The sequence below is a fragment of the Nilaparvata lugens genome, chromosome 7, assembly GCF_014356525.2.
Source record: "Nilaparvata lugens isolate BPH chromosome 7, ASM1435652v1, whole genome shotgun sequence".
NCBI classification, from domain to species: domain Eukaryota; kingdom Metazoa; phylum Arthropoda; class Insecta; order Hemiptera; family Delphacidae; genus Nilaparvata; species Nilaparvata lugens.
Genome location: NC_052510.1, coordinates 11,454,552 through 11,526,640, shown reverse-complemented (window position 1 = coordinate 11,526,640; position 72,089 = coordinate 11,454,552). Strand labels below are relative to the sequence as shown.

General features: G+C 35.3%; 1 protein-coding gene across 1 annotated transcript; it reads right to left on the bottom strand.

Annotated features, from left to right (window-relative positions):
• Nucleotides 1–17,197: 17,197 nt before the first annotated feature.
• Nucleotides 17,198–34,182, bottom strand: LOC111061118. Its single transcript, XM_039431794.1, has 7 exons — nucleotides 33,995–34,182; nucleotides 30,212–30,256; nucleotides 28,386–28,459; nucleotides 26,854–26,980; nucleotides 23,449–23,626; nucleotides 20,836–21,157; nucleotides 17,198–17,471 (listed from the first exon to the last, which is right to left on the bottom strand). The coding sequence occupies exons 1-7, from the start codon at nucleotides 34,051–34,053 to the stop codon at nucleotides 17,395–17,397; spliced, it is 882 nt and encodes a 293-aa protein (XP_039287728.1). The 5' UTR covers nucleotides 34,054–34,182; the 3' UTR covers nucleotides 17,198–17,394.
• Between the last annotated feature and the right edge of the window lie 37,907 nt (nucleotides 34,183–72,089).

Below are 72,089 nucleotides of genomic sequence, written 5' to 3'. Positions count from 1 at the left end.
ATAGGTTTGAACCCAGATAAAATTATGCATTTTTAGAACATTGATGATGAAATTCCAATTCCCGAATTTATCCATCTGATTCCCAGACAATCTATTCAACGATTTCAATATCACAAATCATAGAAATTCCTCTTTTCGATGATAACTTCTTGTTTACGGTGCACCCGACCGTCAAACGGTACAGTTTCAATTGGCGCACGTTTAAAACGGCAACCGTTTAATCCGCATAATAGAATGAGGGCACCTCACACATCAAGATTTTAATGGCAGCAAGCATGAGCATTCCACTCTGAGGCACACACACCATAGGATAGCATTGGATGGATACACCATAGGATAGCATTGAATATTGCCGTGGAAAGCCTACATATTCGGCCGGGATAGCTGCAGATAAGACATAAAATCTGAATATATGTACACGGACGATTTTTGGTGCAAGGGAAGAGTTAGAATGAGACAGAGAGAGAAAGATATAGTGACAGAGAGAGCGATGAAGAGAGAGAGTGACAGAGAATGAGATAGAGGTGATGGGTTCGTGAGAGAGAGAGAGAGAGGGAGAGATATATAGATAAATGGAGAGAAAGAAAGAGAGAGAGGGTGTGAAAGTGACAGTGAGTGAGGTAGAGGTGATGGGTTCGTGAGAGAGAGATCTAATGGAGATCGGGAGTTAAACGGGAGAGAAATTGATTGGTAATGTTGAGAGACTGAGGAGAAGAAAAAGACAAGAAGAGGAGAAGGAACGGAAAGAGAAAACAAGAAAGTGTAAGAAGAGAGAGAGAAGGAAGTGAGAAGAGGGAGGAATTGGGTGAAAGTAGTGGGATGATTTAAGAAGGTGAAAGGAACGGAAATAATAGAGTAGAGTGTGGAGAATGAGTAGAATAGGATTGAAGAAGTTTGTTTATACAGATTGCATAAAGGAGCAGAGAAAGAGGACAGTGGAAAATAGTGAGAATGGTAAATAGACGGAATGAAAGGAAGAGAGGAAAGAGGAAAAGGAAGAAATCAGAAAACGAAAAGAAGAAGAAGAAGAAGAAGAAGAAGAAGATGAGATGATGAGGATGATGATGATGATGAGATGATGATGATGATATGATGATGATGATGATGGATGATGATGATGATGTGATGAGGATGATGATGATGATATGATGATGATGATGATGATGATGATGTGAGGATATGATGATGATATGATGATGATGATGAGATGATATGATATGATGATGATGATGATGATGATGATGATGGAAATGTGCTAATGGAAAACGAAAATATGGATGTAAACTGGAGAAATTCTACTACTGGAAGGAGAAATGGTGCGAGTAGATAGGAAAGAAAAATGAAACTGGAGGAGAGGTGGAAAATGAATAAGATAGGGGAAGACACGTGACAATGAAGAGAAAGTTGGTGGAGAGAGAAAAGTATGCGAGAAAGAAGAGAATTTATACCACAAAAACAATAAAACCCAATATTCAGATTGCCGGAAATCATGCGACAATAAAGAAAGGGACTGGACAAAATCCTTTCTTCCCCTCTCTCTCTACCCCGTCTATTTCCTTCTCATCTTTTCCCTTTCATCCCTCCTTCTCCGCTTCCATCATTTATACTCTCTGATATTCACAAACAGTTCAAGCGATTCACGATTCACGCGTTTTGCTTCATAGGCGATTGCTCTAGAACGAGTTCTTCTTTTTCTTCTTCTTCTTGTACATCTTCTCCCTCTTCTTCTTCTTCCTCTTCTTCCTCTTCTTCCTCACTTCTTCTTCTTCTTCTTCTTCTTCTTCTTCCTCTTCTTCTTCTTTTCTTCTTCTTCTTCTTCTTCTTCTTCTTCTTCTTCTTCTTCTTCTTCTTCTTCTTCTTCTTCTTCTTCTTCTTCTTCTTCTTCTTCTCTTCTTCTTCTTTCTTCTTCTTCTTCTTCTTCTTCTTCTTCTTCTTCTTCTTCTTCTTCTTCTTCTTCTTCTTCTTCTTCTTCTTCTTCTCTTCTTCGTTCTTCTTTCTTCTTCTTCTTCTTCTTCTTCTTCTTCTTCTTCTTCTTCTTCGTCGTCTTCTTCTTCTTCTCTTCTTCTTCTTCTTCGTTTCTTCTTCTTTATTTTCTAACCCTGGGACTGTCACATAGGCAAGTTTATGGTGATCATTGAAGGGGAGAAAGGGTCTCATCACATGGCAAGAGGAGTGGAATGTTTAGAATGGAGAAAAGCATAGTAGCACGATCAGTAAACGATCTCACAATTTCCACCCTCTCATCTCTTTCTTCTTCTCCTTCTTCCTCTTCTTCTACGTTCATCTTTTTGTTCCTCCTCTTGTTCTTCTCTCCACCGCGCTCTGAAATGTTGTATCGAGTCCTTCTCAATCCCACAATACTCACGTGTCTACTTTTTCTAATTCTTAATTACACACTGTTTTATTCGCTATTCAGTCTCCCTGATTTCTTTTCTCTTTCTCCTTCCGTTCTCTGATGTTCTCTATTGAAGGAGGAACATTTATCGTTAGTGACATTCTGCATTCCAGATTCTGCTGATCATCGGATTTGATTGAAATCCTATACTATATCAAACGAGCAACTTCTGTTTAGATGTTTAGATGTTTAGATGTTAAGATGTTTAGATGTTTAGATGTTTAGATCTTCAGATGTTTAGATGTTTAGATGTTAATATGTTTTCGCCACACTGCACAGAAAGCAGCTGTTTTCCAGTCCCTACGTAGATCTGGAAGACCTTGTTTGCAGACGACTCTCGTCTGACGTCAGAAAAGGTTTCTTTCCGCCTAGGCCGGAAACACGTACTCTTTCCAGCCGCTACATAAGTCTGTAGTTAATAAGTCATCGCTAGATCGGGTGAGTGTCAACTTTCTTCATCTGAAGTTGCAATTATTTCAGTTCGATTTCGAATCAACTAATTCAGCATTCGCTTCGCAACCATTTTTATTCAATTATTTATTGTTGATTAGAGCATTCCGAATTTCAAATGCTTGAAGATGACGACGCCCATGATATTCCAAGTAAAATTTTAAAAGAATCTGAAATCCTGACTGCAAATCTTCTACCACTAAAATCAAGAGATAGGTACGATAACTCAACAAGTATTTTGTCAGCAATACCTGTGGTGTGGCGAAAAATATCGTTTGCACCACGGGCAATAGTTATTTGTGCAACTAGTGCGCAAAGTGACAGTTTGCTGCACCGAAAGAAATGTTTACGCCCAAGCCGTAGGCGAGGGTGGAATGGCTTCTTGAGTGCAGCAGAGGAACTTTGCGCACGTATTTCACATTAAAATTTCTCCACAGTTACCATTGAATATGAAAAGTGGATAACTATGGATATAATGATGGCTGAAATGCATCAAATGTTTGTGTGTGTGATGCTGTTATTAATAACAACCTTAATTCATTTAAAAATTAATAATCCAATTGAAGTTGAAAATTCTCAGCCAAAGTTCTCATTTCTATTCATTCAAGAATCAGAAAAAAAACAGATAAAACAAAAATTCGCATTCAAAATTCACGCCAACAGCTGGTTGGGATGACTGCAAAATGGCTGTACCGACAAGCATGCGACCTAGCAGGAAGAATCGTACCTAACTTCGTTTCATCCAGCTAAAAACAGTATTCAGATATTTATATTTATGATTAACTAGAATTACCGAAAAATACTATAAGTAAACTAAAAAATATTCATAAAATAACATAGACAACAGAAAATATTTTATTGTAGTATATTCTAATGTTATTTTATCAATTTTATTGACATGGATTTCGAACGGTAATTATTTAACCTGAAAATTCGAATTTCAAAATGTGTGTTTGCTACATTTCTCATTGCTTGGAGTTGAAAAAATTATTACTGTCAATAGAAAATAAACATTATTTATTATTAAATGATGAGAAGTTATTATTTAAATATGATTTAGATAAACATTATTCTTGTTTTGGATTTCTAGATTGGGATTTTATCATAAATGTAGGGTGGCCATTGAAATGATCCTTATCTAAATCTAACCACAGTCATTGTTACCAACTTAATTTTTGTTTCCGTGAACTAATCCTCCATATAACCCGCCAACTATTTTGTGTTGCCATGTTGCAAATCTGGAGTGCAGAAAAATTTTTTCCCGCACTAGAGCGGAAAAGTGATTCTTTGCGTTCTGTAATCAGTGCAGGAATGGCCACTTTTCAAGGTAACTGTAGGAAAAAATGTTTTTCCGGCTCTCAATCTTTTCTAGTCCTTGGTCTACAGCCTCGGACTTGAAAACCGATTTCGAGCCGGAAAAATCTCATTTTCTGCTCTAGGTGCGAAATATACTATTAGATGCTTAGATGTTTGGATGTTTAGATGTTTAGATGTTTATATGCTTGTATTTCACCGGATCTAGAAAACGGCTCTAACGATTCTCACGAAATTCAGAACATAGTAGGTTTATAGTCCTAATATAAAAATTCGATTATACTACTTCTCATCCCTGAGAAAACTCGCTGGAGGACATTAAAAGGATAAGTATCATCCATCCTTGGAAAAACAGCTGATAATAATTTTTTCGTCATCTGTTGGTGATGGAAGTAAGTGAGCGAGTTCATGTGTGTGGGACCATGTCAAAATTAAGACTAAGCTGTTGAACTTTTTTAATCATTCAATCTGGTACTTGGTGCCGGTTGCAAAAAAGCAGGACTATTTTCAATCCTGATTAATAATTCCAGTAGATCCATTTTTTTGAAATGGTCTTCTCTGATTTGGTTCACGTGGAGTTAACCAGGATTAAAATTCAACCGGCTTTTGTGCAACTGGGCCTTTGTGAGCGGAATGTTTGCATCCCTCTGGGAATTAATCTCAATTTCCTGTTATTAGATGGAAAATTTCTGTATGAATGTTATTATAATTTCTTCTTTCGTAATAAATGTTTTATGCTTTTGTACTCCAGAGCGAAGCTCGGTCCCCGATATTATGATGTAGGGGCCGGTTTCCGAGCTCGAGATTTAGCTGAGTTCTAGACTTTGAACAGCTGGAGTCAGAGAACTGTTTTTCTGAAACGTATAGTCGTAGTTTTTATGATAATATTTATTTTCTCATTCCCAATTGGAAACTTTTTTCCTTGACGAGATGGAACATTCCTGAATAACTGAAACTTTACACTTTTTTTCTTTATTTTGTTTTGTTTTCAATTTTCTAGTTTTCCGAAATTTAATTTAAACGTGGACTACGACAAGACCTTGTTTCGGAAAACCAATTATCTGACTCCAGCTGTTTAAAGTCTAGAACTTGGCTAAATCCCGAGCTCGGAAACAGGTCCTAAATCTCAGATCTTATCATGTTGCCGCTTTCATCGAATAATATTAATTTAATGTGTTGAAGTTGTTTGTAATTTGATTTAAGTTATTTGATTTCATCAAATAATATGACTCATGTGTTTGCATAAAGAATTTGCAACAAGCTCTCAGACTGTATTATATGCGGAAAGTTCACATAGATTGAGGAGAAAAATCATTTAAAGCGTGACACCCAGCACAAATGTTCAAAGGTTAATAACGGGCTGTCAACACAACTAAAATTTCACTCATTCAGACAATGTACTGACAATTATGAGCGGGTCATCTGAGAACTGTTACTTCTATTCTCCCTCACTCTCTAAATTGTAGAAAAATTGAACAATTTGTCACAGTTTCAATTAGCCGTGACAACTTTCTAATTTGCCTGTCAACGGAAAACAAAACTCATACTTTCAATTAGATGTCATATATGCAATTTCATTCCGATTTCCTAATACGGACGTTTTATAATAGAACGAAAGTTGTGTTTGAATGTTAGTCCAGTTCCCAGCTCACTTTCTCTCTGATAGTAAAACTGATGTATGTGTTTTGTGAAAAGTGAAACATAACCCTTTTCAAATTCGGAATCGGAATTTTCAGGGTTCGTCTGTTTTCTCCTTCTTTACATAGATAACAAACAAATACATCTCGAATAACAATCATTACAATAATTGATTGTTTTATTATTTGAGTTTTTTATGAGCTATCCTGTGTGGTGACACACCCCACTCGAGATTTGAGTGTAGAGATAGGGCCAACTCACTACCTCCATGAACAAAGCCATAGTGCATTTTGGTGACGTCAGCACTGTTAGGGCTCCTACACCAATAAAAACATCAGCTGATTTAGATCAGCTGAAATCAACAAAATGTTTATTGATGTTGGAGCCCTACCTGTGCTGACGTCACACGAATGCACTACGGCTTTGTTTACGGAGGTAGTGGAAAACTGAGCCCTAGCTTTGCTCTCTAGGAAAAAGGTAATGATCATCCTGTTATGTTCTATTTATCCATAGCCGCTCTCTCCCGATAATTCCGTAATTAATATAGTGTAAGAGAACTCTAGGAAAAATAAAGGTAGTCATCCTATTCTATTCTATTCTATTCTATTCAAGCATAACCGCTTACTTAGGGAGAACCCTTAATCATTCCATATTATACGTGTATTATGTATTATACTAGTAATATATACTAGTATTATGTATAGTATCGATTATTGATTGATAAATAAATGTATAGACACAGACGAATAGTAATGAATTTGATTATTGTGGGTAAACTATTACTGAGTAAAAATAAAATGTGATCTGGAATCTGGAGTGAGGGATAAACTCAAGAGGCTTTCGATAGAGGGGATTGAATTGCAGGGGTTGCAGTCAGGGGGGGGAGTGCAACATAATTGTGTCGAGTCGATCCATCAACCTGGTCGAAAGGAGGGTGTTAAAATAGGAGCGAGGGGGGTGTGTGACGTCACTACTTGACCGAAGGAATAAGACAATCACATTTTCTCCTAGCTGTTGACTAAGATTGATTGTATAGTACTAGTCGTTTACTCTTCTCCTCTCATTTTTTTATTGATTGTTAGTTCTTCTCTTTTCTCTGTACTGTTAAGTAACAAATATCTTCTCTTGATCTTTTTTCTTTCTAGTTTTCCTTAAACCACTTTTTCGCTCTCCGACATTTTAGTGCTGAATGATTTGGAACTCTATTATTCGAAAAAGTCACAGACAGTAAATTCTGAGGGAACCAATGGAAGGAAGTGATTCTGAAAATCATCTTTTTATTGGATAGAGTATTACTCATTTATCACCTCTATTCATCTATAGCGGTGCGTACAAACATATGCACCACGAACACGCACACTCAACTTTTTATCAGTTGATGCTATTCTTATGACAATGTGTACTATTATTTTCTGATGCTATTATATAATATCCGTATTTATACTAAAACAGTCAGATACTGATAATATAGCACCATCTGATGAAAATGAAATGCGCGTGTTCGTGGCGCATAAAGTCTGTTTGCACCTTTATGTATCAGATGCCCCAATATCAATATTTAAATTCAATACTGAATTGATTGTAGGATATTGAGGTACTATTTTTTGTTCCATTTCTAAATCATTCTTTCCCAGTGATTGTTTGATGCAATAATAATTTATATACAATTTATGAATTCAAATTGTCTTATTTTTGGATCTATGCAATGGATATTGTACTCAAATTTATGAAAAGAGTTCCAACCGACCTCAGAAATTACTGAAAATAGTGAGAGCAACTAAATTCTGTGCTCTGAAATGCTGTAATTTACGAATTTGTTCCTTTTCCAGTCATCCCTGTAGGAGATTGCAACCGAATCTGATAAGTTTCCAAATACCTTGAAACTTGAATGGTTCTTGAATGAAGCACATCATCAAGTTTTCATTTTAGACAGTTGGCTACAACAAGCAACTTTGTCAACGTTATGTTATGACGTCGTGCTAAGCTGGTTTGATGAACATGCAAAATAGCACACCACCAATAAATTATTCACGAAATCGTCCATACATGATCTGAATAACGATTCAGGGCTGGTGTCACACATGAATCCATTGGAGCGCGACATCGGACAATCGACCACGATAACAGTCGCGTTGCATCAGACAAATCGGTCACGACAACAGTCGCGTTGCATCATACGAGAGCGTGCACACACACAAAACGTCGTCATGTGTGCAGTGGCTCATAACGCTACACGACACACAAATTCCATCACTGCTCTGTTTATTTTCAATTGGCTCGGCCATCATTTCGGGATCACAAAGCGGCGCAGAATCATGCCGATTTCAATTAGTCGAACACATTTCAGTAACCGCGTCATCATAAAGGCCGCCACTTTGACAACCCATTTCGACGACGATTATAATCGATGCGCAATGAAAGGTCCTTCTGGCTACAGCACAGCGCAGCGCACACAGTGAATCAACACCAAAGACCATCGACTCACTGCAAATCAGTTTATTTTCGGGCCAGTCCACACCACAGATTTACAGCACATACGGAGTGGAATTGATATTACCCAACAAACTTTTCATTTTTGATCGCCTATACACAATTGATCCGTCTATTTATTGGGTTCAATATGGAGATTCATTCTCCCAAGTCTATCACTAATGAAAGTTAAAAATTGATAGCGGGGGTAAAATTTCCGTTTTTCGGCCTTTTTATTGGGTTCACTTCAAATTTGGAGACTGATTCACATAGGTCGTGAATTTTAATCGCTATTAATTGATAGCATACGCAGAGTATGGTATTTATATGAGCACAAACTTTTCATTTCTACATGGCGACGATCGGCCTTTCAAGTCCAATTTTCGGCATTTTTATAGGGTTTACTTCAAATTTGAAGACTGATTCATATAGGTCGTGAATTTTAATCGCTAAAATTTATAGCATACGCAGAGTATGGTATTCATATAGACACAAACTTTTCATTCCTACAAGCCCGACCGATCGGCCATCAAGTTCAATTCAATATCTCTTATATGGCCTATTCATTGAGCTCAAATCAATAATTTATTTTTGATAGCCTATCGCTATCGATATCTGCACTAATCTTTCTTCTTTGATCGCCTTTCGAGATCAAATTGAGGTTTTGAAAGATCGTCAATGTTAGCGCTGATAATTGATAACAGACGCATAACGGTCACATGCTATCAATGTATGATTGTCATCGGTCTTTTTATAGTGTATTGTGTTCCAGCTAAAAATGATTGTTTATAGGCCGTGAATGTCGATCGCTACACAGTGATATCAGGCGCAGAATACTTGCTACTTAGAAATTGAGTACCCTTTTGAAAATTGTTCACTCACAACTTGTTTCGGCTATAGTCTATGATGCCATTATCAAGTGATTGGAAATACTTGCATTATTATCATTTACACTTTCATTTTCGGTGGCTTGTAAATTATTCGATTACCTATTTATTGGCTTGGATTCCAATTCGAAGATTGGCTACGTTAATCTCGAGCAGGCTCTAATTGATAGGATATTCTTGGCGAATAAAAATATGAAATAATTCATAACAAGAAGCAAACAATAACATTATACTAAACTTTGAAACTGACTAAAATCATATAAAATTCATTAAATAGACTATTATTTGATAAGCTATTGAACATTCACTTTCTCATTTTGAAATCATATTAACATTGATTTATTGATTATATTTCATGACCATCTCAGTTATTTCTTCACAAAATATCATTCTAAATATGACATGCAATATGGAATATAACAGTTCAACAAAATGGAGTCAAAGATCGTAAAGGCTTCAGCCAATGGGAAAGAGTTATGGGCGTGGTCTGTGAAATGCCTCAAAGTGTACTATCACGTGATTGGTCGAGCTTGTGTGACGAAGTAGAAGTAAAAATGGAGAGGGGGGTTCCTCAAGAAGGCTTGCTCATCAAATGAATCATGCAATGAGTTTCTCATTGACTTCTTCTTCTATTCAAACAAATGGGACTTGATTCAAAATACTCGTGTAAAACACATATTCAATAATAATTAAACATATAATTACCATTCATATGGCTGGTAACATTCAGGCTTACTTACCGTATATCAAATTTAACTGCTGTGAAATGACGAAGAAAGTTTTTCTTAAAATTTTATTGACAATAGACTGTTTTGATCTGATTCCAGCATTCGAATGAGAGATCGCGTGTTTATACAAGCCTATACAATGCACTTTTTACTTTCCTTGCCCCATTACCATAGGTAAGAAAAGTATTGCTTTCCGAAAAAAATTAAGGTACCCCAATTTCTAAATTTCTATACGTATCAAGGTCCCCTGAGTCCAAAAAAGTGGTTTTTGGGTATTGGTCTGTATGTGTATGTGTATGATTGTATGTGCGTCAGTGTACACGATATCTCATCTTCCAATAAACGGAATGACTTTAAATATGGAACTTAAGGTCCTTACAATATAAGGATCCGACACGTAAGGTACGTGTCAAATAAAGGTACAAATTAAGGTACCCCAATTTGTGAATTTCTATACGTTTCAAGGTTCCCTGAGTCCAAAAAAGTGGTTTTTGGGTATTGGTCTGTGTGTGTGTGTGTGTGTGTGTGTGTGTGTGTGTGTGTGTTGTGTGTGTGTGTGTGTGTGTTGTGTGTGTGTGTGTGTGTATGAGTGTATGTGCGTCTGTGTACACGATATTATCTCATCTCCCAATAAACGGAATGATTTGAAATTTGGAACTTAAGGTCCTTACAATATAAGGATCCGACACGAACAATTTCGATCAAATGCAATTCAAGATGGCGGCTAAAATGACGAAAATGTTGTCAAAAACAGGGTTTTTCGCAATTTTCTCGAAAACGGCTCCAACGATTTTGATTAAATTTATACCTAGAATTTTTTGATGAGCTCTATCAACTATCACCAGTCCCATTATGTGTAAAAATTACAGGAGCTCCGCCCCATCTATGCAAAGTTTGATTTTTGATTCCCAATTATCAGGCTTCAAATACAATTTGAACAAAAAATTTTGAGTGGAAAAGATTTAGCATGGAAATCTCTACAATTAATGTTCAGCAACATTCCCAACTAAAATTGAAAATAAGTTTGAAATTCGAGAAAATGTGTTTATCCAATTGCAAACTGTTGGCAGCTGTTGATTCTATTAAATGATTCACTATGAAGAGATAGCAGACCTTGTGTGTCTCCAGCATTATTGCCCTGTCACCAGCTGGCTCAAATCTCTGAATAGTAGACTTGCGATGCGCGGGAGCACTAGCGTCAGGTGATCAATTTTCATAACGTCAAGGAAAGGTGTGTTTATTTAGCGTATGGCAGCATACACAACACATTTATAATCACAAAATTCGAAAAAAAAGAAAACAATAGAAAATTCATATATAAAACGAATGCAAATATCTTAGTCACTTCTGACCTGGAAATTAGACCTGGCTCCTGGAACCTGGAAATTGCTTCCAGGGTATTTAAGTAGGCTATTGAAGCTGGTTTAGCCACCAGGAAACTTCATGTGCACCCGTGTATGCTGATCTGGGGTATTCCTCCACGATGTGTCTCACAGTCTGGACTGCTCCACACTCACAGAAAGGGGAATCAGCCTTTCCCCACTTATGCATCAGATAGGCACATCTACCATGATGAGTTCGTACCCTATTCAATGCCGACCATGTTTTACGGGGCAAATCGAAGCCTGGGGGCCTTTTGGCTACAAATGGGATGTCAATGTTCTGCTTTGCTGACCACGCTTGTTGCCAGGCCTCAGTTGGGAAAGTTGTGTGAGTGAGCCACACCAGATTCTTTGGTCTCGAGAAGTTATCATCTATCTTATCACTACCTTATCACTACTTATCAATCACTATTTTATCTCATCTTACAAGAACATAATTATCGTGGGCATACAAGGCAAAGTACATTATTCATAGTACATAAAATTGTCCCTGGTTCTCTCTACTGTGTCTACCCACTCTATGTCATGTTGATAATTATATCATACAGTGACAATCACATCCTGTTCTCATGTTTTCCTAAGTTGCCCTTGAATCATCTGTTCATTACTAGTGTAATTGTGTTTTGGCGTACGTGAATCACCAACACGAGTTGTGTCGGCTTGTACGAGAATGTCGGAGGTGTATTAGCTTTACTTTCTAGTCTAGTACCTACGCTGTTGCAAAGCATTCGCACTCAAGTTCGACACATGCAGCAGAATAATTAAAGCGTACACCAATTGTGTAGGGAGCCACCTATTTTCCAAACTGTACTGCATCGATCACAACAACTGTCTCTCTCTCACACTCTCTCACTTTCTCACTTTCTCTCTCTCTTACTCTCTATCACTTCTACTCTCTCTCCTACTCACTCACTCTCTCTTTCTCTCTCTAAATGATTGAAACGTTTTGTCTGTTGCGCTGCACAGTTCTGCAACAATAGCAGTCACCGACACATTGTCGCATGCATAGTGAATGAATTAATGAATGACGGAATCGATGAATGAATTGGACCGGTAATTGAATGAATCAACTTGCAACACTTGCGAATTTATTCAGACGTATGTTGGTTGAACTGCTAGACTGATAGATAGAGGCAATCTGCTCTGTAATAGCTTTTCTACTAGAAAAGTGCTGGTATACAATAGTGTGCTATAGTGAGGCAGTAGAGAGAGATAGGAGAACAACGTTGCCGATCCTCACTGTCTTGTCAATTGCCTTCTTGATCCTCACTGTCTTGCCTTCTTGATGGTATCTGATACTGGTTTATTAATGTAATATTAATTGTTCATTCTCGTTTATGATAATCAATCATATTTTATCAAGCAAAAAGTTATACTTTTTAATTATATCATAATGAATTTTCATAATTGAGGTGAAATATTTTGTTAATCAATTATTAATTCTACATTGTTAAACGCCGATCTGGCAACAGAGCAAAGCGAGAAATAGATAGCGGTAACCGTTTTGTTGAATGATTGATTGACAAGGGTAGCAATACTATTGTTAATCAAACACTGCCATTATAACGTGGACCTTACTATAGTTGGTTTCATGTGTAGTTTTGAAAATTCTACTGGTTTCAATTTTTAGTTTTGTAAATTATGTTGCACGTGTTGACTGGATATAACTATAGTTTGCCTTTCCATCATTAATTCATCCATAAAATGTTTCACAGAGGAGTAAGATTAAATTAGTAAGATGAGAGGATTACTATCCACCTAATTATTTAATCATTTATTCTTATGACTTTTCTTGGCAGAGATATCCTGTTGGCCATGTTGTATCACTTTTTTATCCTCTCAAGCTTAACATTTCATGAGGAGGAGGAGGAGGGGGAGGAGGAGGAGGGGGTGGTGGAGGAGGAGGAGGAGGAGGAGGATAAGGAAAGGATGACGAGTTTGTGGTGAAGGAGAAGGTGAAAAAAGAGGAGGAAATGTAGGAGAGAGTGGTGAAAGAAGAAGGGAAAGACGAGTAAGGAATTCGACATGTGTGTAAATTGCCCTGCTCCCTTCTAAGCCTTGAGATGTATTCGTGTGGCGTTCCTTTCAGGGCGGAACTTTGCCTCATACGGTAATTACTGACCAATCACATAGCTAACTTCTAACACAATCTCTGCTGCAAAAAGCTTTTCCATTCTCTTCTACTCCTTTTCCTTCTCCTACTTTTATCCCTCCAGATTGTGTTTCATTTCCTTCTCAATTTCTCGTCTGCCTTTTCCTTTTCTTTCACTTCCTTTCTCGCTTCTTCTCCTTTCCTATCTCCTACGACTAGTTATGAATTCATCAAGAACAATCGAAAGAATTTCAAGGACGTAGTCTACGTTCAAACCCCCTCCTGTGGGCACCTCTGAGTAATTGTTATATAGTCTATATTATCATTTTACATAAAAAAATGGGAGTTAATCATTGAAAGCTCATTGTATCCTATCAAGGAAGACTTGATCAAAGATTAAATCCTATTAACTATTAATCCAAATTCATGAATTCCTATTTATGTATTTCTATATTCATTATTCGAATTGAAGGCACTTAAAATATTAGGTGTACATTTGTAGCTCCCTATCCTCTGATGTTGCTCATGAATTAGAGTTTCCACACCGTTAGAAGCTCAATTTTCCAATTTTTTTTTCAATTCTCATCAATTTCTATCTGTAGTCTCACACTCTTTATTATTTCTACATAGTATGATACTCTCAGCCCCATTAACAATATACATTTTATTCAGTTCTGGATCCCGTAAAGTCACGTTCACACCAGTGTTGTCATCAAATTTCGTCAATTTCTTAAAAAGCACAGATATATTTACTGGTTTTCTACAGAGAAAATATTGACAACCTATCTGAACAACATTTTGTTGAACACTCTGATGTAAACGTAGCTTTAAACTTGGGAGAAAAGCTTTTATCTGAAACTCTCACAAACTTTTAAATAGATTTTTTATCTAGTATCAGATAATGGATTTAGCACTAAAAACGTGCAGAAAAGGAAACGCAGGATTCGACTGCAGATATTTTCATCAACGCCATTGAGCGTTGTTCACACCACTGCGATTCGCATGACGGCGAAGGTGACGGCTTTAACAATCTTGAGTTGGAAACTGTCCCGCTCCCGTCACCTCCATGCGAAACGCAGTGATGTACGAAATACTTCAAATTGGGGTGGTTAGTGAAAAATTGCAAAGTAATCACAAATCACAGTGGAAATGGACTTCAAACAAAGCTTCCATTAATTAGTATAATCAAGTTATAATCAAGTAATTTGTTAAGTACTGATGATTATGTTGTTTTTCTGCAATTTGACCATGAATACTGGTTAGTGTGGTCAACTGAGCTCCTATTTTTCTAGATTGTGATTTGCTATGTTTTTGTGAGAAGGAATAAGTGAATAGATTTCATTTCGTTTGTATTTAAGTACACATCTTGAAGAAACTAAACGGAATGGAAATTGAGAAATCGACGGAGATGGAGTGAGGAGGTGAGGATAGGATGAAAGGAGAGAGGACGAGAGAACTGGAGAGATAGAGGCGATATAACGAGCTGAACACCTGAAGAAAATAGGAGAAGTAAAATGGAAAGCGTAAGTGAAATAAAGATGAAAAACAAATATGACAGATGAAAATTTATGAGAAATTGCATTTTTGTTCAAGTGCTGATGGATAAACAGTGACTATTAAACGAAAAGTTACTATTTACAGCATTTGATATTGGATTTCAGTTTGATAGTAATATTTTTCAACAAATATTAATTCGTTCATACAATACAGAATGGAAAAGTTTAAAACGTTTCGTTAACTGGACTGTCCAAGATCATTGTTAAACAAATATTAATTGGTTCATAAAATGCAGAATAAAAGTCTAAAGGTTTTCGTTAACTGGACTGTTCAAGATATTTACATAGATAGTCATATTATAAATATATGAATAATGCATATTTTAAGCTTTTAGGAGAGGGGGTGACCACCTCTATCAACCTCCCTCTGTGTATCCGTCACGCATAATTCAGTTTTGTAGTTCTTAAGTTAATACTTGATTAGTTTCGACACCAGATATGTGAAAAACATATTTGAAGGGAGAATTGAATACTCCTGAAACAGCTTTGTTTAATCGGAGAGGGGGATTGAAGGAACACATTACTTGCACCATAATTGATAAGGTAATAATGATTAATTACACACTCATGATTACATTATTAAGTTTTCTTTTTTTAATGAGATGAATCAAACTAAATCACAAAATAACAAAAATCAAATACATATGAGAAAAATACATCCTCTACGTTTTGCCCATGATAACTATAAATTTGAATAGATAATAGAGTTATTACAAGATAAAAAATGAATAGAATAGTTCATTCCATTAAAAATCACATGAAAAAATAATTTATATTGTCATATAAATAGTAACCGATGTATTTTCAAAGACGTCACCCAAAGACCTCCTTGAGAAGGTTTTTATGAAGGAATGAAGCTTTATCAAACACTTCAGTGATAATTATTACAGTAATATCATTTTAGTTCAATTTTCTTGTCAATATATTTCGCAAGTCAAACAGCATAATTTCATTGACATTAATATTTTATTACTCCGCTAACTGTAAGATACTGTACATGCAGCAGCATATAAAGATCATAGTATATAATATAATAATAATAATGAAACCAGATAAAAACAATAACCCTTAAAAATAGTAATACTAGTAATAAATGATAATAATAACATTATTATTCCAATGTAATACGACAAAATAATATAATTTCAGCAAAAACTAATAGAAAACAATACAGAAAACAAAAGACAGGGGTTTTCGCAGAAAATTAAGGGAAAGTTGAATTTTTGGAGGGTGTTAGTTATAACACCTTAGTACACCCTTAATAGTACATAGCCCTCACCGCTTGCAATGTTCCGTATGAATCATTATTCTCATCTTGTGACCATTATTGAACGCTATTTAGATGTAGACAGTAAGCATGATTCCAACAAGTTGCCAGACAACGCCCAAAACAATTATTATGATTCACGATTTCTGATTTTGCGATTTTTGGAAATAATTATTTCGTGCAAAGGCGATGTCTACTTCTCACTAAGATCGTGTAATTTGACTTTTTCTTGTGAGGTTATGTCAAGTACAGGTCAATGCCAATAAGCCGTGGAACAGAGATGCTTAGAGATCAACCGTACTCAAGCTAGCAATTGATAGTATACTTTATCAAATCCTGAAGTGTATTCATAATGGGAGATCAAATCATGACCTATCGCAAATAGCTTGAGTTTTCTTCATTCAAAGACATATTTCTTAACAAAACTTGTATTTTGATTATCAATAGTTTGAGTTTTCTTTTTCTTCATAATATCAATGAAAATCCAACCTCATAATAGGAGGACTTACATTTCTCCTGAACCTTCTTTTTGAAAAGTTTAAAAAGTTTATTTACATTTCCCCCCCTCATCAAAATAATGTTACCATTAATAAGTGTGTTTTCATTGTATCACTAAGGCTGGCCGTACACCGGTTAGTCAAAACTAGTCAAGTTTAGTTACGTTTAGTCACAATACTTACTTCACATAGTTGACATGTCATTTTCAGTGACTAATCAGTGTGAATTACGTCATAAGCAACAATGTAAAGTATTGTGACTAAACGTGTCTGATCATGTCTTGTCTTGTCTAACTGGTGTGCGCCCGGCCTAATTCAGGAACTTTCTCTAGATTCCTTCAATCAATCAATAAGCTCATCATAATATTCAACATTATTGTATAAAATTACAAATTTAAATTATCGAATTCAATAAGTATGAGTCACTAATCAAAAAAGTTACATGAGTATACTAATCGAATGTGCCAGTATAGGTAAATTGCGGTTATTTTCGATAATGGAAGATTGAAGAATACCCTCGAATTTATCATTGAATCATTTAATCATGTGAATCATTGCGAAAAAAGTAATTGGAAAATAGGTTACACTGCAAATCTGAAAACCCATCACTGTGAAAAAGCTTACTTCTACAAGGTTTTCTAATAAATGAAATTTCTCATCTATAGTTTGGTCCGCTTTGGGATGATATGACACAACTCTGAAAATTACAGCAGATTCTTCTAAAACAATGATTTTCCCTTAGCCTCAATGCTCATTTTCGGTACATTTTCTGCAAACACAGTCAACATTCTGGTATCTGAAATATAAAAAGCAGTGATAAGCTTTTGTTCTTTTATCAATAGGGATGTAGAGAGTTTTGTTGAGTAAGGGGACATATTGCGATGTGATGCGACGCAACGCGACGCGACACGACGTGACCCGAGTCTGTTAGATAAGTCAATATTGTAATGTTCACATTGAGACAAATATAGCACGTATGATCATCTATATATATATATATAAAAGCGGAATGGCACTCACTCACTGACTGACTGACTGACTCACTCACTCACTCACTCGCAGAACTAAAAATCTACCGGACCAAAAACGTTCAAATTTTGTAAGTATGTTCAGTTGGCCCTTTAGAGGCGCACTAAGAAATCTTTTGGCGATATTTTTACTCTAAGGGTGGTTATTAAGGGTTTAAAGTTTGTCTTTTAGCATGTATATTCCTCTTATTCCAATATCTTAAAATTATAATTGAAATGTCCATACCATTTATGTTAATATAGAACTATAATCTAGAGAGAGTACCTCTTCGAAACAGTTGTTCTGGTAACTAAATTAGAAATTTTGTCAGGTTGGCATTAAGTTGAGTTGACTTTGTTAGGTTGACACCAAGTTGAAGATTGAAATGCATTTATTCAGGTCCTCCTAGATATCAATTTATCCAGAACCTCCTGAATACCTATTTAGGAGGTCCTGATTTATCGCGGAAAAATTGATTGGGTACTGCTTCTTCAATCAGAGCTATTTCTGGGAATATTATATTACTAGCTGTCAGGCTCTCTTCGCTCGCCAGACGTTTAGTCTGGACCTCCGACTGGATCGTCCTAACATATGATAAAAATATGACATAGCATTTTAAATTTGGTAGGTGTGTTCAGTTGGCCCTTTAGAGGCGCAATAAGAACGGATTTGGAAAATTTCCAAAGATACGCCCAAAATCTGCGTTTTTTTAGCGTTTTCTCAGCTTTATCGAGAACAAATAAACCGAAAATGTTCAAATTTAATACAGAAGCTCAGCTGGGGTACAATAATGTTGTGTAAGAAGTAATTTGAAATAACGCCAAAGATACGCCCAAAATTAGCGTTTTCTCAGCTTTTCTGCGTTTCCTTACCTTTTTCAATAATATCGATGGAAATATATTTAAAAAAAAATCAGTACACAGATTTAGCTGAGGTGGAAGAATTTTGTTCGCCAAAGATACGCCGATATAGTAACAGGTGTTTTTCGAGATCAAATTGACATAATACTTTCAAATTCGGTACAGAGTTTCCGCTCAGGTCTACATGCAGGCGAGCGGAGCGAGCCCGCTAATCTCATTTTTGGACGATCCAGTCGGGGGTCCAGAATTCAGTACAGAGGTTCCGCTGAGGTCTACATGCAGGCGAGCGAAGCGAGCCCGCTGATCTCATTTTTTGACAATCCAGTCGGGAGTCCAGGGGGCGGAGCCCCCTGGCTAGACGGATATGGCGAGCGAAGCGAGCCTGACGGCTAGTTATAATATAATTATAATCTGGGAAAGGAACAGTTTTGGGCATTAGGCCACTCCCAATCATTAACAGTTGAGAATGATATTATTTCTATCAATATATAAATGAATAAATAAATAAGTAAATATGATCATTTATTAAACAACTCATCTACCAGACTCGGATCACATCGCATCGTATCTTGATATATGCAACTAGCCAAATAGTATCTGAGCCAATCAGGTGATCTGGGACATTAGGAAAAACCTTCTAATAATAATAATAATAACAGGCAAGTCATTCATAACAAGCCTGATATCCTAATGTTGAACATGAATCAAAAAGAAGCCTTGATAATTGATGTAGCCATACCAGCAGATGAAAATTGTCAAAGAACAAGAGGTGAGAAATTGAGGAAGTATCAAGAGCTAGCATTTGGCTCAGAGATATGTATGGGCTCAAGAATGTTAGAATAATCCCAATCGTAATATCTGTGAATGGTCTGATTCTTAATTCAACAGTGGAGAGCTGTAAGGTTATTGATGTCTCAGAAACTCTGGTGGGGAAAATGCAGAAGTCTGTTCTGCTTAATACAGCTCGCATAGTACGCCAAACGCTCCAACATACTTGATAACATACTTTATCAATAATAGAAATAATGCCAAGAGGTTGCATAAATTTTGCCTCTCTTCGCATAAGCTATCCGCCACTGCGTGAAAAAGAGAATAATAATAATAATAATAATAATAATAATAATAATATAATAATAATAATAATAATAATAATAATAATGATAATAATAAAAATAGTAATAATAATATCGAGTGACCTGGCTTGCTCAGAATTTTATCATTTGAGCAACAGGTGCTGTAAGCATGCATTAAGACTTTCATCATTAACTTTTCATAATGATAATCATGATAATAGTAAATTTGGCCTTATTTCTGCGTGAAAATGTACAATACAAATGAAAAATAAAAGAGTTACAACAACATTAAGCACACAGGTGTTATCTGCTACACGAATCGATCTTAATTTCCGTTTTTAAATTAATTATTTGAAAAAACGCAAATTATCACAATCATCTCTATAAGAATTCCCAGGCATAAGAGTGGCAACGTTGCACCACTTTGATAATAAGAGAGTGAGCATATCAATGATCCCCATGTCCCGCCCTACCTCTACCCACTGTGATAAGAGAGGTTGGGGTAGGTTATAAGATACCATTTTTTTGTTCCACACTTAGTATTGGGACCCGAGCTTCCCTCGTTATTTTTATTTATTGATAAACAGAACACAATTCTCTAAAATGATCGTGTTTATATTTCACAGCTGGCTATACGTCAGCTTATGAATTTCGGGGATGAGATATTTTGATTTTTCACATACTCACTTTTTTACTATCCACAGCTGTTTCTGCCAAGGATGAATATTATCCTTTTAATGTCGTTCAGCGAGTTTCCCCTAGGATGAGACCTGGAGCAATCGAATCTCTATATTATAAACCTACTATGTTCCGAATTTCGTGAAAATTGTTAGAGCCGTTTTCGAGATCCGTTAAACATAAAAAACCAGATATAAAAATAGCCAGATATAAAAATAACCAGATATAATAATAACCAGATATTATAAAAATAACCAGATATAATAATAACCAGATATTATAAAAATAACCAGATATGAAAATAACCAGATATATAAATACAGAAATTGCTTGCTTAATATAATAGGATAACTACAACTAGAAGTTTAAGTTAGGAGTTTAGGCTTCTGATTTCAAATGAATGGCAATATGATGGTATTATTCGTGATGTTTCGATAAACTTTCAATGATGATACAACTGATAGCGAAAACGATAACCACCAACAGTAACGTTAACTGCGCATGCGCATTACGATGCATTATTGCTAGTGGATCCTCTTACCTGCCACTGCACTGCCGGGATAGACCTGCCGGCCTCCCTCTAGAGGTATGAACTCATGCAACACGAAAGCGACTCCTACTCCACCATTTGCTTTACTGTTTTCTTTTCCATATTTTTGCTTCTTTGAGAACGCGCTCCTAATTCTATGGTTCAAGCCGGACCATATACTGTTCAAAAATGACTTTTTCTTTTCTGCTGATCTGCTCTGCCAAGGAAGGTCGATTTCTATGTAGGTCTTCGATATGAAAGTCTCGAATGTAGTTTCGTCTATAGGCCGGTCAATTATGAAAAGTCTGTCCATACGTAGCAATACTTTTGGAACCTGTCAAATTCAGACGTAACTTTAGAAGAATATCAATGTGGAATAGCAACAAAAAAAAAGAAGAAGAAGAAGAAGAAGAAGAAAGAAGAAGAAGAAGGAGAAGAAGAAGAAGAAGAGAAGAAGAAGAAGAAGAAGAAGAAGAAGAAGAAGAAGAAGAAGAAGAAGAAGAAGAAGAAGAAGAAGAAGAAGAAGAAGGAGAAGAAGAAGAAGAAGAAGAAGAAGAAGAGAAGAAGAAGAAGAAGAAGAAGAAGAAGAAGAAGAAGAAGAAGAAGAAGAAGAAGGAGAAGAAGAAGAGGAGGAGGAGGAGGAAGAAGAAGAAAAAAAAGAAGAAGAAGAAGAAGAAGAAGAAAAAGGAGAAGAAGAAAACAACAACAGAAAAATAATAACTCAATAGATGGTAGCCTATGTTTTTCTATATTGAGTGAATACTGTATGATAAATCTGTATGACACATACAGATAATACTGTATGACACATAAATAGACTATTTTATTATAATAGGCTTCATGGAGGGCTATCTTCATAATATTTTCAGTTGGAAATGCAATCTCTATAATTATAAATTTATAATTATTATTCAACGAAAATCCTAAATAATCATACTAAATAATAAGTAAACAATTATTATAAATTGTTTACTCTAGAATCCTTTTCGCTATCAGGGGCACCAAGCTTTGCTTCGGAGTACAAAAGCATAGAAGCATAAAAGCATAGTTTATATTTATTTATTGATAATCAAAACACAATTTCTTAAAATGATTGGAGGAAGACTAACAGGCACAGCCCAAAACTGTTTCTTCCCCGAATTTTGATTCATACACTATGATAGTCCATAAAGTAGGTTATGTTCCATACACTTGAATTCAGGTCCAATTACCAGTCCAAACATTCGAAAACAAAAAAGTTCTAATCTAGATTGTTTACAAACCAAATTGGATAACAAAATAACACTTACTGATCACTTAAAACTGTAAAATAATGATCAACTTTGAAAATTCTGATATACTTTAATTTAGAATGATAGACCATGTCATGTAAACAAATCAGATATTTTGATCAAGTCGATTAAAATTTCTAGATAATATTTCTCGTGAGATAAGCTGATTAATTGCAAATAGTTCAACAGCTGAACATAATTATTTCTCTCTCCAACACAAGCACTCGCATCTTCCGTTATTAACAGACGACGAAATTATCATGTGTTTTTTCAAGGATTAATAATAAATTATCATCCTTTTCATGTCATTCAGCGAGTTTTCCCAGTGATGAGACCTAGTGCAATCGAATTTTTTATATCATAAACCTACTATGTTCCGAATTTCGTGAAAACCGTTAGAGCCGTTTTCGAGATCCAAATAAATATAGAAATTGCTCGCTCAATCATAATAGGATTCCAGATAAATATGACTTATTTGAGTTTTATCAGCAGGAAAATTATTATTTCTGGAAATTCCACGACATTCTCAAAAAATTAATATTTTAGACAAGATAATCCGTCAAATAATACAACCGGAACGTATATTCTCCCGATAATAGCCTGTAATAGTGAAGTTCTAATTGATTTTTCTTACATTGCAATAAATCTTTAAATTAGAGGTGAGCATTAAAACCTGTTACTTAGTTAATGTGCTCATTTTTAGATAAAATTATAGAGTATGTAGTCATTGGAAATTTTGTTCTAGATTGATCCGTCCAAGGAGACTTGAGTGATTAAGACCCGTGTGAGAGGCATAATTATATAATAATTGATGAGAAGAATTATTATATCCCTACTGTTATTATTAATTCTTCCTATCCAATGACCCACAATATTCTGAATTCCAGAAAAAATCAGCTTAGTCCCCCCCATAAATTACCAAGAAAAAGTCAGTCATTAAAAAAGTATTTTTCATCAAAGTTCCTGGCTCGTAGTTATTATGTTTGCTAGAATATGTGACAATGATGATAATCTGTGCTTTTGAATGAACGAATCCACTAAAAGCTCCTAACCAATCAAGGATTCAAATAGAGATTTGCTAGCATAATTTTGGTAAATATTATAGAAGAGAAGAAACAACCCCCCTCCGTTTACATCAGGTTAATTTTTTTGGGGATCCCCAAAATTTGTTTCGAGAATCCTCCATGAATTTCAATGACGCAGCCCGCGTCAAAACTAAACCACTCTTCCGTGGGCACCCTTGCTGCAGGCTACATTAATAATTCAATCACAATACAATATTGTTCATTAATTAATTGTGATCAAACGAGATAACAAGAGTAATGATTTTGGATTACTGAATTACATTACATACATCTTCAGTCATGCAAGAGAAAAACTTGGTTCCTTTGAAGATGGGATCGATTTTTTTAAATTCAATTCCCGCATCTGGTGCACTGAGATCCTCCAAATTTCCCTTCGCTTCTAACATCTCAACCGGAAATACTTCGAATTTGCTAGTGAGGTTCACACCTGCTGCCATTTCCATGCATCTGATGAATAATAGTAGAATAATTATTATTAAAGAATCTTCCAATAGAATCTATAGAATATTCTAGGCTTGCGCATACCAATGCAGAAAGACTGCGTGACGTTTGTTGAACAACTTCCTGAATTTTTGGTTAAATGTTCAAAATAGTCCCACTCGCGTCCTCGTCCCGCATTCCTCTCCAGTCAGTGTGTGCGAGGTGATGGTTTTCCATTTTATGTTGGAGTGGGCACAAAACATCTTGGAGCAAAGCTTATTCCTGCAGTTTATGAATACATAAATTCATTCATAGTATATATGAATAAATATTATTTATGATAGAACTTACTATAATATTAAATTGATTTATATATTCATACTAGTCGTCAGGCTCGCTTCGCTCGCCTGATCCGTCTAGCCGTGGACCCCCGACTAGTCCAAAAATGAGATCAGCGGGCTCGCTTTGCTCGCCTGCATTTTTCATTTGAGCATGCTTCATTCCATCAGAAAGTCAAAGTACTGAGAAAACGGAGAAAAACTGAGAAAAAGCTGATTTTGGGCGTATCTTTGATGAAATATTAAAGTCACCTCATCACAAAATTGTTAGGTCCTAGCTAAACCTCTGTACCAAATTTGAACATTTTCTGTCTATTACTTGATGAAAGAACTGAGGAAACGCAAAAAACACTAATTTTGGGCATATCTTTGGCGTTATTTTAAATATTATCAAAATAAACACAACATTATCACACCCTAGCTAAGCTTCTGCACTAAATTTGAACATTTTCTGTACATTTGTTCTCAATAAAGCTGTGATAACGCTAAAAAACGCTGGAAAAACGCAGATTTTGGGCGTATCTTTGGAAATTTTTCAAATCCGTTCTTAGTGCGCCTCTGAAGGGCCAACTGAACATACCTACCAAATTTGAACGTTTTTGGTCCGGTAGACTTCTAGTTCTGCGAGTGAGTGAGTGAGTCAGTCAGTCAGTGAGTGAGTGCCATTTCGCTTTTATTTTTATAGATTATTGAACAAGCTTAGCGGAGTCCTAAAAGACAACTAGAGCCTTAAGTCGTTGTTGGCTTGTGGGTTCCTGGATTTGTTCGATGATCACTTTCGATTGCTTTCATCAATCAATACCAAATTTTCAACAAATATTTTTTGAACCATCATAGAAATCGAGTTCGATTAACGAAATTTTTAAGAAATTTACTCACTTTTTTTAGGATAACAGGCAGCATAACAGCAGGATAACATTGAAAGTGCATAAGAAAAATATCTGTATTAATTCAGTATATGACAAACCAGGCTGGTTTATTATTGAATGCATCATTATTGATTCAATGCAATTTCAACCACATAATTCTTGACTTTCCACTGCATTCAATGGAACAAGTGACATTATATCAGCGGAATGATGAGAGAGTTCTCCAGTCCGGTGAGCTCACTACAGTAAGGTCCACCTTGTAATATTGCAGTGGAGAAAGATAGAAGAACAGTGTTGCCAATTCTTAGTCACTCACGGCCTTCTAGAAGATAGCTGATACCGGAATATCAACTGTTCATACTTATTGAAAATGATAAATTTTATTTTATTCGCCAAGAAAAACATATTTTTTAATGATTGAATAATGAATTTTAATAATCCTGACTGAATAGTTTGTTAATTTATTATATTTCTACATTGTCGAAAAACGATCTGGCAACATTGTGGAGCTACAAAAAGATAGTGCTATCTGCTTTGTCGAATGATAGACAGGGATAGTGTGACAAATCTGGAGGTAAGAAAACATCTCAACAATTGTGGTTGAGATGTTTTATTTCCACAATATTTGTTCCCGAAACGTTATTCAATTACAATTTATATTATGTTACCATTTTTCATGTAACCATCACCATTTTTAACCAATGTTTTGTATTTAAAAAAATATTTGGGAGCTCTACCATTTCCTTGATGGGAAGAAAACTTTAAAAGGAGATAGGCTACATAGCTGAAGATCGTAAAGCAGATTTTTCAAAATAAAATGAAGAAATAATTATTCTATGAAATACATAATTTTTTGGTTCAAATTTTTAAACAGTTCAATTTGAAACGTATAAGTTGATATTTTCATAATTTATAAACAAAATGGAACCAGATTAATATAGAACAATCATCATCATCATCGTACGAGAAGGATTAGGGGATTAGGCTATTGCCTGTTCCGACTTACAAACAGCTCATACAGTAGTTATTCAAATACAACTGAGTTATATACATTTGAATTTCGCACATAGCATGCTTTTCACATCTTTTAAAAGACCTTCCAAATGATCTTTTACCTTCTGGTCTATAATTCAATGCCTGTAGGAGAATCCCTGCAGACATTCTTTTAAAAAATATTTTATGAAAAAAAAATATACAACAATTCTGAATTATTTTATATAAAAAGACAAAGGTTTTTATTTATTTCAATTTGATCAAATTCTACTCTAAAACTGTATATTCAATATTTTGAGGATTTTTTCTTTGTTAATATTCTCCATATTTCATTTTATTTTTGAATTGTTTAAGAAAAATTACAATGTTTTGTGTGTGAAGCTGTGGTACTTTTTCATGATGAAACACAAATTATATTGTCAACCACTTTTATTTTGAAAAATCGGGGCTCTTATCTTTCTTATTGGATTAAACAGATGATGTTTGTAAAGCTCCGTTTAATCTGGTAGTATGTAGTAGTAGTAGTACTGTTTTGTAATAGTAGGTATTGATTATACACACATCGATTTTTATTCGTACGATATTTTGCCGTCCTTATGAATTCTAGCATAACGGAACTTGACAAACATCAGCTGTTTGACATTTATTTATACATTGATACATAGGTATGGACATCATAATATGACATAGGACATCATTATGTTTAATCTGATGGAATTTATAGGGACGGCAGAAATTTTACGAACTAAAATCAATGTGTGTGTAGCTAGCCTATCAGATTAAACAGTTAATGTCAAACAGATGATGTTTGTAAAGCTACGTTTAATCTGGTAGAATTCATAAAGATGGCAGAAAATTGAGCGTCAAAAAATGTATGTGTATGCAACTGGCTTTAAAGGATGTTGTTGTTTGTAACTGCGAGAGGTCTATTATTCACAGAACTACTAGTTATGGTTTTGAGAGAGTGATCTGGGAAATCATCCGGTGTGCAATATTTTATGAGGAACGAGTGCGTGTGAAGGAATCTTGGAGACATTGAAAGCCAAGCACTTACATCAAACTATTATAACCCAGTTTTGGTAGTGCATCTGTCCTCTCGGGGCCCCCGATTTTGATGTATAGCTTGATACCGTTAGGAGCTGTGTTGTCACTCTTCATTGTTATGGTATGAGGTCGAGAATCTGCAAAAGAAAGTCCGCTTGACTTTCTGTCCTGTGTATTGAGATGCGTAAAGATTTGCGTGCCATGAACATGCGCCGATCTTGAATGAAACGCGTGAGGTCGCCATATGTTCGCAAAATGATCGCGTGCTTGTCTTATTGTTGACTTCAGACATGATGTCTACCGGTACGCGTCGAAGTAAAAAATACGCTACAACAATATTAATAGTAGACTAACCTCACAGATAATGTGAAACGCTCAATCCAGCTGATCGGGAGACAAAACTGAGAACATGTGTTTTATCACGTTTCTTGAAGGCAATATTATTATGATTGCAAATACTGCTTTCGGAAGTGACTAATAAACAATTATTCTCATATATATTGTTTTTTTTTTTGTGTGGCAAAAAATACCGTTCCAAAAATGTTTTGCCAGCTCTCAATCTTTTCTAGTCCTCGGCCTATGGCCTTGTACTTGAAAACCGATTTCGAGCCGGTAAACGCATATTTTCGGCCCTAGGTGCGAAATATACTATTGCATGCTCTATGCAAACTAGAGTGAATTGGCTTTTGGTCTACAAAGTCAAGGTCTGGGTTGGATCACTTGAATAGTATTTGAATTTTCTATCCGAGGCTCATTGTTCGTCTGTCAGTTACAGGCGATTTTTCAAAGCATTACTTGCCTGAAAGGATCATTGACTGTGAGAATAAATTATTTGCTGTCTTAGTCCGGGCAGTTTAAATCTAAAATAATTACATTTTCCTGGATGATCTTGTGATGTTTTGACAATCAATTTGTAGAAGTAGTATTATTTCAAATTTTTTTATTAATGTAGCGAGTGGTCCTTTCCCAAAACCCTTAGGTGCAGACCAGAGGACCATTGATCTAAGGTGAGATTCTCAGATAATAGGATATTGTTTCAGCCCGTCCCCAAAAATTAATTAGCCTACAGTTTTCTTTTCCTGAGCGAACATAGACTGCCTAGCGAGTAGATTAAAATTAATATTTCTGTTTTGTTCAAGTTTTTTAAAAAAATAATAGATTAAAAGCTAGGTCCTTTTCTTTGTTTTGTGATTATCGTCAATTGTTTGTGAGAGTCATCATAAATAAATTGTTTAAGTATTTTTTGTTAACCTTGGTTTTTTGCTTTAAAATGCCAATATGCTGGTATTATAAAAATGTTTTTATAATTTCATATTTTCATAGGTACCTATATAATAAACACAGAGAACGTAACTGATGATCCAACATTAAACGTTAACCGCGCATGCCCAGCTATTAGCATCTGGATAGCGCTCGCTGGTCGCTGGGCGCCCTACAAACTTGCCAAGCTCTGCTCGAGTTCTGTTCTTGCGCGTCCTGCGATCATCTTGCGAACTGTTCGTGGACGTTTGTTTGCGGCGCAGCGCGTAAGTTTGTACTCACATGTGTATTCGCGAGATTGCCTCTTGTTGTTCGCCTCTTTTTCAGTAGAAGTTTCCTCTTGGGAGTCTACTTCCCTGTAAACAAAAAAGGTTTTATGTAGCATTATTCATTAGGGCTACATTTGAATAAAAATATAAATATAAATATTATATAAAATCTGAAAATAATTTTAAAAAGAGTACTCAGATTTGTATTTTTATTTATTTACATTATTCATCACTATAATAGTGATGTCCAAACTGTAATGACAGCATTTGATTAACATTAGTGTAGCAATCTTTGTCTATTATTCTATGAAGCACCAACTTGTTCTAGCTCCACGACGTTGCCTGATCGTCTTTTTACAATCTGTAAATATAATAGACTAACAAAATATTTGATCTCAATTATGAGGATTTATTACTAAATCATTGAAAAATATATTTTCTTAACGGATAAAATAGAACTGATCAATTTCAACAAGAATTGATTGATGTAGTTTCATATGACGAATGATTATAGTAACAGTTATACTATTACATAATATTATATACCGAATACCGATAGAATCTATCTATTATAGAAGGACAAGGCAGAGAATCGGCAACAACACTGTTTTCCCATCTTTCTACACTGCTATATTATAACGTGGACCTCGCTATAGTCAAAAACACTTCGCTTGCTCCAATATCCACCCAAGGTTACATCAAAATGCCAGACCCCGTGACCCCCGGGTGAATCGCTCAATGAGAGAAGACTATCTCACTTCGCATTACATCAAATAATATTCTTAGGATATTAGAATTTTGTTATTGGAAACGCTTATAATGTGAAGTTGCTCATAGTTTTTCGGAAAAAAGTTTCAAGTGAGTTCAGAACTTAGTGATTTCATAAAAGTATAAAGGCCATACTTTACTAGTAGTTCTGTGAACAGTAGACCTCGCGCTCAGTAAGTTACATTGACCTGTTGTTATGTTTTCTCGAGAATTAATGAATAATTTATCAATTAAAAATGTCTAGAAAAAATCCTAAATGAACATAGAGCTTTCTGTCCTATTGTACCATGACGTATCGTCCCAGAATATGAGTGTAAGCGCTGTTATCAGGTCTGGCTGCAACTGTCTACAACGTTGATGGAAAGATACATTTTCAAGATGTTCGATGTTTTTGAACGGGTAGTATATAGTCAACTGTGTACTAACGTTGATGGAAAGATACATTTTCAAGATGTTCGATGTTTTTGAACGGGTAGTATTATAAGTCCACTAGACAGCTGATTTATGATGAATAATTCTAAAGTCTGAATTTTAAGGTGATATTGGCGTTCAAAACAGACTCCTTTTTCTTTTGTATTATCCTTGAAATGCTAAATTTCAAAAAACCCTTTGTATATGTCGACGCGAAATTCAAAAAGGAACAAACCTGTCAAATTTCATGAAAATCTATTGCTGCGTTCCGCTGTAAATGCGGAACATAAAAACATAAATATAAAAATAAAGAGAAATGCAAAACCGTCGACTTGAATCTTAGACCTCACTTCGCTCGGTCAATAAAGTATAAAGTTTCATAAAAGGCATAATTATTTCTGAAAAACTGGGAGAACGCACAATGGAATACATTAAGGGAATACATTAAAATATTGAATAAATAATAATAGCTACATTATTTGAATTGTTGACTACTGTATAATAACAACAATAATTCATCTTCTTTTCTTGACTTCTACGATGACTTTGGTGCTATCACCGAAAATTCATGATAAGATAATGTCAGAGTATTTCCGATGGAAAACAATTCCATTAAATCAAATAATAATAATTATACTGTAATGCTGATATGTAGCTTACCTCTCCTCTGTCGACATTCCTTCTCCAGTAGCAGTACTTGGACAACTGAACAAAAATAATTTAAAAATATTATTGAGATGAAAATTCAATCGACTTATAATATACATTGATTCTATATTGATATGGTTTATGGCACATCAATCACTGACATCATATATCTTTATTGTATATTATCCTAGATGGATAGAATCGTAAATTTAATCTCCAACTCATTAATATTATCTGAAAATATATCATTTGTAGTGCGAATTAATGAAATCTGCAGTTCTCTGAGAAAATGCCCCTTACTGGAGGAGTTTCTGTATTGATGTGACTGTTATGTGGTGAATATTCAAATTCGATCAAAAAATTGATATTTCCAAAACTCTAGAGAACAGAAATCTATATAAATAAAAATCGAGCCTCAAGTTCAGGACCAGGTTTATGGCCAATCAAATTTATAATCCGACTTCAGGACTCTTTCCTACGGTCCTTTAAAGTTTACATGTAATCCTTATGGGAGAAGATTTGTGAGCTGACCACACACAGAAATAAAAATCAGCTGTTATAATCATTGCGTCATACAACATCCCGACGTCTGGTAGTAGACGATAGTAGACAAGAGTGTGTGCTGTTCCATAACCGCCCATTTATTTTATTGTAAACGCCCCGACTATAAAAAAACACTGTTTTGGACTCAGGGGACCTTGAAACGTATAGAAATTTAGATATCGGGGTACCTTAATTTTTTTTCGTAAAGCAATACTTTCTTTACCTATGGTAATAGGGCAAGGAGAGTAAAATGACTGTTTTGTGAGTAACCATCCAGCAGTGCGGCCTCAGGTTAAAGACTTTTTGGTAGAAAGTGTAATTATTTTATTTTACAATTGTCTCGATGAAATATACATCTATTCTATTTTATTCTTCATGCTCTAAATACATTCCTTTTTTCGACTAATTGTGCTGTCTTCGGTGTTCAGAATTGATTGATTTAAAGTAAATTATTTATTTTGCAGTTAGAAAATTATCTATAGAAATAAAATGTCACATCGCAACTCCTCAGGTGTGCATCCAGTTAAAGTTTGTCATGAGATGCATTAAACTATTTAGCGGTACGAAGTTTGCCGGGCCAGCTAGTCTTGAATATAAAGCATCAATGATTGACGTCATATCTCGCTGCTGTATAGGTTACACTCGATAATAGTCAATCAAGTTGATGCACACTAAACATTATAATAAACCGATTTCCCGTCATTTGAATATAGTAAGATTGCTCTAGTATTGAATGATATTGTATAAACAACTGATTCATTAAAACAATTTGAGATTCTAGTTTCAGCTGTTACACGATGATCAATCTCTAGCTAATTGGAAGCTCAAACATTGGGCAGCAGAATATTATATAGTATGAGTGAAGCCCTGAGATTCGTCATTAGCAGTTGACCAATAGAGGTTGAGCTCTACAGCCATTGGCCGACACCAGACACACCCAAGTATTCCAAATATATTATGAGAACCGATGGACAACAAACCATATAGATAATTGAATAAATAAATGTTGATTTCCTAGAGAAAAAACTGAAACCACTTCATCAATTACAGAAAGTATTAGATGAATGACAATTACATACAATAGTTAGTTACAAAAAATTGTTATGTGTCCTCTACATGTTTAGTTTTTTTCTGTGTGGAAATTGACCTACTCCACTATGGCGTACCATGTTCTAATTTATTATTTGAGAGAGACTAAACCAATAAAGAATAAATAAACTAAACTATAAAGAATAAATCGAAAAATTGTATTAACGAATAATCTTAGTAACTTACAAAATCAATTGAGTGAAATATTCTCTCCAACTGGAAATGATACTCTAAGTAGGTACTGTATATTAGTAGATATTTATATCTGAGATAATATTATTCCATTCTTTCTCATCTTATCTGGTTCATTTTGTTACTTACTAAGTTTTTTCTTTAGTAACTGTTGCTTAAAGGTTGTCGAAGTCATATTTGCAATCTGTAGGTATCTTATCTCGGCCAATATAGCTCAGCCTCAGCACCCATTGGTAAGGCTTCACCCACACTATAATTTCTGCTGTATTGTAATATTTGACCGAGCGAAGTGTGGTCTAAGATTCAATTCGACGGTTTGGCATTTCTCTTGTTACTGTGAACAGTAGACCTCACGCAGTATTCTCATCCATAAGTACCTGATTGAAACTATATACCTTATGGAAATACAGCAATAGACTGGCTTCTCCACACATCTGTGTAATCACTTGTCAGCTGATTCTTGATGAATAATTCTATAGTCTGACTTTTACTTTCCTTGCCCTATTACCATAGGTAAGGAAAGTATTGCTTTCCGAAAAAAATTAAGGTACCCCAATTTCTAATGTCTATACGTTTCAAGGTGCCCGGAGTTCAAAAACGTTGTTTTTGGGCATTGGTCTGTATGTGTGTGTGTGTGTGTGTGTGTGTGTGTGTGTGTGTGTGTGGTGTGTGTGTGTGTGTGTGTGTGTGTGTGTGTGTGTGTGTGTGTGTGTGTGTGTGTGTGTGTGTGTGTGGTGTGTGTGTGTGTGTGTTGTGTGTGTGTGTGTGTGTGTGTGTGTGTGTGTGTGTATGATGTATGTGCGTCTGTGTACACGATATCTCATCTCCCAATTAACGGAATGACTTGAAATTTGGAACTTAAGGTCCTTACGCTATAAGTATCCGACACGAATAATTTCGATCAAATGCGATTCAAGATGGCGGCTAAAATGGAGAAAATGTTGTCAAAAACAGGGTTTTTCGTGATTTCCTCGAAAATGGCTCCAACGATTTTGATTAAATTAATACCTAAAATAGTCATTGATAAGCTCTATCAACTGCCACAAGTCCCATATCTGTAAAAATTTCAGGAGCTCCCCCCCATCTATGCGAAGTTTGATTTTAGATTCCCAATTATCAGGCTTCAGATGCGATTCAAACAAAAAATTTTGAGTGGAAAAGATTCATCATGAAAATCTCTACAATTAATGTCCAGTAACATTTTCACCTGAAATTGAAAATAAGCTCGAAATACGAGAAAATGTGATTATTCAATTGCAAACTATTGGCAACTGTTTATTCTATTAAATGATTCACTATGAAGTGATAGCAGACCTCGTGTGTCTCCATCGTTATTGTCCTGTCACCAGCTGACTCAAATCTTTGTTTATAAGTAGACTTGAGATGCGCGGGAACACTAGCGTCAGGTGATCAATTCTCATAACGGCAAGGAAAGTTGTGTGAGTGCGCCACACCAGATTTTTACTCTAATATTGGCGTATGAAGAAGGCTCCTTTTTCCTTTTATATTATCCTTGAAATGCAAAATTTCTGAAAACCTTGTATATACGTCGACGCGCAATTAAAAAAAGAATATACCTGTCGAATTTCATGAAAATCGATTACTGCGTTTCGCCGTAAATGCGCAACATATAAACATTTAAACATTCAAACATTTTAACATAAAGAGAAATGCCTAACCGTCGACTTGAATCTTAGACCTCACTTCGCTCGGTCAACTATGATGTACTATACTAATTACTGCTCAATGTTCTGTAATCTTCTAGTTTACTAGAAAATGATCAGCCAGCTTTAATAAATCGGACAATATCTTCATCACTCCCCAGGAAAATTACTGTTGTACCACCAATATCCGAGTTTATCAGTTAATCTACAACCTGAATAAATAGACATTTTATTCTTCACATATTAAATGGAGAATTGATTATTTAACAGTACTATTGTGTGATAAAAATTTGAATTTTATACTCACATGTAGTGCAAGCCTACTGCAAAAAGGCAGAACCAAAAACTTGAGATATACATCTTCATACTGACACTGATAACTACGTACTGAAAATATCCGATTTGCCATCGCTAATCGGCTTTAACAAATAATTAACATAATAGGATCTGCTTGATATCACGTAATGTCACTTCATTGGTATTCTAAAATAATTGACGTCGAAAATATACTTGGAATAATAAGTATCAATACATCTAGTTGGAAACTGCCACGAATACTCACAGATTATATCGATTCAGAAATAGATTCGACAGAATGGATAACTTTGAAGGATAACCATTAGAGGGAGTACAGTGTTATTAGTTTGACAATAAATTTGCTTTGAACTCATGAAAGAACAAAAATATGAAATAAATAATAATCACTGAGTTGCATATTCATACTTTTCCACTATTAATCTAAAACTTGAACTTAAAGACACCTATTAAGTGAAAAAAAAACATTTACTATTAGCAGTACATAGCCTTGACACTAGAATTAGATTTTCCATTCCTGCATGACCTACACCAGGTCAAAACATATGTCACTGCTAATAGTAAATGCATTTTTCACTTTTTAAATTTAAGTTCTAAATTGTTATTCTTTCATCTCAGGCTTGGGCTAGACCAATCGAGGGATGCTTGTTCTGAAAAAAATCTGGGTAAAACCAGTTTAAAAGCCATGAGAACATACATTGGATTCATACACTTTCGGAAACATAAACAAATTATCGTGCTTCTCATAATATGTCGGGTTGTTTCCAATTGTGTTCCTTGCTCCAAAATTCGTGCTCTACCTCAATACTCGCCTTCTAACTAGAATACATCGTTTTCTGGATACATTGTATGCTCGATTGGTCTAACCCCAGCCATAGAGCTTACTGAGCTTGGAGCAAAAACAAATCATTGAAACTTGAATAATGAAGACTCAACTGATTATAATTTCCTTGTTATAAGAGACGTTAGTCACTTCAAAAGCTTTTGTATAAACAAACTAGGATCATTATACTTAATATTTCTTTAAGATCAGAAAGTTTTTTACATTTTGTTTAATTTGGTACATATTATTCCACTCAACGTCTTCTGTTAGACAGTTTTCAACGAATAGAAGATGAATCCATGTGATAAATCAAAAGGCCTTGAAAACTTGAAAAGGACCGATGACCTACTTTCTTAGAAACTCAATTGAAGAGCATGTGAGAAAGTGAGTGAGAATGATTTCTCTCTTGAAAATTAACCATGAACTTAATTAAATCAAGATGCAGTTGAGGCTGTGCACCACGCTTTTTGTAACCTTTCAAGCTGCGTTTATACTAAAGTTATCAACAAAATTTAATAACTTAATCCTTATAGATTCTATTAGATTGAACATAACTTATCATACACATCATGAACATATATGTGTTTGTCAAGTTCCGTTCAATCTAATAGAATCTATAAGAATCAAGTTATTGTCATTTTGTTAATAACTCCGGTGCAAACGCAGCTTTACTGGTGACATTCTCTGTTTGAATACCATCAAGGGTACCAATATAATTATACAAACTTCTGTGGAAAACTATACTATTATTATCACTTTCTGAGACATGAGCGCCTAAAGTTGGAAACATGGAGAAACCCAAAATTGAAGTACTGCTGTGAAGTGGAAATGTTAAACTGTATAACATAATCAGGTCAACAAGAATAGAAGTGAGATGCCATCAGTGTGTCAACCCGGCGTTACTTTACCTGGTAGTACTCCAAAATGACATATTTCCCGTCCAACTAGCTGAGTAGTGCAAGGTGTCAAGAACTTATGTGATGGATATGTGAGATGAGGGTGAACCTTGATAGGATTGAATATTTGAATGAACACACCATAATATGGAACATGCAGATGGCAGGAATCTAATGTTAATTATGGAAATGTGTTGAAAGCCATCCAGTATAGTATGGAAACATACAATTTGAATTTATGGAATGTAAATCAGTTGTGAATCAGTATTGTATGAATTCCATAGTGAGGCCGAATTGAATTTGCTGTTACCATTAGACGTTGTAATGCATTTTGATGTCCTCACTTGCTACTATAAAAAACATGTATTTATTATTTTATTATTATAATAACCTCATCTCTCGGAATACTGTACTATCTGAATACATCAGGCAGACAGACAGACAGACAAAATATATTTATTTTAAAAGAATGTAATCTTCAAAGTAATAATCTTATGTATTCATTTTCAATATAAAACAACAACAAAGAATAAAAACAACCTCATGAATACACTAAGCCAATTAAATCTTTAGAAAATGGTTTACATGGACAAAAAATGCCTGTGCGCAAACCATCATCGCTCATCATCATACGTGTTTGAAAATAGTGCTGAATCATCAGTTCATGTGAAATTTTCAGTTCAATATTATAAAAATTTTTATAGTTCTGCTTTTTGAATGAGATTTTGTGTTTGAAAATAGTTTTCTTGGTTTTAAAATTCATAAAATAGAAACTCAGGAAGTGAAAGTGCAAATTTTTAGTGAGAAAACATGAAGAACCCAAGACATAACCTATAAACTTGAGTGTTGATAGGAAATGACATTGGGTAATACGGCAAGGCAGAACATCCAAAAGGATCTCTCTGCCGATAACAGCCATAAGAATGAATGAATCATACGTCTCATCATCAACGCACAAGACTATTTAGAGGTTTTGTCGGCATCATCCTCAGCAAAAAAAGAATAATGATTATAAAAGGGCGAAGGGTTGAAGTCGCCCCGCCGGCAACGGAGTGCTACCAAATTCGAATCCAGGCCTGGGCACAATTTTTGGACAGTTTTATCCTTCAAATTTTCTCCTGCTATTTTGTTTTTCAGTGAATATTAGCAATAGCAGAAGTCCTTAGTTCTATTACATAGCTTGCATTGAATATTTGAAATAATTATTATAGGTACAGTAATAATATTCCAGCGGTTGGTTAACTAAAATTTCTCAGAAAATCTTCTATCAATAATAAAAGCTCTTTCTTCTTCTTTGGTTAACATTTGTTGGGCTGGTTGACAGCAACTCTCCATGCCTCTCTGTCATCCGCCATCCTCTTTAGGTCTCTGTTGTTGGCACATCTCACATCCTTCTTCAGCTATTTGGTGTACTCCAGTCTTGGCCTTCCTCGCGCATTCCTTCCCTCATTAATTAGCGTGCACCGCGCATTAGCGGGATAAAATAGAATTGAGTATAATCAAACAAGGTCAGAAACTCAAACCTTAGAGAATTATCCTATTATAAGCGAGCAATTTCTGTATACCTTTATATATTTTTATATTTGGTTATTTATATTTGTAATAATAATAATAATAATAATAAAGCTTTATTTAACATCCATAATGAACAAAAGCCTCTCTGTATGAGGTAATAAACAATTTGAGATTGACTATTCTCAACTATATTGGTACAGTTCAAGGAAATAATAATTTTGTTGTAAATTTCAATGTCTTTTCACAATCTGCTCACTATTCTGTCCACCACTTTTCGGTCTCTGGCTGTAGTAGGACATGCATGGCCAACCCGCTGAATCAGCTCGTCCCGCCATCTGCAAGGTGGTCATCCCCATCTCCTAACCTGGTCTCTTGGGATCCATTCCGTGCAGATTTTGGTCCAGCGGTCGTCCGACATTCTCGCCACATGTCCAGCCCAATTCCATTTCAGGATGTGGGCCTCCTATTTATATTTATTCATGGTTATTTATGTCCAACGGATTTCGAAAACGATTTTCACGAAATTTGAAACATAGTTGGTTTATGATATAAAAATTCTATTGCCCTAGGTCTCATCACTGGAAAACTCGCTGAACGACATTGAAAGGATAATTCATTCTTGAAAAAACAGCTGAGACTTTAGTCGTCTGTGGATGATAAAAAAGTGAGTGGGCATCTACATATTTATTTTCCTCCACCTACTGTCTAAAGTACTTACTTTACTCCCTGAAACATAATACTAAAGTGTCACTTTTTCGCTCTCGGTAGTAAAAAACAGAAAAACCCCTAGGGAGGAAAAGTGACCCCATTTAAATAACATGGGAAGCATCTCTATTTTGAAACTTACATTGTGATAGGGTAGAAGGTCTAAGCTCAGATGAGAAAGCATAATAGAGGTATCTGTCATTGAGTCACCTGAATTCAATACCACACCAGAAATTTGATCAATCATGAAATATATGTTTGTATGATATTATATTCTTAATATTAGTAGACGATAAAAATTTATACAATTTTAAAAATATTATATTCTTTTCAAAATACGAGCCAACAAAATACTTTTGATCTGCAATTCAAATCTGAACCGCGTGATCTGGAGTCAGCCATTTTTGGTTGACGCCCAGCTGATATAATTGTTACAACTTTTGCCAATAGATAGTGCATTCGGCAGTGCCAATCATACGACCGGTTTTTGGGTTTCAGATTTTAGGTTATGTTGTTAGGAAACATTGTCACCAATACGTGAGTTAATAAAATGATATTATTTGCAGTTTCTATAAGAAAATGTGGATGGAAGAAAAATGTTGTGTACATCACGAGCGAAAAATACGTTTTCTCCCTCAGGAAAATTGTTGCCTTCGGCTTCGCCTCGGGCTTTTAACTTTTTCCCACAGGGAGAAAAAGTCGTACTTTTCACTCTAGATATACAAATAACTATTTCTGTTCTGAATATGTTGATTGTTCATTTGTTTCCATTATAATGTAGTGCTAGTATGCAATGGGTCTTGCAAGACCTGGCAATACATTGTCATCTGAGATAAAGAATCAATAGAGAATCAATAGAGAATCAATAAAGAATCAATAAAGACCTCAATAGACTGGCGAGTGCGTCTGTGAAAAATCAAAATATCTCATCGCCGAAATTCATAAGCTGACGTAAAGCCAGCTGTAAAATATAACCACGATCATTTTAAAGAATAATTGTGTTCTGTTTATCAATGGATAAAAATTACGAGCGAAGCTCGGTGCCCCCATATTAGTATTATAATCTGATTGAAGTTTATTTATTTATTTATTCGTTGATATAATTACAAATCATATGAATATGATCGGGATAGAACAACAGGCATAGCCCAAAACTATTCTATTCCCAAATTTTGATAAATAATGAAATGTCCGAGAAAATAGGTTATGTTCTTACTGAGGAAATTTAAAGTTCAAAGTTCTGTCCAAGAATATATATTAGCTAGAAATTTTGAACTTAGAATGATTAAAATACCAAATTATAGTCAAATTTTGCACTTAATATCACCGCACTTTGAATAAATTAAGTTATTTCAGAAAATTTTGAAGCCAAAAATATACACACAACTTTCAACTAGGCACAGCTGTTACTGGGTTAATTTTGGTCGATTAAAGAGGCGTTGGTCGAAGGCGTGTATATTTTGGTTGAAGAATTTGAGAACATGGTTTGGAGTGTCCACCCCCGAACTCTTCAGATCATCATTGCCAGAATGATTACCAGCAATCGGTAACAGATAGGCACCAAAAGAAGAAGATGTTCCAATACATATAATAAAATCTGGTTTGGCGCACTCACACAACTTTCCTTCCCGTTATGAAAATTCATCACCTGACGCTAGTGTATACGCGCATCTCAAGTCAAAGATCTGAGCCAGCTGGTGACAGGTCAATAACGCTGGATACACACGAGATCTGCTATCTCTTCATAGTGAATGATTTAATAGAATCAACAGTTGCCAACAGTTTGCAATTGAATAATTACATTTTCTCAAATTTCAAGCTTATTTTCAATTTTGGGTGAAAATGTTACTGGACATTAATTGAAGAAATGTCCATGCTCAATCGTTTCTACTAGAAATTTTTGTTTCAATTATATCTGAGACCTGATAATTGGAAATCTAAAATCAAACTTTGCATAGATGGGGCGGAGCTCCTGAAATTTTTACAGATATGGGACTTGTGGCAGTTGATAAAGCTTATCAATGACTGTTTTAGATATAAATTTGATCAAAATCGTTGGAGCCGTTTTCGAGAAAATCGCGAAAAACCCTGTTTTTGACAACATTTTTGCCATTTTAGCCGCCATCTTGAATCGCATTTGATCAAAATTGTTCGTGTCGGATCCTTATATTGTAAGGACCTTACGTTCCAAATTTCAAGTTATTCCGTTAATTGGGAGATGAGATGATATCGTGTACACACACACACACACACACACACACACACACACACACACACACACACACATACAGACCAATACCCAAAAACCACTTTTTTTGACTCAGGGGACCTTAAAACGTATAGAAATTTGGAAATTGGGGTACCTCAATTTTTTCGGAAAGCAATACTTTCCTTACCTATGGTAATAGGGCAAGGAAAGTAAAAATTGCCATAAATATCCGTTTTTCTATCAGTTCAAGTTCATCACAAAGATTTTAGTTCTTCGGGGTAGAATAGATCAGCATGTGGATTATTGGCTGAGCACAGTTCGAAGGAAATGGACTAAAACAGTTTGAGTTAATAAAGACTTGGCAGAGAAATTGAATATCGGTCTCGATTAAGTTCAGGAAAAGTGGGAAGACACAGATGGAGAGATGAAGAGAGAAAGCAAAGATATATAACTCAAAGAGGGCAAACACACACACAGAATGAAGGAGTCCAACTTCCGTCGGGGTTTGTTATGTGGTGCCGTGTTTCCTTTGAGATTTCATCTCCCACCTTTTTCTTCCCTTTTCCTTTCACCTTCTCCCACTCCACTTCACCCCTTTTCCTGGTAGAAATGGACTGATTGAACATCCGCCCGTAAACAGAATATCCGACAATAATTCGAAGTGCTAGGAAATCAAACTCTACCTCTACCTTCAACCACCACCTCCTCTTACTCCTACTCTTCCTCTTACTCCTTCTCCTCCTCCTCCTCCTTCTCCTTCCCCTTCTCCTCCTCCAACTCCTTCTCCTCCTCCTCCTCCTCCTACATCTCCTCCTCATCCTCATCCTCCTCATCATCCTACAACTCCTCCTTCTCCTCCTCATCCTCCTCCTCCTCATCTTCCTCCTCATCATCCTACAACTCCTCCTTCACCTCCTCATCCTCCTCCTCCTCCTCATCTTCATCCTCCCACAACTCCTCCTCCTCCTTCTTCTTCTTCTTCTCTTTCTTTTTCTTTTCTTCTTTTTCTTCTCTCCTTGATTAATTCAAGATCACAATACAATGTTCTATTTCTTATTCTATAGTTCAGTTTCATAGTTCTTCTCAATTTATGCACATTCCTTCTTTCTCTTCTTTCCTTCCCTTATTATCATTATTTTCCTGTGATTTTTCCACTAGCTATCCAGCATGTTCAAATGTTTATTTCTCTTCCATAACTATTTATCTTTCTACCTTTTCTCTCTCTATCTCCACTTGGACTCGATTTTCCACCACTGGATTCCATCTCTCTCTGTCTCCACTTGGACTCGATCTTCCACTACTGGATTCCTTCTCGCTCTACCTCCACTTGGACCCGATTCTTCCACTACTGGATACCTACTCGCTCTATCTCCACTTGGACCAGATCTCCCACTACCAGTTCTTCCTCAATCTTCATCTTATTCACCATTAGGATTATTCATCACCGAAACTCCACACATCTACATCTTATTGTGTTTAGTGAATTTCTGAACTAGTGCTTAAATAGTGAAGGGAGCCGAACTGTCAAGGCATACTGAATGCACTCGAATCAAGAGACTTTTTCATTTAGGTTAAGTTTTATCAGTTTCATCCCCATTTCCCCCGTCATGTGTCGTTCTGAGGTCGGTTCACGATTGGTCTGCTGCTTCCATGATGCCTCTTACTGACACGTCAGCTCGCTCGCCCTCAAGTAGGTATGATTATTTCAATAATAGTAATAATGACGCAGGTATGTTTCTAGCAAATAAGCTCCACTCTTTCAAAAAACTTTTCAAGGCTGCTCACCTTAACGTACAATCCCTCAGTTGCCACATTGATGAACTCAGAGCAATCTTCCGTTTTCAGGACTTCAATATAATCGGAATTTCCGAATCATTTTTGAAGCCTAGTATTTCATCAAATTTTGTTGCATTGCCTGGATATAATCTTTTCCGGAATGATAGATTAAATAAAGCTTGTGGGGGTGTAGCAATTTATGTGAAAGATGGTATCAAAACAAAAGTTTTAATCACATCTAAACAAGAGTATTGTTCCAGACCAGAGTTTATGCTACTTGAATTATCCTTATCTAGTAATGATAAATTACTCGTTGGTATCTGTTATCGCCCACCAAAAATAGGTCATTTCACAGATTTCGAAAATGCCTTGCTTTCTCTTATGCCTTGTTATAACCGTATACTAGTTATGGGGGATATGAACACCGACTTGAACATGACGATCGTAACTTTGACTACTTTCAACTGACTACAATTTTCCAATGCCTAAACATGACTATTTTACCCCTCGATCCAACTCATCATACCAATGAATCAGACACACTCATTGACCTTCTCATTGTTAGTGATCCCAATGAGGTTGTTCAAGCAGGCCAAATCTCAGTCCCAGCTATTTCTAGACATGATTTGATCTACTGTGTACTTTCCCATAAGATACCCAAGCCAGAACAGAAAATTATCACTTATAGAGACTTCAAAAACTTTGATGAAGCCGCCTTCCTGACTGATGTGGCTCAGACTCCATGGCATCAAATTGAAGCATTACCCTCAGTTGATGACATGGTCAAGACTTTCGAAAATTGGACTTTGACTTTGTATGACAAACATGCACCTTATGTGACAAGGAGGATTAATAGAAAACGACGAGTACCGTGGATGACTGAAGACATACTTAAGATGATGGGACGTAGGGACAAAGCACATAGAAAATTTAAAAAGACATTTGACTTGGACAGTTTGATAGAGTATAGGAGCCTTAGAAATAGGGTTAAACAGGAATTACGGAACTCAAAGATTAGGTACTTGAATTCGTTTATGACAAACAATAGACAAGACTCTAAATCACTTTGGCAGGGAATAAAAGAATTCGGGCTTGGCAAACAGAAATCGAATCCACAAATTGACTTACCATTGAATAATATAAATGACCATTTCGTTTCACACTCTAACCAACGCGACGAAGTTGTCATTGCTAATCATATAGATGATCTTGAAGAGCAGGTTACAAACTTAGATTTACCAATCACTGATCAATTTCATTCCATCCAATCTCAGAAGAAGACACTTTCAGAGCAATTCAAGGTATTCATAGTAATGCTACAGGTGTAGACAAAATTCCTATTAAATTTATCAAGAAGATGTTATTTGCTGTTTTACCAACCATTACATACATTTTCAACAAGTCACTTGAAGAAGGCATTTTCCCTGAAAACTGGAAGTTTGCTCTGGTTCGCCTCTAAATAAAGTTCCATCACCCAATAAAGTTGAGGATTTTAGACCAATCAGTATTTTACCTGCATTGTCCAAAGTGCTAGAAAGACTCATTCATGCTCAAGTTGTAAAATTTCTAGACAACAATAGTAAGCTTCATAACTTTCAATCAGGCTTTAGAAAATTCCATTCAACTGAGACAGCTCTGCTTCGTGTCACTGATGATATAAGGTTAGCTATGGACCAAAGAAAATGCACCATCCTCACCCTATTTGATTTTTCTAAAGCATTCGATACTGTTGATCATACAGTCCTTCTGAATAAGTTGGCTATTCTTGGTTTCAGTCGCAACTCGTTAGTTTGGTTTAAATCCTATCTATTAGGTAGGAAACAATGTGTATCTGTCGGTGACAAAAAGTCAACTTGGAAAAACGTTATGCATGGAGTACCACAAGGTTCAATTTTAGGCCCTCTCCTCTTCACTTTGTATGCTAATGACCTTTCTTCCATTATCAAATTCTCCAGTTTCCATACTTATGCAGACGACCTTCAAATCTATTTAAGCTGTCCATAACAAAAATTAATGAAACAGTTGGAATAATGAATCAGGATATCAATTCGATAGTGGAATGGACAAAGAAAAATGGCCTTAAGCTTAATCCCATCAAAACACAACCCATTATAATTGGATATTCTCGTCTTATAAACAATATTGACCTTGAATCGATTCACAAAAATAGTGTAGACGGTAATGACATTCCTTACTGTAGCTCAGTTAAAAATTTAGGCATTATATGAATAATACTCTTGACTGGTCAGAACAAGTGAACAAAACTTGTAAAAAGGTATTCTCAGCATGCATGCATTGAAGAAAATGCACGATATCCTCCCTAGAAACATTAATTATTATTGGTTCAATCTCTCATCTTCCACATTTAATGTATTGTAATTCTGTTCTTAACGATATGCAAGTCACTCTGAATGATAAACTACAGCGTTGCCAAAATTATTGTCTACGTTTCGTCTACTCTCTCCAACGCCATGATCATATCACCCCAGCCCACATTGCTAGTTCAACATTGAAGCTTCCCGATCAGAGGCTTTTTCGAATAGTCAAGCTTGTTAGAGATATCTTGAAATACGGTAATCCGAACTATTTTAAAGATGATTTCAAATTTGTCTCTGAAGGTAGGAGGATAGATGCTTCACATACTAGAACCGGAGAAAGTACTTTAAGGATACCCAATCATCGAACTACTATTTTCACAAAATCCTTCTTAGTCAGTGCCTGTCGTGCATGGAATGCACTTCCTGTTTCTATCAGGTCCATCGAGAGCCGAGCGAGCTTCATCCTGACTTTAAAAAAACATCTTTTGGAACAAATGACTGAAACTGTCCGGCCCTAGAACGATCACATGACAACCATCCCCCACCCATCCCACAAATACAAACCTTTAAACCTGTTATAGAACGAATTGTATATATATATATATATATTATATAAACTCATGTTATTTCAATTATCCACTGCATACTGCTGTATATTACTGAAAGTTGATTACCCTGATCTACTTTCAGCCTACTTCATTTTATTAATCAATTATTTGATCTTATCTACCTATATAATTATTTTACTTTATAAATTTTCTGTTTTTTTTCTCTTAAATATTCATATTGATTAAAACTTTTACAATATTTCCATTAATAAATAAATCCTTAGTTTAAATAACGAAATTAACGTTTTGGTAGAGAGTTAGTGGGGAGGATATTTTTAATATTCTTTCCGAAGAATGGACATTGATATGTCCAAAGCTCCGCCAATTTATGTAGATGCATAACAATATAATTATTATCTATAGTTATTATATTACAAATTGCGTTTTCATATCATATACAGTTCAATAATTATTTTCTTAGTCTATATCATGTAAATTAATCTATAATTTTGCTGTATTGTAAGCTATTGTATATAAGTGTATAAGACAGTATATATTGTAATCTACATAAATAAAGTACTCAATCAATCAATCAATCAATCCTTCTCTTCCTCTTTCCTCCTCCTCATCCTCATTCACTTACTGGTCCTCTACCCCATATCTTATTGCTACTGAATTCTTGTTTCTGGTTTTTCCATCTCGCATTTTTACTTCTCCTTCGAAATGAACTTTCTCATGTACATAACTGATCTGGAAAATCGATAATGAAGTCGAAATGTTCAATCTGATTTTATTGTGATTGAATTCATATTATAATATTACAATGGAATTGGAAAATTAACTCAGATCAAAAAATTTCTAGTGTTTCAGAATGTGTCATATTCAAATTATCCTCTTGATTTAATTTTGTATTTATACAGAATCTTCTTCTTCTTCTTCTTCTTCCTACAATCAAGGATTAGGCCATAGCCTGTTCCGACATAATTCTGTTATGTGTCATAATATTCTATTCAAATATCACGACCTCCTGAATATCTAGGTATTTAGGAGGTCCTGCAAATATCCTATTCTGAGGTCAATATGAGATTAATATTATTGCCATCTTTTGCGTGGTCTGCCAACCTCTCTCTTACCTACTGTCTGATAATATTGTACAGAATTAATGAAAAGATGAAATTGAACAGTATTCGAAAATGATTAGGAAAAGTTTGATTCAATAACTGGTTATCAATGATCTTTCCTAAAAAAGCAAAAGTATCTGGTGATACAAACAAAAACTAAAATTCATTCAGATACATTTCCAAAAAAAACTTTATTTTTCCTGTCCTACTAACGGTTTTGGAGATAAAGTTTATCAAGAATCTTATTAAACTTCACCCTATATAACTTAACTCTACTGTAATGATCGAATTCAAAATTTGTGAACGTAGAGTATTTCAACAATTTTCCAATAATTTTGCAAAAAAAACATTTTCAATCAAATCATAGAAAACACACTCTAAGTCTGTGCAAAGGCTAAATATAAACTTTATACTCGTGATATTTTTCCAAGTTTTTCAATTTGTATATCATGAAGCTATCAAAATGAAGAAGTTTTCTCAGGAAATCATTTTTTTCGATCATTACTTTTTGAGATGTGAGCGACTGAAGTTTGAATTTTTGGGACAGAACATTCCAAATTCGGTACGACATAAATCCATGAGATTTAGAGGATAGATTCTTCATGGTATTGTTGATCTAGTGAATTAAAGATTGTCTGGAAATATAGATTTTTGGAGAAGTTATTCAATTTACCAAAAATAACTCAACTAAAATTTATTTTTGGTTATTTTTAGTAAATCGAATTACTATCTTGGAAATTGATATTTTCAGAAAATTTTTGTTTTACTAGATCAACAATACCATGAAGAATCTATCCTCTCAATCTCATGGATTTATGTCGTACCGAAATTTGAATGTTCTGTCCCAAAAATTCAAACTCCAGTCGCTCATATCTCAAAAAGTAATTATCGGAGAAAAATGTTTTCCTGAGAAAACTTTTTCATTTTGATAGCTTGATGATATACAAATCGAAAAACTTGGAAAAATATCACGAGTAGATTGTAGTTTATTTTTAGCCTTTGCACAGCCTTAATGTTCAGGTAGGATCTAATTCAACCAGTCAAATACTAGACAACTCAAACTAATGCAGATCATCAGTAATCAGTCAGCAAGCAGGTAAATTACTCTATCTGACTTTATCAATGTTACTTCTCCTTTTTATTCTCCTCCTTCTTCTTCTTTGTCTTCTTCTTATTCCTTCTGTCCAAAATCACCATGGGAATCAAATTCAAACTGCTAGAATCTGAAACTTGAGTCAGAAAAAAGCGAGCAATGTCGAAATGAAGGAAAAACTCTTTCTTTTCTACTAAGTGGTGTGTTTCTCACTCCATCACTTCCTCAGCCTTCTCCTCTTCTTCTTCTTCTTCTTCATCATCTTCTCCTTCTTCTTCTTCTTCGTCTTCAATCTTCTTTTTCTTCTTCTTCTTCTTCTGCTTCTTCTTCTTCTTCAATCTCTTCTTCTTCTTCTTCTTCTTCTTCTTCTTCTTCTTCTTCTTCGTCTTCTTATTCTTCTTCCTCTTTCTCCTTTCTTTGCTTCTTCTCTCCTTCTTCTTCTTCTTCAATCTTCTCCTTCTCTTCAATCTTCTTCTTCTTCTTCAATTTTCTTCTTCTTCTTCTTCTTCAATTTCTTCTTCTTCTTCTTCTTCTTCTTCTACTCTTCTTCTTCTTCTCCTTTTTCTTCTTCTTCTTCTTCTTCTTCTTTTTCTCCCTCCCCCTTCTTCTTCAACTTTCTCCTTCTTCTTGTTTTTCCCCTCTCTCTCTCTAATACTAGCCTTCTGATACAGTGAGAAAGTGGCATTCTTCAGAGCAGCCAGCAGTACAGCACAGAAACAGCAGTATAGCAGCACTACTTCATTCCTTATAAATTATTCAGTAAGCCTTGAAGTCATTGGCTTATTTTTTCTTTCAGCGATTCCTCGCTCATTTTCTCTGTTAAGTAAAATTTGATAATGCTTTTTTCTTCGCAAGCTACATTTTTTCAACCTCCTTATCCTTTCTCTCAGTTGGTTCTCTGCATTTTTTTATAATTTTTTACTTCCCTACTCACTCTACATGCATTACAATATTATATTGCCGTTATTCTAATTGCATCCAATCTTCATTCTCATTGATTAATTATTTTTACTTTGTGACGTTATTTTTGGCGTCGCATATGCCCAGCTGGCAGCAGTCGGTAGAGCAAAAGATTTTTGAATATTATTGTTATTTTTACGCCTCCTGAAAGAGAAATACCACAAATTTCTTACCAGCTCTCCAAGGAGCTCAATAATTCTCTGCTTCCAATGGCTGCAAATGGTAGCTGCTTTATCAATTTGCAGTTCTCATGACTGATCTGGTCGACACCGCAATTGTAGATGCAGAAGATATAGATAAGGGTTCTGAATTTTGTACTAGACAATATGGTATCGACACCAATGCCACTCGTCACCATCTGACAAAGGGGGTCAGCAATGCGAGATGATACCGAGCGGAATCAAAGGCGACACTCTATCAGAATACCTTATAAATTCTATTTTTTTATAATGCTGCTGCAACTTAATACTATGACCCTTGTGTTCTTCCGAATTGGATGCGATCGGATCGGATGGAGCAATAGTTATTCGTATATCTAGAGTGAAAGTTCTCCCTGTGGGAAAAAGTTTGAAGCCCGAGGCGAAGCTGAGGGCAGCAATTTTCCTGAGGGAGAAAAAGTATTTTTCGCTCGTGATGTACAAAACATTTTTCCTCCATCTACATTTTTTTATAGAAACTGCTAATAAAATCATTCTAATAACTTACTTATTGGTGACAATGATTCCTAACAACATAACCTAAATCCAAAACCTAAAAACCGGTCGTCTGATTGGCACTGCCAATTGCGCTATCCATCGGCAAAAGTTGTAACAATTATATCAGCTGAGCAGCTACCAAAAATGGCTGACTCCAGATCACGCGGTTCAGATTTAAATTGCAGATCAAAAATATTTGTTGGCTGGTATTTTGAATAGAATAAAATATTTTAAAAATTGTATAAATTTTTATCGTCTACTAATACCAAGAATATAATAATTATCATACAAACATATATTTCATGAGTTAATCAAATTTCTGGTTGTGGTATTGAATTCAGTTGACTCAATGACAGACACCTCTATTATGCTTTCTCATCTGAGCTTAGACCTTCTAAACTATTACAATGTAAGTTTCAAAATAGAGATGCTCCCCATGTTATTTAAATGGAGTCACTTTTACTCCCTATGGAGTTTTTCTGTTTTTTACTACCGAGAGCGAAAAAGTGACACTTTAGTATTAGGTTTCAGGGAGTGAAGTAAGTAATTTAGACAGTAGGTGGGGGAAAAAATATTGTTATAACTTTGTGAAATCTGTTGAATAATTAGCAATACCGTCATTGAATGTAATTTAGTGTATAAGCCAGTAAATATTGTAACACATAAATTAATAAAGAACTCTAAGCTTTTTTTGTATCTCATCACCTTCCTTTTTTATCATATCCTTTCTTGTTATTCAAATCATTTTTATTATTCATTTTCTCACATCAGAATAATTCCATCTGCATCTTCTCTTCCTGCACTCTTCTTTCATTTCTCTTCCCACACTTCAGATTCTATATTCTCCTCATTGTATCTCTGTCATTCCTTCTCCTCCTTCTTTTTCTAGGTATATTTTCTTTTCCGTTCCTTTCTCTTTCATCATCTTCTTTTCCACTCTTCCCTCTTACTCCAGCTTTTTACTTTTCCTCTGCTTGCTATCTATTTTGAAATTATATCTCTTTCTTAATGAAACATATCATCAATCTATGAAATTTCCCAGCTTCAATTTTCTCCACTTTCCCTCACTCACAACCACTTTCTTCATCACCAATACTTTTGTCCTTGCTCATTATCATTTTCCTACCCTCCTCTACTCTATTCATAATCTCTACTGATGATTTTATGATTATTATAATATGAAGTGAGGAAGTAAGCTCTTTCCTCTCTCTGTCTCTCGCAGTCTTTCTCTCCATCTTATTATCTTCTCTTTTCCTTCTCTCTTCTTCTTCCCCTTTTTCTCCTAGCTCACTTCTCGCTTCAATATTCTCCTCTCTTCTTGTTCCTTAACTCATACCAGTAAATTTTTCTTCTTCTTTCATACATTCTCTGCTTCTTTTTCTTTTTATTCTCCTTCTTCTTCTTCTTCTTCTTCTTCTTCTTCTTCTTCTTCTTCTTCTCATTCTTATTCTTCTCCTTCTTCTTCTTCTTCTTCTTTTTTTTCTTCTTCTTCTTCTTCTTTCTCTACTTATTTTTTTTCTTCTTCTAATGTAGTGGATTTTGTGCATCGTTCAGAGCGGAATAAAAATCAGCAGCCAGTAATTTCTGGAATTAAAACAGCATTAAGAGACCCCAATCTTGGCTGTTCAGTGAATGGCAAATGAGAGTTTTTCCAGTTATTTTCCGTATTATAGAAGCCCAATGGAATATACATTTATTTCATCGAGCAATTTGGATTGTTTCTTCATTTCTCTACGTACTGTTAGAACTTTGAAATTCAAATTCAAATCCTTGAAATAATACAGAATGATAAAATAAATATTCTAACTTAAAAATGACACTACCGGCAAAGAACAACTTGTGCGCCGGCAGTGAGTTCAAACCACTAGGTACAGCAAACATGTCAATAAAAAGAAAATAGAGCTTATTCAAACCACCAAAATAAATAAAATCACGGATAAATAAATTACAAATTATTGTAATAATTCATAAATTATAAAATTAATAAATTAAAAAATTAATAAAAATTATAAAAAAATATAAAAAAATTATAAAAAAATATAAAAAAATTATAAAAATAATGAAAATTAATAAATTATAAAATTAAATAATAAATTACGGTAACCAGGTCACATCTCAATCTTAAAAAACGATAAGACAAAGTTACAAAACCACAAGAAAATGACAAACTCAGAAAAGAAGCTATGACAAATATTTTTTTAAAAAATTATAACACAAGAATGAAACACTACATAATGGATATAGATAATTTAAAATAAACATTTATTTTAATCCAACTCAATCACTGGTGGATACTCAAAAGATGAAATAATAATATTGTATCAATTTGAATAGTTCCTTTATTCTCCTACCCCTAATGAATACTCAATAGATGGAAGAATAATATAAAAGCGATGATATTTTGATGAAGTCTATGGAATTAACAAATATACTATGTACTAATCATATATACTAAATGAACATAGTATCGTATGTTCATTAGGAAAAACATATCATGTTCCAGTAGAGGCATCTAATCTTTTGGTTCCGAAAAATGTTGCACCAGAAATTGATAGTATTTACTATATTGATAGTATAAGCATAGAAAGAATCCTCTTCATATTAACATGAATATACAGTAGAATAAATTCCTACCAGAAAATTTATATAAACAAGAGGTGACTGTTTCAAGAATCTCTTAACATTGGAACGAATAAGTGACGTTTTCAAGAAACTTTATTATATAAATCGATAGTAAAATGTCTAAGGGTGAGCTATATTTCTCAACTCACTCAGAAAATGTTATAATCTATTTCCTGTTCTGAAAAAGCAGAGCTGGATTGGAGTGTGAAGAGATGTGTATGATTATGGAAGTATACTCTAGTAATAAGCTACTGTCAGAATCGTACGCCTGAATTTTGAAATAGTGTGAGCTAGGTACTGAAAATCACCTTAATTTGTTGATCAAGCTGGCTATGAACCTGAATTCCACCTTAAAATGCTTTGACTAGCTGTTTCGGTAATTGAATGGCTGATTGGCCTGATTGTCAACCAATCACAGGGCACCAATCTTGATTGGAACGACTTCGGCCTCATCCAATTAACAATGAATTCTGATTACACACAATCAAACCTAGATGACACAAAATGTCCCGGCGGCTGGTTGTACGGATCGATTAATCTACGGACAATTCCATATCAGGAATGTAGCCTGACCTCAACAGTCGGTTTGTTGGTTTACAACAGTATGGTTGTGCAGTCGCTTTTTGAATCTCACTTCTGAGCCTGTAGAATGCAATTATGCAATACAGTTTCATATGCATAATAATTTCATGATAAAAATATTGAGCTGAAATCAGATTGCTTGGGATAAATGGTGAACTATTCATGGATGATTATGAATATGATGAGCATGGATGAAATTCCAAAACAGCTTTGCTAATAGTGAAGTTGTGTTTTATTCTGGCTCAAAATTTTGTTAAATTACTCAGAAAATTCCAATTTGTAGAAATTTGAGTAAAATATTTTTGTTGTTACTTAGTTTTGAAGTATCAAAATTTAAAATTTTTAGTTTATCCATTAGTTTTGAAGTGTAAATTGGACTTTTTGAAGTGAAAAGTGAAATCTAACCTCCTTTTTCGAGACTTTTATTTGTAAAAATTTGGGAGAAGACAGTTTTGGGCTATGCCTGTTGTATTCTCCCAATCATATTTTAATTATGATTTGTGATTGTGAATAAAATAAATAAATAAATAAATACTATACAATAGTATTCTATATAATACTATATATTACCATTATTTTGCGTACTTATTCCTCTGTTGTCTTCCTTCCCCCCATTTCTCCCTTTCTTTTTTTCCTCATCATTTCTCCCTTCTCTTCTTTGCATGCCTATTACATGGGAAACCATAGTTGGCTAGGTATCTTCCTCTCTCTTTTTCTCTTCTCCAACATACCCAACCACAAAGCCCATGGTTTTTTATATTTGTAACATTTTATTGTATTTTATTTGTTTTGTAATTCTTTGTTATTTTGTTTTGTGTGTTTTTAATAAATTGAATTGAATTGAAAAGAAAGAAAAAAACTGTCTTGTACACGTACGGGATAGGAAAATTATCTTTTTTTCTAAGGACTAATCTTGAATATGAATAAAAATAGAAAATTAAGTACCCTTTTTAAATTGTTTTCTCACAACATGTTTCGGCTATATTATGCCACTATCAAGTCATAATGGCATCATGTAGCCAGAACATGTGAGAAAACAATTTAAAAAGGGTACTTAATTTTCTATTTTTATTCATATTCAAGAGAGATCACGAGCGAAAAATACTTTTTCTCCCTCAGGAAAATTGTTGCCCTCGGCTTTGCCTCGGGCTTCAAACTCTTTCCCACAGGGAGAAAAAGTCGTACTTTTCACTCTAGATATACAAATAACTATAAAAATAGGTTGCTCATGAACTAAACTACAGAAAGAAACTGGAGAGTTGAAAACCAAATCGATTACCTTACAAACCCTTCATGGAACATTCTTTCATCCTTGAGAGATAAAATAATTGCTATTTTTCTCTCTTAGTTCTAAGATTTCAGTTCAACATTTCCTCCACTCCTGTAAGAAGAAGAGATATGGAAACTACCATTTCACTACAGCGAGAAGCATTCACGGGGAAATATTTTTATATCTCCCCTGAGTGGAAAAGCATAAGTTCATATTCTTTCTTACATGGAAGTTGACAACTGGAAGTAAGAAAGGGCTAAGCGGCCCTTAACAAAGGATAAAGGGCGGAGCGGAGAACGAGGTAAAATACTGGTGAAGAGGAAAACAGAGGAAACCCTATTCGTATCCACCCTTGAGCATTTTCCAAAGACTCATACCGCATTCAGGTTATTTCCGACCCAGTTAATTCCGTGGAAAACGTCTTTGTACAGTTATGCCATATGCCACTGGCCAGGAATCCACTTTTCGAGCAGCCAGCCGTCTTCATGCTGTTTCTGTTAGCTGTAATCATACAGATACGCGAAGATCACATAAGTATTTTGTGTACATTATTTGTTATAGGGATTTTATCCTTGTTTTCACAAATCCCTGCTTTGATATTCACTGGAAAAATCTTCAATTTGTTTCGGATGAGGAGTCGGGTAGAGGACTTATATGAAGTGTAGATCTATGATGAGATACATATAGTGCAGATCTTTGATACATGATTTGATATGAGAATATAATATTTTGAGTAATGATGACTATTATATCTTTATTGATTGATACAACAAGTACATCTTCAAAATATTTCATGATATAAATACTATATCATGATATATTATGATAACAGATATCATGATGTAATAGGCGAAGTTCTAACTTGGAAAATAATGTTATGACTTTTTTATTTGTTGACGTGGCGGAGTTTGAACAGTACTGCCCATTCTATCACCCAATCACGAATTGTAAATCAAGTTAATTGGAGGCGCGATGTGAAAGGTTTCAACATTTAACAGCTTCGATACAGTCTTCACACGGGAGCCCCAAGTTTCATCACAAAATCTCGCCCCTAGAATAGATAATTGAATAATCTACCCAACTTCATAATCAACACTCTTCATCACCATATTTCTCTCTTATCCACTATATATTCACATTATTTATTAGAGCAAACAATACAATAGTTGGAAAAGGAAAAACAGGCTATTGCCCAAAACTTCTTTAATTTCCTAATTTTGTCTTAAAATGTCCAACTATTATTTAGGTTATGTCCATTTCAATTTATACAGCAAGTCATCAATCTGAAAACTACAGATCAGAATAAAACGAACAATTTAAAATCCAGACAGATTGATAATAAAACTTTCGTAAAAACATGAAACACTCTACAAAATCACAAAATAATTCTATAAAAACACAAAAATTTTGAGCTCGAAAAATTCTGTTCATTAGCACCAACAATAAAAAAAGTTATATGTGTTATCGTTATTCATGAGAAGAAAGTCCACTAGAAAGTGATAAAAGGGGAAAATAAATTAGGATCAAACCAATCAACTAATGAATCCAATTGTAAGCATACCTCAATTTTTGTAACAACTAGAGTTTTGTATCGACATGATAGGCCGATAAAATGAATTTTTCAACCACACTGAGTGATGGTATGGAGTGAAGTTTTCACATCCCAACAGACAGTGAATCAACATGCAATCTTCTATTAAACTCAGAAATCATTTTACAACAAGAAAATAGGAAGGTTCTATTCGGTTATTCACTATATATTATGAAAATTATTCTATTATTCTTCATTATTTTATTATATGGATTATTCATACATATTGTTATGAATGGGCCTTCAGTGGGGATGCAGCGGAAGCAGGACCGTCAAAGGGTTGTCGCGGCGGAAGCAGGGGGGGCTTCTAGACTCTTCCAGCGCATTCAGGTTTGGCTTATGAAGCTGTCGACCAATGGCAAAAGTGATCTAGAAGTCTCTGGCATGCTCCATGCACTGCGATTGGTCGGATCGCCACACCTCCAAGACCCTTCAGATGAGTTATGTCATAGGCACATCTAATACAAGGCCCCGGCCAACGATATTGCAACGTCGCAGTGTAGGCCTAGAATCTAATACATGATTGGTGAAAAAGATCAGCTGGTATTTTTCAAAATCTTCTTCACCAATCATGTATTAGATTCTAGGCCTACACTGCGACGTTGCAATATCGTAGGCCGGGGCCTTGTATTAGAGGTGGCTATGGTTATGTATGAGAAGTTAACACTGTATTCCCCACCCTCATAGATTGTTCTGCTTGCCTTATACTAATGGCGCATCTCAGACGGCAGTTAGTTGACAGACTACAGTCGTATTGTTCACTTCTTCTAATCGTGACAGAATAGTTATAAAGTGATAATATACTTTTTTTAGTTGCTTACACAGATATTATTCTTGGTGACAGTTGTTCTAATACAGTTATTTATACTAGTTAAAATACGCTTGTGATAATATTCTGTGTAATCTATTAGGTAGTTGTCATTTTATAGTATTTCCTAGTCTACCTCTGTGTGTAATAGTGTTATAAGTAATGAATGTGATCAGTATAAATCGCCTCAAGTGTTTTATTAGTGTAGAAACCCGTAACAAGTGGCCGATACGATCAAAAATAGTATTAGAGGACAGGATTCCTGGAGCAGATTTCAAATTTCAAATATTTAGGCTGCGACATCACATATGATTACGACCAGGATGTCCAAAAAAAGATCAAAATTCAACCTGGTATGCGGAGCAATCACTCGATCTCTTAAAGGTAGAGCCCGGAAGAACACCTTGATCAAATTTCATAGAACCATTTTGACTTACGGAAGTGAAGCATGGGTGCTGACAAGGAAGCTTGAATCAAGAATACAGTCAGCAGAGATGCGTTTCCTTAGACAAGTCAAAGGATGCACGAGAGAGGATCGGATTCGGAATAAAAATATAAGAAGAGGATGTGATGTCCAACCAGTGTTGAGTTTGATAAAAACATATAGAAATAAGTGGTCAGATCATGTCCTTAGAATGCCTGAAGACCGTTTCCCATTGAATGCCCTACTCCACAAGCCAATAGGCAGAAGAAGTATTGGTAGACCGAGGAAGAGATGGACGCCGGAACTGGCTTCAAAAGCCTAATCCATGACGATGATGATGATGATGATGATGATGATGATGAGAAACCCCGTAACAATATTAAGGCAATACTGCTTCACATCCTGATTCATAAATTCTTACACTGTAAACTACAGCCAACAAGATTTCGCTTTCACGATAAATCAAGTATGAATTAATTTATTTGCCATACTCTAGGATACAGGCTATATCTGATTCTATTATAATAGTGCGATACATTTTTCTCAGACAAGTGAACTGGATTTTTCAAATAAAAACTGCAAAAACACGATTCATGCAGTCGAATGTTGCACGGTCTCTACACTGAGGATACTAAATTATTCCGAATAATTTGTGTCGATGGAGTGTTTTCCCAGTTTGATTGATAGTGTCGATAGGTTATGTGTTGGACAAGTAATATCAAGTTTGTCTGCAGTTGACCGTGAAACGCCGAAGATAAATCGAGTTGGATGGATGGCCTGCTCGAGGAGGTTCCACTGACAGACGAACAGGCATGCTGGACAACTTGAATTTTTGCGCCAAGATGTAGGAATTTTGGATGAGGGAGAAGATTGGAGAATGGATTTAAGGAGAAGAATGAGATAGCTGATGAGGATGAGGATGAGAAGATGTATGATGAGGAGGGAGAAGACGGAAGGAGGGGGTCTAGGAGAAAGTGGTGGTGAAGGAGAAAGAGGGGGAAGAGGTTAAGAAGTAGGGGGGAGGAGTGTGATGAGGGGGAGGAAGAGGAGATGGTAGAAAAGGAGTGATAGGAGGGGGAGAAAAATAAGGAGAAGGAGAAGGAGAAGGAGGAAGAGGAGGAAGAGGATGATGAGGGAGAGGAGTAGAAGGCGGAAGTGGAGATGCATTAGATGTATGATGAAGATTGGATTGAGAAAAAGAGGAGTAAAAGGAGTTGGAGGAGAAGGAGTAGTGAAGAAGGTAGAGAGTGAGGTGCAAGTGGAGGAGAAGGAGGAAGTGTGAATGAGGAGGTGAGGAAGGAGGTTGGGCAGAAGGATGATGAGTGTGGTGAGAGAAGGAAGGGGAGTAAGATGTGAGAGAGAGAAGTGAGGGTGAGAAGGAGGAGGAGGAGGATAATGAGGAGGAGGGATAAGATGAATAGGAAACGGAGAAGAAGGAGTAAGAGGAGTGGGAGGAGGAGTAGGTTAAGGATAAGATTGACATTGTCAAGACAACTAAAAAAGCCAGAAAAAGCAAGTTGAATAATCAGAGGAAACATAATACGGGAAGAATTAGAAAATGAGGAAGATGAAGAAAGAACAAATAATAGATTGTGAATGAGGTCGAAGGTGAAGCAGTGAAAGAGGATAACATTGTGAAGAGGTGGATTAATAAGAGAAGGGCGAGAAAATAAGAAAGAGAAGGCATATTATGAGGGGGTAGAAGGAGAAGAAGAAGAAGGTCGTGGAGAAAAAAGTGGAGAAGAAAGGGGACTTAAGAAAGAATAGCATCAGGATAGAGCATGATGGGGGAAGCAAGAGAAGAATTACGGGTGTATGATGATAGAGAAGAATGTGGAAGGAAGAACAAGAAGGTAGGAGAAACTTTGAAACAAGTTCAAAACAAGATAATGGAATCATAAGAATTAAAGCAGGGCAGTGAGAGAGGATTTGAAAAAAGGAGGATCAGAAGCTGGTAGAGACGAAAGATGAGAACGAAGACTAGTGGGTGAAGACAAAGAATAAGGAGGAATGAAGAGAGAGAAGTAGAGGAATGCCCAAGAAGCAGAAGTGTATGTAGGCTACCACTATAGTATTGCTTTCAACTCAACACGTCTCTATAAATTATTTAACAGATCGCTTTATATGCCTTTTCCAAATTCTGCTCACTCTTTCATCCTCTATTTTCCTCCTCTCCCTCTTCTCACCATTCTCGATCTTTCTCTCTCCAAAACCTCCTATATATCCTCCTCTTTATCCTTCTCCCAGATTCCAGTCTGTTCTCTTCCCGCCCCCAAGGCAGTCGGCTAGTCGCCTTCATACAAATGATTCTTGTCTGAAAAATGAACCCGACATGGTAATGCATTTTGAAGAGAAAACAAATCAGGAAGCTACGCTGTCGAATATTCTCTGCAGTCTGTAGCTAACTGAATAGCAAATCAGCTGATCTGATGTGGTGGGTGTGTGTGTTCGTGTACTGTACTTATGGTAGTTCGTGTTCACAGTGTATTTATGGTATTTGATACATTCAACACCGCCATAAAATTGCTTTACTGCTGCAAAACTGTAGTGAGATTTACTCTGAACATTCCTTTCAAAAAAATATCACTCCTTTTTACTTTCCTTGCCCTATCGGAAAGTATTGCTTTCCGAAAAAATTGAGGTACCCCAATTTCTAAATTTCTATACGTTTCAAGGTCCCTGAATCCAAAAAAGTGGATTTTGTGTATTGGTCTGTGTGTGTGTTGTGTGTGTGGTGTGTGTGTGGTGTGTGTTGTGTGTGTGGTGTGTGTGTTGTGTGTGTGTGTGTGTGTGTGTGTGTGTGTGTGTATGTGTGTGTGTGTGTGTGTGTGTGTGTGTGTGTGTGTGGTGTGTGTGTGTGTGTGTGTGTGGTGTGGTGTGTGTGTGTGTGTGTGTGTGTGTATGTGTGTGTGTGTGTGTGTGTGTGTGTGTGTGTGTGTGGTGTGTGTGTGTGTGTGTGTGTGGTGTGGTGTGTGTGTGTGTGTGTGTGTGTGTGTGTGTGTGTGTGTGTGTGTGTGTGTGTGTGTTGTGTGGTGTGTGGTGTGTGTGTGTGTGGTGTGTGGTGTGTGTGTGTGTGTGTGTGTGTGTGTGTGTGTGTGTGGTGTGTGTGTGTGTGTGTGTGTGTGTGTTGTGTGTGTGTGTGTGTTGTGTGTGTGTGTGTGTTGTGTGTGTGTGTGTGTGTGTGTGTGTGTGTGTGTGTGTGTGTGTGTGTGTGTGTGTGTGTGTGTGTGTGTGTGTGTGTGTGTGTGTGTGTGTGTGTGTGTGTGTATGAGTGTATGTGCGTCTGTGTACACGATATCTCATCTCCCAGTTGACGAAATGACTAGAAATTTGGAACTTAAGGTCCTTACAATATAAGGATCCGACACGAACAATTTCGATCAAAAGCAATTCAAGATGGCGGCTAAAATGGCAAAAATGTTGTCAAAAACAGGGGTTTTCACGATATTCTCGGAAACGGCTTCAACGATTTTGATCAAATTTATATCTGAAATAGTTATTGATAACCTCTATCAACTGCCACAAGTCTCATATCTGTAAAAATTCCAAGAGATCCCCATCTATGCAAAGTTTGATTTTAGATTCCCAGTTATCAGGCTTCAGATACAATTTAAACAGGAAATTCTAAGTGGAAAAGATTGAGCATGAAAATCTCTACAATTAATGTTCAGTAACATTTTCACCCAAATTTGAAAATAAACTCGAAATTCGAGAAAATGTTATTATTTCAATTGCAAACTGTTGGCAACTGTTGATTCTATTAAATCATTCACTATGAAGAGATAGCAGACTTCAGCGTTCTCGTAGACTTCAGATAGAGACTTCGTGTCTCCAGCGTTATTGTCCTGTCACCAGCTGGCTTGAATCTTTGAATATAGTAGACTTGAAATGTGCGTGAACACTAGCGTCAGGTGATCAATTTTCATAACGGCAAGGAAAGTTGTGTGAGTGCGCCACACCAGATTTTCATAAATCTTGAAAGTGTGGAGTGGATCACACTATCACACTCAGGACAATGAATAGTCGAGTATTAGTGATCCCCCGGACTGGAGAACTCGCTCAGACCGCAGCAGAAAGTTGAGAGTAATTTTACAAGTTGCACTCAGTCAATGTATAAGTAGATACAAACAATAGCATAAGTAGGTATCCCAGGGTATAGGGCGTTTATGTCGCAACTTTTATTGTTATCTCAAGCCCATAGTCCACGTATAGGGATGTCAATCCCTATTATTTTTGATACCTGACAATCCCGGGATTTATCAGCGTCAATCCCGGGATTTTCGGTATTAGAAAACCTGAAATTGTGAATCGTATTTTTCTGAAAAAATTTCAATATAGAATTGATTTACGGTGATGATTATGAGTTTTGCATAGATTATTTATTGTTCTAAGTGTTTGACTAATTTATTCTACAGGCACAGCCTACAGTTGCATATACATAATATACTGTACTCTGTACTGGCTTAGTATAGAATTCCCATTATCAGTTCCCATCATTTGCAGAATGGTTGTTGATCGGTTGTTTTGCCTCTACGTTTGTTTCTGTTTACACTGCACCACAATTCGGAAATTTTCGGAAAGCAATACTTCCCTTACCTATGGTAATAGGGCAAGGAAAGTAAAAAGGAAGAGGAAGTAGGTCGATTTCGTTTCCAAAGAGAGAAGATGAATCAATTAAATTTCTATACTTCATTGGCTCACAACAATGCAACTGCAAGTCGAACAACTGGAGCCATAAGAAATGACATGCTCTCATCACTTTTGTTAAAAAAATACTAATTACCTTAGGAATAGATTGCTCATGAACCAAACTACAAAATAAAACTGGAGAGTTGGAGGCCTAAATGTTTACATTCCAAAACCTTCATGGAATATTCTTCCATCATGAGAGATAAGATAATTGCGTTAGAAGAATATGTGATTGAAATTTGAAGTTGATTGATGAAAGCAATCTAAAGTGTTATCGTAGATCATACAAACTTATCCTAAAATTACAAACCCACGAAAACGATAAATGACTCGAGGCTCCAGTTATTAGAAAGAACTCTTACGCTCGTTCAGTAAGTATGATAAAATAATATAAGTGATAGGTAAGAGAGACGTTGGAAGACCAGGGAAAAGGTGGTCTTAAAACTAGACATGATTTTAAAGTAAAATTTTAATTATTTTTTGATAAATTTTAATAATATTTCCGAGGCTAATTTAAAGACCGGAACAGGCAAGCATGCCTATACCGTGGAAGTAAGAAGAAGAAGAAGAAGAGAAGAAGAAGAAGAAGAAGAAGAAGAAGAAGAAGAGAAGAAGAAGAAGAAGAAGAAGAAGAAGAAGAAGAAGAAGAAGACGAATATTTGTGAGAAAAATCATGTCTCCTAGTATCAGTGCTAACTTTTTACAGGTTTCCACCTTATACTTTGGGAAATGTGGATAGCAGAGACCGCTCTCAAAGGAAAGGATAATAAGATATACGCGATTTGAGCCAGCTGCGTTTCCTTTGACAAGCGAAGAAGAAGCTTTTAGTGTAAAAGTTGCTGCTGCAAACGTCAATCTGATTCCTGATAGAGGAGAGAGAACACAAATAGTGAAAGTAGTTGATGCATGCATAGATAGAAGCCGAAGGAGTGGAGAGAAAAGAGTGCAAGAAAAAGAAATGATGGAGAGGAGAAAGAGAGATAGAATCCGCATAGAGGAGAGAAGATAGTACAACGATGAGAGGCGATGGATAGGAGGAAAGGAAAATAAAATCCGCATGAAAAAGAGGGAAAGAAATGGTAACGAAAAGAGGAAGGAATAAAGGAGGAAAGTAGCAATGAAGCGAAGAAAAAGAGAAGAAAGGGGAGGCGCGCGTTGAAGAGAAGGAAAGAGGAAAACGATGAGAATGAACCGTGGGGAGAAATGATGAGAAGAGTGTAAAGAGAACATGAAGAACGTGGGAAAAGAGTACAGTGATGAGATGAAAAGGTTAGAAGTGGTGAGAAAAAGATATAAAAGGAGTTAAATGGAAAAAAGATGAATAGGGGTAGGAAGAGGAGAAGGGGAAGGCAGAATAAGAGAAGAAGGTGAAGCAGAGGAATGAGAGGAGAATCGGAAAATGATGGAGAAGAAAAATGACGAAGAAGAGAAGATTCAGGAGAAGCTCTTCTACTAAGTATAATAAGGAGAAGAAATAGTGAAGGAAAATAAGAATATGAGGAAGAGAGGAGACTTGTCGGGAGAGAAATAGGAATGGATGAAGATGAGGACAGACAATATGATGAGTAGGAGGTGATGGTGAAGGGTGAGGTTGAGGAGAAGATGATGAAGCAGGAAAAAGAGAAGAAGGAATAGAAAAGGAGGAATATAAGCAAAGGAATGAAGGAACAGTAAAAGTAGAATAAAAACATAAAAGCGAGAAAAAGGAAAACCATATCTAAAGAAAAACAGTGGAGAAGTGAATGGTACTTTCAAGATTAGAGGTTGTATCAAGGATAAGTAGAAAAAGAGGATATATTTCCCGAACGGCAGAAAAGGAAAAAGATGTAAAAACATGTAGTGCGGAGAAGTAAGTGACGTCTACACTGAGTGAACTTCAAAAGAAGTTACGAGAGCCGCAAAGAGCAGCCTATTTCATTTTCCTTATTTGAATCTACTTTGAAGAGAGTATCATTGATTCAGACCAATCTCAGAGAAGGTAGACGACGTCTATCTCCGAATATCCAGACCAGACATATAGGCTGACTTGGTTGAGAAGAATCGAGTCAAATGCAGAAGTGCGGTTCCAATTTACAATAATTCTAGAACAGGATTAAATTCTAGATTTCAGTCCTAGACGGTTTCAGTTCCATCCTTTTCATCCTAAACCTTATAATTGATTGATCGAATTATATTTTGCTCTAATAAACCTTTTTGAACTAAACTAATTTACAATGTACTTTATTTATTTAAAGATTTGGATTTTCTTTATTCTTATTTCTTTATTTCAGTTAGAATCTTAGGAGCTTTATATGTAAGATTTTTTTGTTTATTACAGTCTGACTTAAGGGTTTTAGTGGCTTATTCATCAGTTTGCCATGAAACTGGATTTTCATTCATTAACCAATCGTCTATTAATCAATAGTCGCCAATCAATCGTTTATCATTCTTGTGTATCAACTTTAGGATTCAAATAATATTCATGGAGCAGAGAATTCAGTATGCTATCCAGTTTCCAAGTATAATTCAAATTATTTACTTGCACCGTTTCTGCTCAGTAAACATAATTTAGTAGACAATGACCAAGCAGTTTGCAATACAAAATCCAGTTCATCCAGTATTTTACTCCACATAATTTCATGTTGATGTCAAAATCCTCTAATTACTCCATACAACTTGAGTAATAAAAATAATTGAATTTTTCTCATCCTCGAGGGCTCTCCCACCTCTTGCGACGAGAGATTTCCCTTCAAGTACAAATTATTAATCAAAAGGGACATTGTCGAATAAAAATCCGACATAAAAATGCAAATAATTCTCATACACAGAGACAATCCACACTTGGGCTGGAAGTTGGTTCATTTTATAGCTCTCAATTTGGAGGTTGCACACTCAGTGGTACTTAGAGCAACCACAGAAAGAGAGAAAGAGAGAGATTGAGTAAGAGAAAGAGAGAAGAACCGCGAAGCAACAAATATGAAACGACAGTCGTCCGCGAGTTTAAGAGCTTAAGACCCCGCATCAACTTCACTGCGAAACTTTTCGTTTTTACGGCCACGCGTTTTGGGTCCAACTTGGCAAACTTCTTAAAGACTTTCTCAAGACTGAAACCACGGACTGCTACTCTGGCGTGGAATGGAAATATTAACTCATAATTGATAAGGCTGCCGCCTCCATATTATTCTATTCTATTAAGCTAACTGCATCTGGGGGTTTCTATGGATCATTTTAGTAATTCCATATTAGGCTGTTTTTAGCTTTGGAATGTTCCAATGATGGATTTCTCTGAGGCTAGGATGGCGATTTTAAATTGTTTCTCCTTTATAGATGTGGTGGAGAATTCATGTACAGGGTTATCATAAAAGAATGGTGCGGTTTCGAACATTGTTTAAAGAAAAACCAAATTACTTACAGTTAATGTTTTTTATTCACCTAATTTGTCGTCTGGAACAGTTTTTTTACATGATTAATAACTTTCAATAAGTGCGCCCTTATAACTTTCAATAAGTGTCGCTCGACAAATGTCCAAACGATAATAAATTTCTCTCTTAACATTCGATAACATTTCTTCGATTATGGTTGTCATTGGTTCTTTAATCCTGTTTTAAAGTGGTTCAGTTCGCGATTTCTTTGAATAAACAATGTTTTTGATGTAAATTTACAAGAAAAAATCTACCTGAACCACTTAAAAACAGGATTAATGAAGCAATGACAACCATAACCAATGAAATGTTAGCGAATGTTTGGAGAGAAATTGATTATCGTTTGGATATTTTGTCGAACGACTAAAGGCGCACATATTTAAATTTATCAATTATGTAAAAAACTGCCTGAGACGACAAATTAGATGAATAAACAACATCAACTGTAAGTAATTTGTTTTTTCTTTAAACCATGTTCAAAACCGCACCATTCTTTTATGATAACTTTGTATTGTGATTGCTACAAGGACGAATTAAGGGTTATGAAAAGTTCTGAGCTACCTTGAAGACTGCTTTGGCACAGAGAGAATCCAAACCCAAGTCACAACCCTATCAAAAATATACCTTATTGATTATCAACCAAGTTCTAATTATTTTATTATTGTTATCCAATCAATTCAATCTATCATCATTCACGATTGATAGTTATTGTAATAGTAGATAATTTTCCAATCTTATTGAACACAATTGAACACCACCTCCATAACATTCATCTAAGGACGAAGTAGAGATCCACCTTACTTACTTTCACGGCATATTTTCCAATAAAAATGAAAACAGCCTAAATCAAAAGAATTTTGAAAGTAGGCGCCAATCTCTGAGTTCATTATCTACTATTTCCGATAACAGAGAGCGCTCCTTCCATACAGCTGATAGATTGATCAGCCAAAAACAAAAATCTTCTACAGATGATAATATTTTCCAAATTATTAAAAAAATTAAAGTAATTCGAAATAAAATAAAATATCAAATTCCATTCACCACCTATCCTATTTCCTTCCTTAATTTGGCAATTGAGTGTGACGTCACATCTCGGAAGTGCGGTGAAAAGAAAAAATCGTATCGTTTGTCGAATATGTGTCGGATCGTGCCGTATGATGATGTGCTGAGAACTGAACGTGCGTCATATGTGAAGGAGAGATAACACATATATATTATGTCGTTGTTGTATCGTGTCGACCAGTTTTATGAGGACTATATTATATCGGTGAGTTGATCAATAATATATATATATATATATATATATATATATATATATATATATATATTGCCAAAATTTCCTGCATATTCCATCACCACCACATGTGTAACTTAGGCCTATTAATTGATTGAGTTATTCGGAGCAATTACGAAATACGATAAACCTTTTAAAATATAAGAATATGGAACTAATTTAAATTTATTCAATAAAAATAGGCCAAAATAATAGGTAGTGGATATTTCTAAATTGGGATTTCAAGATTATATCCCCCAACATTACTTAATTCCTCATTTTGTGGTCTGAGATGACTTGGATGATGGGAGAGTCACTTATCGACTCCCTCATTCAACAATATTATTCGATTCCCTTATATTTGGCTACTTCATTCAATCTCTATATCATTACTCATTTTACTCCAATATTCATTAAGAATAATAGAAGTGAAGTTTGGTTGCCCAGCAACCGGTTACCAGGATAATAATTTAGATTAGTTTTTGATTTCCAGTTGCAAAACAATAGGAATGTGTTCGATAGATGATAAGGAACTGTTTTCATGTAAATATGGGACTGAGAGTTCATAGTGGACTGACAAAAATGGACAAGACTCTAATTTCATATGTACCTTAGCTTTTGTTGTTTGTATTAATTTGTTTAGCTATAAAAATTTGAAAAGGGATGATAATGATGATCCTTTTTCTGAATAAATCGCTCTGAAATATTATAGGAGAAGGAAGAATTGTTATGAAAGAAAAATTTAAACAGCTTTTTGTATTGTCAATACTGAAACATTCTCATTTTGATATCAAATGAAGCATTTAACTCCTGTTGTCTCAGTTTTTTTATGTGAGATTGTTTCTTCATGAGATACAAAAACAATCTCGCTTTCAGATTGAATGCTGTTTCAAAGGATTAGTGAATCAACTGATTTTGCTATATCTGTGCGAAAGAAGCTTGGTCATGATATTATTACTTGGGAAATCCGATACAGCACTCTCTGATTAATCATCTTTCAGAGAAAAAGTTCACGGACCTGACAGATGTAGTTATTAACTCTGGGATAATTCGATTCTCATCTTGAGGAAGAAGAGAAAAACCATATGAGCTGCTGGAATGGGATGGAGCTGTGTATCGCGAACGAATATGAACTATCCAGAGGGAAAGACTGGGTGGAAAGGATAAAGATGGAAAGAGTTTGTGAAAAGAATGACAGATAAGAGAGAGTAGGATGAGCATTGTTGAAGAATAGAGGGAGAAAGACAAGGATGAGGAGAAAGCATTCCTTCTGATGATGGAATTGATTGAAAAGCATGTGTGGTAAGAGAAGACTTGGAGGAGTGAATAAAGGAGACGCATTAAAGGATGGAGAAAATAAGAATCAATCAAAAGAGTTGATAGGGGAGGAGCAATATTTGAACCAGGTTGAAAGGATATGTTAAAAGTAACGACGAAATCTTGTTTTTCTCAAAAAGATCAAGGAAGGGATAAGAGAGATGAAAAAAATAACAATAACAGATCAGATGATAAAGCACGTAGAGTAAGATGGGTGAGATAAGTGAAAATTCTTGAAACAGCAAAACTTGAAAGAAATGGAAATTTGAGAAAAGAGGAAGATAATCATGAACTACACGAAGGAACCGGGAAAGAAGAAGGTGAAAAAGTGAACTTGAAGATAAAGAGCATAAGGTTGAGATTCAAGGTTGAACATGAGATTCAGTAGATGGCAAGTCAATTGCAGTTGTCAATTAATGTCAATTGGAAGGTGAAAAATTTGATATACTTAAGAATATAGAGAAAGAACAGAGAGGGAGAAAATAGGGAGAATATGATGAATCAATTATAGGGAATGATCGGAGAAAAAAGGGAGCGAATAGTTAAAAATTAATGAATCGAAATGGGATGAAAAATTAAAGAAAAACTCATCAAAGGATGGATCAAGGAGGAAAAGTATGAAACAATAGAAAAAGGGAAGAACAGAAAAAGAAAAATTGAACAATGAAGAAGTAGAGAGCGGTGGATGAATGATCGGAGGTGAGAAATGGAAGAATGTGGCTGAGAGAGGGTAAATGGGAGATGGAAGATGAGAGTTGAGAAATGGAGAATGGAAGATTGAGAACTTAGGATAGAGGTTAGAGAGAGACATAACACTTAAGAAGAAGATAATAACAAAGGGAAGAAGAAAATAAATAAGGAGCAGAAGAAAGCAGGAGAAGAAATCATGGAATAACTATTTTAGGCTGTAGATCAAAGCTGCAGCTGTTGTTTCCATTAACAACTGCCAGACTCAGATGTGTCTTTCAACTTTTGCAATTGCTGAAAATATCCTCCATTCCACCATTCTACAACTCCCCCAATCCTCCATTCTACAACTCCTCCATTCACCCCCCTCCACCGCCATTCATTCCATTGAACAACACGCGGAGATTATCTCCACAAGAGAGTATTTCAAAATACTTCGACATTACTTGAGAATTAGTCAATTCATGCAAAGTTTTCGACCGAAGTTTTAATCAGTCTCTAAGTTCCAATGGAAAATGTGGATGGGAATTGATTGGGCTCTGGTTCACTTCCGTTCAGATTGACATGTTTGGATTGGAAATGCGAAGTACTTCGAAAATATTCTCGAAGTATTTGGTACGATTCCATTAGTGAACACAGATTCAAGACTGTTTATTCAGTCTATGTAATTATACTATAGATACTGATTCACTTCATAATTATCATGGAATTATGGGATATAACTAAAGGATTGTTAATTCCATTAGTACTTATCAACATATGATTAATATGACTGAAGGATATTATGCAGGATCAAATGAAAAATCAAATCACTTTTTTATTTTGACATCATCATAAATGACACTCTACATTATATAGAATTTTGTAGATTGATAAACTTATCCAACTAGGATTTAACAAAACAAAATGAATTTTATTACTATCATACAAAATCACTATAATTGGTCAAAACAAAAATACTACTTGCTAAATTATAAAAATTAGTTTTCAAAAAGGAGTCTCTTGTGAAAATTTTTTGTTAATGCTACTACATTCACTCGCAGATTCACTCACCATTCATGCAATTGAGGAACAGAAATTACATGTGTATAAGTACTATTGTTTTACAACTTAATTGATTAGTTACAATGAATAAACTTTCAATAAGTTCATATGATGAAGGAAATAGGATTGTAGGATTAGTGTTCAGAAATATATATGAATCATATTTTCTATTTATAAATCGTACTAGTACATTCATACTGATCCCAAATATCACGAAAAGCCCATATAAGCTGATTGGGAGGAGTTTTTCTTTACATTTGATTAGGTATCACTGAATAAAACACTACCTCTATTTTCAATCGAGAATAAATTATTTCTCATTCCAAAGAAGATCCTTCCACTAGTCACAATATTACTTTATACACTCATACTGATTACGAGATACGAGAAGCTAATAATTTAGCTATTCAGATGGATATTATAATTTGAGTGGGTATCATTAAATACAAAACTACTTCTATTTAGAATAAATTTTCCAAGATTCTTCTACTAGTAACAATATAAATTAGTCATTTAACAGATACTCAACTGTCAAAAAAATTCAAAACTCTATTTTGTTGCAACTATTCACATATCACAACTCATAATAATTGTGGAAACAATAATAAATTCATTTGTGTCACAACTTATTACATATTATTATATCACAATATTCATACCAGTACATTAAACACAGTTGATTCCAAACAGATTCAGATTCAGTAGTCTTTTGATTGATATCATGCTACTCATCTATGAAGAATAAAAAGAGCTTGAAATTGTATTCTGAGTTAGTGTAGAATTTTTGAGAAAACTGAGTTCAGTAATGTAGTCATCCGCAATTATACAACATTTTAAATGGACTGTGGTTGTCAACTTTTCTACTTCGTTACATTGTACATTCATCAGGTAGAAATTCACTGGGGGGTTTTCAAATTTGTTCTGTTTATTTTCGCGCAACAGACTGGCACTCGAAATCAATGCCTCGCTTAAACGGACTGAAGATCCTCGACATGCGGAGCTGAGTATTATTTGTATATGAACGGGTACATTGCAAGCATCTATTTGCTCAGCTCTCCAGTGTCAGATACAGGCTCAATGTGTTTTACGTTGCGATTTTTCGCTGCTTCCTGACAAGAATGCGCTGTCAGCGAATATTTAATGGATGCGTGCAATTTGTGTACTTCAAGTGGCTTATGTGTGGAAGGTAACGCTTTAGATACCCATTTGCAAAAATACGAGAAATTTCACTCTTGGTTTACATTAGTTTCTCAGGTGCTTTTCACTTATTTATTCACATTGAAATCGTTTACAGACTTAGGAAAAAAAGTATGCGTTTCATTGGCTATGCTTTCCATTACCTATTCTAGCAATTATAATTCCCAAGTATGCCAAAACACCTGCTAATAGCTTATCAGTAATATTATTAGTGAGAATATATTATATGATAGTTTAGGACTCATGAGGTTAATAAATTTCATTACTTGTGATTGTGATTAGAATGATGAGAAAGAATTACATGTCTAAATATAAGAGATGATAAAAATGCTCAGATGGTATGAATCGTGTGCATTGAAACATGAGCATAACAAGAATGTCACCCCAATCTTGCGGTTGATTCATGTACAAAAACATAGAATCAAGTCAATGTTTGGAAGAGAGAATCAACAGGATTGCCTTAAAACTGTTTCTATTCTAAATGTTGATACTTGATACAGATGTTGATATAAACGGAACAAATGTTGATATACATGTTGTTGTTTTTTTTTATTGTAATCTGACTGCAATACAACACTTTGGTTAATGAACAGTTCAATTCTAGCTTAAATTTATACGTTAATGTTCGACATTGAAGGGGTATTCACTCCTTCACAGTCTAATTGAGCAATGCCCATGCACTGTTTCTTTCAGTATCACTCTTACTACATTTAAACGAGATCTGTAGGCTTCTTCCTTTTCAGTCTTCTCACTGTATTAGAGTTGTCAATGAGGTGTAGAGCTTGGATGTTCTGATGATTATGTAGAGTCTTTTCATGGTTTCTGGCAGCCTTTGTGATCATGACATCGACTTCTTCCATCTGCAGGTCCCTGTGGAGATCCGTGTTTCTGACAAAATATGGAGCATTGACATCATTCCTCGAAACCTTGTTCTGGAATTTCTGGATGGTATTGATGTTACTTTTCCTTGCACAGCCCCACAGATGGATGCCATACAACCACACAGGCCGAAGAATTTGTCTATACAATAGTAATTTATTGTAGGTATATATGTTGATATAGTCGGAATATCATTTTTGTCATCACAAATAAATCTTTCTAGAATTTTCACTTCACTAATTCTCTATTGACCACTACGGCAACAATCAACACATGAAAGAAAGATTCTCATCAGAGACCCCAAGGAATATCCAAATCAGTTTCAAATCTTCATGCTCATAGAATATTCTAAAGATTTTTCACAAAAAAGTGGAATATTAACCGGAGAAAACTAATATTTACTTACTTTATGCATGAACTGAAGCTTATTTTACCGTTGTTTTAGAATTTTATTCGAGAGTTGATGAACAACTCATGGACGTCTATTTTGATAAAAATAGTTGAGAATTTTCTTCAAATCGACTTTATCCTCCAAAACTATTATAGAACTTAACTACACAAAATTGAACCTGAGAGATTAACTTGCCCTCCAAAACTGGAGCTTCATATTCCTGTCATCATAGAATCCAAACGACAGTCATATTTAGATTCATTAATTTTTGCCAATTTGTCAAGTGACCCTCATTCATTTTATTGAAGTGTTAATTTTTCTCTCAAACAAGTTCGTTAAGGGGGACTCTCAGGGTGTAAACAATGCTATGTTGGAATTTTGTCGCTTAAATTAAGGGGTCGGACCTATTACAGTGGGCCAGTATCACGCGACAGAGCAATTAAAGCTTTGTCTTTGATATGCTAAACAGCGTCACAAGCTAGCTCTGTTATGCTGGCGCTAATAAAACCTTCTTTTCCAACACCGCACTGCATGTGGGGTGTGCTTGGCAATGAATACTAATACTGTCATTAATCACACTTTCACATAGTTGTGATGTTCTTCTGGTGGAAAGTACGAGAAACTAATCTAGTTCACAGAAAAATGTAAAGTGAGTTTTTTCGAGCAGTAGTTTCTGGGGCACTCAATGCGATAGAACCATCACAGCGGAAAATTTGAAAATTATGTGAATAGAGAACCAGGGTTGTTTCAAATTGATGGTTGAACATGAAGGAAGATAGCTTTGAGCAGGAAACCAATAACGAAGTTGAAATTTTCTGAATCGAGAAAAATTAACAGTAGTTTCCACTCATTTATCGTGACATTAAAAAACGGTCTCCACCTTATGTCTTGGCAACTGGTGCCAAAACCATAGTGTTTGAGATTCAACACTATTGAGTTACAATGGTGGTTCAAGATTCAATAGTGTTGAATCTCGTTTTTCAATATCATTATATCGTCCTTATTTAAAGAGTTTGACAAATTCACGACAGAACTTGAGTTTGTGGCCCAGGCCCGACTTAACATAATCCAATACTTAAGATAATACAATAGAATAGTACAAGCAAATAAAATTCAAGCTCTTAGTACTATAGAAATGAACAATAATCTTCCAAAATATGACTGCGTATCAATTTATATTTGAAATAATCTTATCATTATAGACTGTAGAGCTAGCAATTAAATTATGAGTAATCTTTCGTGAATGAGCTTCA

Bases quoted from the DNA above. Each gene is read 5' to 3' on its own strand.
- LOC111061118 (XM_039431794.1), bottom strand. From the start codon at position 34,053: ATGAAGATGTATATCTCAAGTTTTTGGTTCTGCCTTTTTGCAGTAGGC. The intron at 30,257-33,994 runs GTGAGTATAAAA...ATTTTTGTTCAG, and splicing joins GCAGTAGGCTTGCACTACAT to TTGTCCAAGTACTGCTACTG. The intron at 21,158-23,448 runs GTATGTAATGTA...TGAATTTGACAG, and splicing joins TCTCTTGCATGACTGAAGAT to GTTCCAAAAGTATTGCTACG.